This window comes from Magnolia sinica, chromosome 19 (genome assembly GCF_029962835.1).
Source record: "Magnolia sinica isolate HGM2019 chromosome 19, MsV1, whole genome shotgun sequence".
In the NCBI taxonomy this organism is placed as follows: Eukaryota; Viridiplantae; Streptophyta; class Magnoliopsida; order Magnoliales; family Magnoliaceae; genus Magnolia; species Magnolia sinica.
The window spans coordinates 42,783,037-42,855,125 of record NC_080591.1 but is presented as its reverse complement, the minus strand read 5'-3'; the positions used below and the strand labels follow the sequence as shown (position 1 = coordinate 42,855,125).

At 40.2% G+C, this 72,089-nt stretch overlaps 2 long non-coding RNA genes across 4 annotated transcripts; both read left to right on the top strand.

Annotated features, from left to right (window-relative positions):
• The first annotated feature begins 35,964 nt into the window (after window positions 1-35,964).
• On the top strand, window positions 35,965-41,423 carry LOC131234987 (uncharacterized). Of its 3 annotated transcripts, XR_009165871.1 has the most exons (6): window positions 35,965-36,400; window positions 37,549-37,648; window positions 39,752-39,800; window positions 39,891-40,336; window positions 40,558-40,617; window positions 41,112-41,423. It is a non-coding gene; the product is annotated as an uncharacterized LOC131234987 (long non-coding RNA). The 3 variants fall into 3 exon arrangements; XR_009165870.1 differs by lacking the exon at window positions 40,558-40,617; XR_009165869.1 differs by having other exon boundaries at window positions 39,891-40,617.
• A 9-nt stretch (window positions 41,424-41,432) lies between these two features.
• Window positions 41,433-43,346, top strand: LOC131234988 (uncharacterized). Its single transcript, XR_009165872.1, has 2 exons — window positions 41,433-41,676; window positions 43,110-43,346. It is a non-coding gene; the product is annotated as an uncharacterized LOC131234988 (long non-coding RNA).
• Window positions 43,347-72,089: the final 28,743 nt, after the last annotated feature.

The following is a 72,089-nucleotide window of genomic DNA, read 5'->3' as shown; positions in this document are numbered from 1 at the left end:
AGCGTACAAAAGTTGAACTTCAAACTTGAACTTGAGTTCTTGAATTTGATCTTGAAACCATGAACTTCAACACTCTTCACTTCAACTTGAAGATGTTCGATGAAGATCCAGAGAACTTAAAAGTGTACGAACCTGATCACTTCAACTCAAAGCATGATATAAATACTAAATGGTTTGGCACAACTATAACGTCTCGGTAAAATCTGTACAAAGACCCGAGTACCACCTCAAGCAGAAATCCCTAAAGATCGTATACTGTGGAAATTAGATAAAAATTAATTAAGTACTAAACTAAACTAATCGGTGGATTAGCTTGAGCCACTATCTATATGAACTGTAAGACCCAAAACCATTAAAATTGCTAACTCAACATTACTTGAAAACCTCGAAGAAATTCCAAAATGAGCTGCTCTCGGGAGCACATTGAAACTCCGTATCGGACCTGGACCACACGTCGAAAGTCCGATTACTGCAAAATTGTAAGATAATGACCACCTTACTAGGCTTGACAACCATCGCGAGAATCGAGCCCAAATAGTATCTAGAAACGCACAACTTGAGCCCTGAGTAAAGTGTGTGAGAAACGCGAATATCTTTAGGAAATGAATCAGAACTTAAGTGAATTGGACCATTCGCTTACGAGAAAAATTGAAGACTTTAGACCGTTAGATTCTAACCAAACTACACTCTTGGATCAGGGAAATTTCCCTACACATATCGATATACTTGTAGCCTTGATCGAGTGACGATGACCGTTGAACTGATACAGGTCCTCCACGTTTGATCCACTAATCCAACCAGGCCGAAATCATAACCTGGCTTAGATCCATGGTTAGGGAACTTACTCCATGACACAAGTGAGTAATGGGCCTCTGGATGAGCCTCGTTTGGCCGAAACAGACACCCTTTGGCTATAACCTAAGTATACTATGGTCCTGGGGCCATTTGAACCAGTTCTGGGCCTATATAAGGACCTTAAACCACCCCATTCTCATTCCATAAGAATTTTCTCAAAACCTTAGGAGAGAGAAGAGAAAAAACAAGAGAAAAGAGGGAGGAGAAGAAAGAGAGTTTGGGAGATCGAGGCGGCGTTTCTCTCTTATGACTACACGCACTAGATCGTCTTTACATTTAACTACATGAGCCATTCTAACTCTGATTTTGGTAAGAAATCCTAATCCTAATCTTGTTTTAGGAATCTAAATAAAGGAATCGATGAAATAGCTAACCCATTTCATGATTTAGGTAGGCGTTGTGCCGCAGACGGGAACGTAGTGTATGAACCAAGTTCGTAACAGGCGTACTGACGAAAGGTGCGGACTATAAATGTTTAGGTTATGGTTTTCAAGGCTTTCAATGTCAGTAATGGTTTATGTCTGACTTTATTGCTGCCATATGATCTTAGTTACGATGTATTTGATAAACTATACATGTGTGTGCACTATGTGAATATAAAATGCATTCTATGTATTTATTGAAATGTTCGAATGAAAGTGAAATTTTGATTTATGTTGACCATGACTATTAATTTAGAATACATGTTTTTTGTGTAATGACAACTCCTTTATGAAAGGATTTACCATAATATATGCTATAACTAATTTAGTTTGTGTATATAGTATTATGTAGTCTAAGTGTTTAATAAAATGTTTGAATGAGAAAGTGTTTGTTGAATCGCTTCAAATGAGGGTGTTAAGATAGGATTCTCAACTACCTTATCCACATCTATCATTTCCTTCATGTAATGTAACTTTCTACTATGTGATTTAGGGATAAAATGCATATGTATAACAATATGTTCAATGTGTTTGATAAAATGCTCAAATGAGAATTATGTTTAAATTATTTGTTAAATGTTGTTATGATTAGCATATGTGACTACCTATTACATTTGAGTATGATTGGGACTACCACGTAGTCCAGGCAATCAGTAATAGTTCCCAATGGAGTGGCCGAACTAGTTTCGCCACATTGGATACGTTCGATGAATCTGAGTCGTACGCTAATTGTCGACAATGGTTAGGCCATGTGCAGTGCTTATGCGTTCCATGTCGATCAATTCAACGTACACTCGTACTAATGGCACATGTCAAATAACCCGATTGGCCTATTGTGTGTTTACCATATATAGACGCTACTTCTTGTATCTAAGGTACCACTTACCAATGTGAAGCCCGTTTCAACCATGGTACCAAGATCCGCTAAGGCTAATGAGCCAAACATGGTGGTGTATGGGACACCGTGGTCGAGCTGTCAGCCTACGCTGGGGTGACAAGCCTCCCTGTAGTGACCAGTGAGCAACCCAAACTCATGAGTCAACTATGGTGATTTATGGGACACCGTATTCGAGCTATCGGCCTACGTTCAGGTGATGAGCCTCCTATAGTGACCTCGAGTATAAATTAGGCCTACGCTAAGGTGACGAGCCTCTCCGTAGTGACCTAGAGTATAAACTCATGAACTTACCTATCCACTACTTTTTCATCACGGGTGATGCCTTACAACTTGCCTATCGTATGTGATAACTAGGAATGACGACCCTAGATGGATCAATGTTTGGGTAAATGATATGAAGGGAGGTACCTTAGCTTTCTGAATCTGTTGTATGAATAAGCCTAATAAATTACTTGGCTAACACAACCATGCACCGCATTGCATGTGCTTTGGCGAGGAAGCGCATGTTTAGGGCGTTTGTCATGCGCGATCATGAGATGATGTCGCTGAGGGAGTGCAGGTGAGGGCATGCATCATTGTAGCATACCATTCCTACATTAACAAGAGTACTTAGGATATGCCTTTTGTATTACCTTATCATTACTGCTTGACTGAATTGATAACATGTTAACCTTTACCTTATAGTACCACTGAGTTGATCACCCACTCCCACTCTGGGATGGTGTTTTAAAACACCAACCAGACTCTGATTTAGATGCAGGTTGTGATGAGGCTTACTTGACAGAGTCAGACTTCTTTGACAACGAGGAGTTCTCCTACATTTAGCTCTCAAGCGGATCTGTGTAGACCTAGAGCTGCATCACCGGGATTCCAAGGATATTGGATTAGCCGAACATTTATATTTTGATATCTTATACATTTTGAAACAAACATATGTATATATTCAGCCCAATAGCACGTTCATACTCTGGAGGTTGTGAAACACATATATTTTACATATATTTGTCCCAGTCTTTCGCTTGCTTAATTATCTTAATTCTGGAGTATGATATATTGTTTTAGTACAATCCCACTCATGTATAAGGCACTAGTATGGTCAACATTCAAACATCATTATTGAATAAGTGATGCGTTGGAACTCGAGAGTTGAACGTTGCTCGACCCCCGATTTTCAGGGCGTTATAAGTTAGTATCAGAGCATGATTTGGATTAAACTAGACCTGGGTTATGGTAACACGATGCACACTGACATATTTTGACTTAGGAGGGGGCGATAAAATGTAGAAATGAACGTAGGATTCCAAACTTCACCGACGGGCAAAACTGACAGCTGAAATGTACCCCGTATGCGTCTGAGATCACATAAAATGATCTTAATCCCTTTCAGAACGTCAATCGACAGGTTTAAGCTATTACTCGGTGAATCCTAAACTTGAGACATGCCAAAGGGCGTGAATATGTGCAAGATGGAACCCGAAAACACCTCACACAGGCATAGGGGCCCAAAACTCATTTTTCGGTGGGACCTAGGGGGTCTCCCACATCTTTCTGACACCCTAGGGGGGAGGCCACCGGCCCTAGGTGGTGGCACCACCCACGGTCCAGTGGACCACGGGTGCACCGCTCCAACGGTGGCGTGCCGCGCCCCTCTCCAGCGAGTTGCGGTGGGCCCACGAGTCCGGCTGCCCGCTGCCCCTTTGCACATGTGTGGGGCCCTCAATTTTACCCCCTTTGTCTCTTATTCCTCCATTTCACTCCATCCAAGCTCTCCAAACCCCTCAAAAATCTCATTTTCCCTCTCAAATCTTCATTCCATACTCAATCTTCTTCCTCTTCTTCATTACATACCCACCCTCCACCATTTTCCTCAAAACCCATCTACTACCACCTTCTATCTCCCTTATTTCCTCTCATTTGAGCACACAAACCCACCTTTGTGTCTCATAAACCCCAAAACCCACCAACCCATCTCATCCTTCAAACTTTCTTCACTTCCATGGCTCTTTCTGAGCTAGTGGCTACCATCTTTTCCTTTTCCACACTCCTTTCCCTCATGGGAAAGAGAAGGGCGTCCACATATGAAGCTGGGCCTAGGTGCCCAACTCGTCCAAGGAAGAAAGCAGGCACAAAAGCAAGCACAAGTGCCGATCAAGAAAGGAAATCGAAACGAGATCTTGACCCACGGATCCTCATTGAAAGATCACTACCGACGGGCATTGAATTAGGTAGGTACTATAACCGTAGAGTGGTATTCGAGGCCCATGTTGGTGAAAGGTTATTTGGACTGTACCCAGTGATGGACATGCTCCTAGAAAATGGTTGGGGTCCCATATTTGAGGGAAATACTCATGTGAGTGAAGGAGCAGTGCGTGCCTTCTATACTCATATACGGGACCCACTACTGGAGCCGCTACAGTTTAATATCCCTTTGGGAAAGAGCAAGCCATAGTCAATGTTAATATGATAGCTCGAATCATGGGTATGGAGCGTGGACTTATACATACTAGTGAGAAAAACTTTACCAGTGAACGAGAATGGAATCGTCGCACCTGTTTCCTCTAAGGCCAGCTTGAGCAGTGGAGGTGAGGAAATAACCTGGCATCGACCAAATTTATAAATGATTTCTGCCTACTCCACCACATATTTACGTATAACATATATACAAGGTGGAGCAACCGCACAGAGTGCACTCGCCTCATGGTTGATTTCTTATACAGAGCTGGTCAGGGAGACAAGCTATGCCTACCTACATTTGTCCTATCTCAGATTGGGGATACTACACGATCCATACGGGGAGATGCCTCACTTCCCTTTAGCCGACTTATTTGTAAAATTGCCCATCATTTCAGTTTCAGACTCCATATGGGTGACGTTGCCCCGATTCATATCATCAGTGAGATTATGCTTAACAATATGGGCATAGGCCCTAGGCAATGTCAGGCAGGGCTTAATGAATATGGGGATGAGATTGAGGAAGAGAGTGAGGAGAAAGAAGGGAGTGAAGATGAGTAAGACAATGATGAGGAAGGCAGTGGCGAGGAGAGCACTGAGGAAGGAACTAATGAGGAAGAGCAGGAAGAGGAAGAAGGGGAGGCCCAAGATATGCATAGGGAGCCTCCTACTGCCACGCATGACGACCGCCGTGATCGGGCCCCCTTAGAAGTCTGCCTAGCTCAGATTGAAGAAAATCAGGCTGCTCTGAGTCAGGAAATCAAGGAGACCCAGGCCGAATTAAAGCAAAAGCTTAAAGAGAGTCAGGCTTATATGAAGCAGAAATTTAAGAAGATGTCTCGCACTCTGAAGGCCCTCCTGTGCTGTATGCAGAATAAGGGTGTGCCTCCACCTTCACCTGAGTAAGCAGACTAGTCACATATTGTGGTCGTCAGTTGTTTTTCTTTGTTTCTGGTCTTTCTATGCAGTAGCCCTTGTAGGCCTAGTGGTATGTTAAAATAGTTGGTGTGAAACTTGTACTAGATTAGCTCACATGCATCTTCTGTCATGATCCATGTAAGACTATATCTCATGTATTGTGACAATTTTGGGTAAATGAAATGCATGAAGCTTCTTTTTAATTGGAATGTGGATAATGTTTGAATAAGTGTGTGTTATTATATTAAATCTTACATGTGTTGTATCCTATGTTGTATATAGGGAATGCCTTCGAAGACTACTCAGAATATGACATGTCTTGCATTTGGCAGATCGTTTGATGGGGCACCTCCCCTAAGCAATAGCCACATGGACCCCAATTTGGGCCCTAATAGTGACACCATGCCAAATTTGCATCCGGCCACTAGCCCCACCAATGGGCCAACACCTAGTGCACCACCGGTTCCAGGACAGAGCCGTGCATGTACCTCGACGCCACACATGTTATAGGCGGCTCCTCCTCCTGATAGGTTAAAGTAGATGATGCTCCTAATGCAGCAGCAGCAGCAAGTTTGGACCAATATTGTGGGGGCCCTTGCCCAAAACATGAATATGGTCTGGCTTGCACCACCTGTGCAGCCTGCTGGAAATATAAATGCCTGCGGTCTATTCGAATGCTTCCAGTGTTTCCGACCTACCACCTTTGCGGGCACTTATAGGCCCGAGAAGCTGAATATTGGTTCGACCGCATATCCAAGATGTTGAAACCATTGCACTACACTGAGGTAGAGCAGGTTTAGTCAATTACTTATATGTTTGAGAAGGAGGCCAGTCTCTGGTGGGATAGCGTCCTACGAACAGTTATCCCTGGATACGTATGGACATAGGATGCGTTTGAGACCCGCTTCTATGAAAAATACTTCCCCCTCACTTACCGTAATGAAAAGGAGGGTGAGTTCCTTCACCTCCGACAGGGAAGAATATCTATGTCAAAGTATGAGAATAGATTCACAGAGCTAGCTAAATATGCTCCTTTGATACTAGTAGATGAGCCGATGAAGATGCGGCGATTTTCAGAGGGTCTGCAGCCAGAAATCCGCACAAAGATGTGTTACACCAGCATTCCCAATTATGTTGAGTTAGTGAACATGTCCCTACGAGTTGAGCAGGATGGGGACAAACTGTCCCGTACGCGTATGCCCATAGGCCTGAGTCCTCAACCTTACTTGCCAAACCGACCATTCCTCGGCAAGAGGCCATGTCCAGATTCACCTCCCAGGCTTATGGCTCCACCGACTCAGCAGAAGTGATCTAATTTATGGTGCACCTACTGTAAGAGGATGGGCCATACAGACACTTATTGCTTTACCAAGATGAGGGATAACGGCTTTACGTCGCCTCAGAAGATCAACCGTCAGTTACCACAAGCCATTTTAGCTCCACCTCTACGATCAGCAGTTCCAGCACAACCTTTTTATAGACCGAATGTACCTCGAAGTAGGCCGCTTCAATGACCTATGACAGCGCAGCCAAATCATCCTCAACAAGCTGAAGTGCACTCACTTACAGCTGAAGCATCCGAGGCAGCAACCGCAGCACCATTGGCTTTCGAAGTCACAGCACTGTCCAAGGTACACCAGTCTTCCTATTGGTGGACACCGGGTCCACTATTTCGATAGTATCAGCACAGCAGTCAATAGACGAGGGTTGGAAACTACTCTTATGATTGGGATGAGACTCCTTACCGCTATAGGGACTTTCTCAGAATCTACCAAGATTTGTAAGGGTTGCTCGATAGACTCAGGAAGTAAAACAGTGCTCGTTGACCTGGTTGTTGCCCCATTATGTCATTACGATGTCATCCTCGGTATGGATTGGCTCACCGAGATGAAGGCAGAGATCGACTACAATACTAGATTGGTGACAGTACATGCACCTGAGGGCACGACCTTTACTTTTCCAATTCAGGTCAGTTGGTAGTACTGCATTAGCTGTTATGCTACCTTGCTAGGAAATGTTGATGGTCCGACACTTGGGGACCACCCGTAGTCCAAGATTTCACAGATGTGTTCAGAACGATACCTGGAATACCTCCTCGGCGCAAGATCGACTTTACTTTCGACTTTGTGCCTGGTATGACACCCATTTCTCTATCGACATATCACATACCTCCATGTGAAATGGAGGAGCTGAGGAGACAGATCAATAATCTATTGGATGCAAATTTCATACGATCGAGTGTATCTCCTTAGGGAGCACCTGTGTTGTTTGTAAAGAAGAAAGACGGATCGCTGCGATTGTGTATTGATTATCGCAGGTTGAATCAAGTTACAGTGAAGAACAAGTATCCCTTTCCTAGGATAGAAGATCTGTTCGACCAGTTGAAAGGGGCATGGTATTTCTCAAAGATTGACTTATAGTCTGGATATCATCAATTGCGCATCAGGAATGAAGATGTGCAGAAAATGGCATTCATGACTAGTTTTGGGCACTATGAGTTCCTTCTAATGTCGTTTGGAGTAACAAATGTACCGGCAATGTTCATGGTCCTCATAAACCAGGTGTTTTGGCCGTACCTGTACAGGTTCATCATCATATTTATAGATGACATTTTGATATACTCTAGGACCCGAAAGGATCACGAAGAGCACCTGCGAGAAGTCTTCGATACTCTCAGGAAGAACCAGTTATTTGCTCAGTACAAGAAATGTGACTTCTGAAAGGAATAAGTTAAGTTCCTGGGTCATGTGGTGTCCAAGGAAGGTATCGCAGTAGACCTTGCTAAGGTAACCACAGTTCAGGACTGGGATCAACCAGTTCGGTTACCAAAGTGAGGAGTTTTCTAGGCTTGCTGGCTACTATCGCTGATTCATCAAAGATTTTTCTAAGATAGCCAGACCGTTGTCTCAGCTTACTCGAAAGGATCTTAAGTTTGCCTGGAATGAGAAAGCTGAAGCAACCTTTTAAGAATTGAAGGACAAGTTGACGTCTGCACCCGTGCTAGTATTGCCAGAGCAAGGGGTTAGATATACGATATACACCGACATGTCCTATATTGGTTTAGGTTGTGTTCTTATGCAGAAGGACAGAGTGATTGCCTATGCATCCCGACAGTTGAGGAAACACAAAGAAAACTACCCCATGCATGACCTAAAATTAGCGGCTGTCATCTTCGCATTAAAGCTCTAGAGACATTACCCCTATGAAGAGGAGTTCAAGCTCTTTTTGTGACCATAAGAGCCTCAAGCACATATTCTCGTAGAGAGACCTGAATATGAGGCAACGACGATGGATGGAAACCTTGAAAGACTTCAAGTTTGAGGTTTCCTACCATCCTGGCAAGGCAAACCTTGTGGCTGATACATTGAGCAGCAAGATGACAATAGAATTTATGGCTCCGCTAATGATTGAAGAATGGAACATGTTAGAATTTGTGTGAGACTTCGAACAGAAGTTTACAGTAGAGGAGTCGTTCAAGAGCATCACACACATCCGCATGTAACCACTTATTGATGATCGAATCATTGTGGCTCAAAGAGAAGATGAATGATTGATGAAGATGAGGAAAAAAGCTAGTGACGATGAAGACTCTGAATGGAGAGTTGGTTCGGATGGGGGTTTACGTTATCGTGGCCACCTATGTGTCCCGAATCTTCATGACTTGAAAACGAAAGTTCTCGAAGTTGCTCACAATTTGAAGATAGCGATGCATCCTGGTAGTACAAAGATGTATCGAGATATGAAGCATTCGTACTAGTGGGACAACATGAAGGCCCACATAGTAGATTATGTATCTCATTGTCTCACATGCCAGCAAGTCAAGGCCGAGCATCGCCGACCTCCCGGTTTACTTCAGCCCATGCCCATAGCTGAATGAAAGTGGGACTTCATATCTATGGATTTCATTTTCAGGTTACCAAAGATGAGGAAGGGACATGACTCCATTTGGGTGATTGTGGACCGATTGACGAAATCGGCTCATTTCCTCCTGATTAGAGTCTCAAACTCAACAGATGATTTAGCCAAGCTATACATCAAGGAGATTGTACGGCTGCATAGAGTGCCTATGGAGATTGTGTCAGATCGAAACATGCAATTCACGTCGATCTTTTGGACTCGAATCCAAGAAGCAATGGGAGTGAAACTAAAGTTCAGTACCATATTCCACCCACAGACTGACGAGCAGACAGAACGGGTAAATCAGGCATTAGAAGATATGTTGCGGGCATATGTGCTCGATTTCAAAGACAGTTGGGATGACTATCTTCCCTATGAAGAGTTCTCCTATAAAAACAGCTTTCAAGCGAGCATTGACATGCCTCCCAACGAAGCTCTATATGGGCGTCCATGTCGAGCATCGCATTGTTGAGCAGAAGTTGGTGAGAAGAGTTTGATTGGCCCAGATTTAGTACAGGCGACCTCAGAAAAGATCGACATTATTAGGCGTCGACTTCTTACAACACAGAGCAGACAGAAGAGCTACGCCGATACTGGACGTCTACAACTAGAATTTGAGGTTGGGGACCATGTATTCCTAAAGGTTTTCCTAATGAAGGGAGTCCTCCAATTTGGCAAGAAGGGGAAACTCACATTGAAATTCATTGGCTCATTCCAAATTCTAGACCGAGTGGGTGTGGTAGCATACCACCTCGCCTTGCCTACACCACTCGCCGGCGTGCACAACGTATTTCACGTATCGATGCTGAAGAAATACGTTCCTGATCCTACTCACATTATCAAGTGAGAGCAGGTGCAGTTGAGTGAAGATGCTACCTATGTACTACGACTAACACGTATTCTTGAAAGGAAGGAACAAGTGCTACGCAGCAAAGTGATCCTGCATGTGAAAGTATTATGGACTCACCACACGGAGGAAACGACTACTTGGGAAATAGAAGCCAAAGTCTTTAAGAACTACCCTCAAATTCTCGAGGAGTACGAAAATGTACTAATTTCGATGATGAAATTTTTCTTTAAAGGGGGTAGATTATAACGTCTCGGAAAAATACGTACAAAGACCCGAGTACCACCTTAGGCAGAAATCCCTAAAGATCGTATACTATGGAAATTAGACAAAAATTAATTAAGTACTAAACTAAACTAATCGGTGGATTACCTTAAGCCACTATCTATATGAATCACAAGACCCAAAACCAATAAAATCGCTAACTCAACATTACTTAAAAACCTCGAAGAAATCCCAAAACCCAGTTGCTCTTGGGAGCACATTAAAACTCCATATCAGACCTAGACCGCGCGTCGAAAGTCTAATTACCACAAAACTATAAGGTAATGACCACCTTACTGGGCTTGACAACTATTGCGGGAATCGAGCCCAAATAGTATCTAGAAATGCACAACATGAGCCCTAAGCAAAGTGTGTGAGAAACACGAATATCTTTAGAAAATGAACCAAAACTTAAGTTAATTAGACCATTCGCTTACGGATGAAATTGAAGACTTCAGACTGTTAGATTCTGACCAAGTTATACCCTTTGATCAGAGAAATTTCCCTACACATTCGGTATACTTATGGCCCTGATCGACTGACGATGACCATTGAATTGATACAGGTCCTCCACGGTCGATCCACTAATCCGACCAAGCCGAAATCATAACCTGGCTTAGATCCATGGTCAGGGAACTTACTCCATGACACAGGTGAGTAATGGGCCTCTGAATGAGCCTCGTTTGGCCAAAACAGACACCCTTTTGCTATAACCTAAGTATATCATGGTCCTGGGGCCACGACACCAAGGCACATGCAATGCGATGCATGCATATGATTACTAAGTTATTATTAACCCTTTTCATACAGCAGGATTGGGAAGCTAGGGTACCTTCCTCATATAAATTCTTAAATGGTGATCCATTCTAGGGTCGTCAGTCCTAAACAATCTCATACAATATTGTGGTTCTAGGTCACTGCAAAGGGCTCGTCACCAATCAATGCATGTCTATCATACTTTAGTTACTACCCTAAGGCTCGTCGCCTCAATGTAGTATCAAAGTATGCTCGAGGTCACTACAAAGGGCTCGTCACCAATCAATGTAGGCCGACAACACGAATATAGTGTCCCATATCACCATAATCAGCTCACGAGTTAGGTGTGCTCACTGGTCACTATGGGGAGGCTCGTCGCCCCAGCGTAGGCCGACAGCTCGACCATGGTATCCCATACCACCATGCCTGACTCATGAGTCTTAGCGGATCAAGGTATAATGGTTAATGGGATTGCACTGGTAAGTTTGGTACTCTAGATTCAAACAATAACGTCAATACATGGTGCACATCCACCGGGACAATCGGGTTACTTAACGAACTCAACTAGCACGAGCGCATGTTGAGTTGAACGACATAGAGTGCGTAAACACCCCGTGTGGCCAAACCACTGTCGACAACCCTAATATGACTCGGGTTCGTCAAACACGTCCTACGTGGTGAAAACAACCTCAACCATGAACTCAAGGTTTGTTACCGATTCCTTGGACTATTTCATAGTCCCAAGCACATTCGAGTATAACAAATATTTATACCAGCAATTTAGAACAGTAGTGGATCAACAATTCTAATCATATAAGCATATGAGCATTTGTTGAATATCAACTTAACATGAATTCACACATAAGTAACGTCCAAGTGAAACAGACAAAGAATATAGATTGCATGGAGGAAATCATACACATCATTAAGATAGTCGAGAATCTCTTCTCAACGCCCATAGAAGTATAATATATGACACAATTATTCATTCAGACATTTCTACAAACACTTAAGCTACATATTCCAACATACATGACGTATGTTGGTGATAGCTCACCTTAGGATAATTCCTTTTGCCAAGGAGTTGTTACACATATAACTAGCATAAACATGTGACAATTAATCATAGCAACCACATACTCATATTGCATACGTATACGATACTTTCTATATATACGTGGAATACACAAATCTCACTATAGTTCATATCTATCAGAAACGCAATATAAACATCGCATTTGGCATGTGAAATTGCACCCACAACAATAATAAACCATTAACTGACATTGAAAGCCTTGAAAACCATAACCTATACGAATATAGTCAGCACCTTAAACTAGAAAGCGCGCAACAAATCTGATTCAGACGATAAGTCTTCGTCAACGACGACTAGATAACCTAAGGCAGGACTTGAAAAGAGCTACATCAATACTTAGACTATTCTAAGCTCCAAAACAGGTTAGGGTTTGATTGACTTACCTAAGAATGAACTGAGAATCGCCAAAATAACGATTGAGATGAGATGGTTTAGGTATGCAGAGTAATAAGGAAGAATCTCAAGATGATTCACCAACTTCTCCCTCACTTTCTCTCTCTTTTTCTCCCTCTCACTTAGCTAGGGTTTAGAAAATTCGTATGGAGTTGAGAGTAAGGGTTTGAAGGTCTTTATATAGGCCTAAATTTAATGAAAATAGCCCTAAGGCCAAGGTATACTTAGGTTATAACCAATTCAGATATATTTCGGTCCAACGGAGCACTTCTGGTGGTCCTTCTTCCACATGTGGTCGAACTTAAGCTCACTGACTATGGATCTAGGTCAGGCTAAGTTTTTGTACTGATCGGATTTACAGATCAGCCGTGGCGGACCAGTTTCAATTCAACGGTCACCGAAACTCGATCAGGTCCACCGGAACTTTGACATGTGTGGGCCATCTTTCCTGATCCGAGGGTGAATTTGGGTCAGAATCCGACGGTCAGAATGCTTAAAATCGGCGCGTAAGCAACACGACTCAGATTTCATAAATTCATATTTAATTTCTCACCTTTCTCACACTCTTTACTCCGGACTTAAGCAAATCGTCTCAGGATGTCATCTGGACTTGATTTTTGAGGTGATTGTCAAGCCCAATAAGGTGATCATATCTATCAAAGATCATCGCTATCGGACTTTCGACGTGCGGTCCAAGTCCGATACAAAGTTTCCAAGTACTCCCGAGAGCAACTAGATTCAGCGTTGAATCCTAAATTTCAAGGTAACATAGCACTAACGATTCTATAAGTTTTGGGTCCTACAGATCAAATTTAAAGTGATTGGTCCTAATTTTACAAGTAATTGAGTTTAGCACCAGTTAACCCACATTTAACTTCTAAAGAATTTGAGGTAGTACTCGGGTCTTTGCACAAAATTTTTTTGGGTCATTACAATCTACCCCCCTTAAAGAAAAATTTCATCCCCGAAATTCGTACCTTCTCATACTCCTCGAGGATCTGAGGGTAGTTCTTTCTGACCTCAGCCTCAGTCTCCCAAGTAGCCTCTTCTTCGCTGTGATGCGTCCACAGTACTTTCACAAGAGGGATGACCTTGCTACGCAATACCTGATCCTTCCTGTCTAGGATACGCGTCGGTCGCAGTATATATGTGGCATCCTCGCTCAACTGCACCTACTCCCAACAGATAATATGCAAAGGATCAGGAATGTATTTCTTCAACATAGAAACATGAAATACGTGATGCACGCCTGTAAGTGGTGTGGGCAAAGCAAGGCAGTATGCTACTGCTCCTACTCGATCCAGTATTTGAAATGGACCAATAAATCTTAGCGTGAGCTTCCCCTTCTTACCAAACCGCAGGACTCCCTTCATAGGGAATACCTTAAGAAATACTTGTCTCCAACCTCAAACTCAAGCGGTCGTCGCCTCGTATCAGCGTAACTCTTTTGCCTGCTCTGGGCTGTCAGCAATCGGTGTCGAATAATGTCGACTTTCTCTGAAGTCGCCTGAACTAACTCTGGGCCAATCAAACTATGCTCGCCAACTTCTACCCAGCAATGCGATGCTCTACACAGGCGACCATACAATGCCTCGTAGGGAGCCATGCCGATACTCGCCTGAAAGTTGTTGTTATAACCGAACTCTGCATAAGGGAGACAGTCATCCCACCTGTCCTTGAAATCCAAAACATAAGCTCGCAACATGTCCTCCAGAATCTGATTCACACGTTCCATCTGCCTGTCTGTCTGCGGATGAAACGCGGTGCTGAACTTCAATTTCACACCCATCGCTTCCTGGATACGAGTCCAGAAGATAGATGTGAATCGCATGTCTCTGTCAGACACAATCTCCAAGGGAACTCCATGCAGACGTACAATCTCCTTGATGTATAACCTAGCCAACTCGTCTGAAGAGTTTGCGACTCTGATCGGTAAGAAATGAGCCGACTTCGTCAATCGGTCGACGATCACCCAAATGGAGTCATGTCCCTTCCTCGTTCTCGGTAGCCCTGAAATAAAATTCATAGAGATGAAGTCCCACTTCCATTCAGCTATGGGCATGGGCTGAAGCAGTCCAGGAGGTCAGCGATGCTCTGCCTTGACCTGCTGGCACGTGAGACAATGAGATACGAACTCAGCAATGTGAACCTTCATGTTGTCCCACCAATAGGATCTCCTCATATCCTGTTACATCTTCGTGCTACCTGGATGCATCGCAAGCTTTGAATTATGAGCTGACTCGAGAACTTCTCGTCTCAAGTCAGGAACGTTTGGAACACATAGGCGGCCACGATATCGTAGGCCCCCATCTGAACCAACACTCCACTCGGAGTCCTCATCTGTACGAACCCGCTCTCTCATCTTCGCCAATAGCTCATCATCTGCCTAAGCTGCAATGATCCTCTCGTCAATGAGGGGCTGTACTCGAATGTGCGCGATGACTTCATATGGCTCTTCCACCGTGAGTTTCTGTTCAAAGTCTCGCACAAACTTCATCATGTCCCATTCAGCTATCATTAGCAGAGCCGCAAATTCTATAGCCTTTTTGTGACTCAACGCGTCTACCACAAGGTTTGCCTTGCCCGGATGGTAAGAGACATCGAACTTAAAGTCCTTCAATGTTTTCATCCATCGACATTGCCTCATATTCAAGTCACGCTGGGTAAAGATATACTTAAGGCTCTTATGGTCGCAAAAGAGCTCGAACTCCTCTCCGTAGAGGTAATGTCTCCAAAGCTTTAATGCGAAAATGACAGCCGCCAACTCCAGGTCATGCGTAGGGTAATTCTCTTCGTGTTTCCTCAACTGTCTCAAGGCATATGCAATCACCATGTCCTTCTGCATAAGGACACAACCCAAACCAAAGCAAGAGGCATCAGTATATATCATATACTTAACCCCTTACTCTGGCAATACTAGCACAGGGGCGGACGTCAACTTGTCCTTCAGCTCCTGAAAAGCTATTTCCGCCTTCTCATTCCAAGCAAACTTCAAGTCTTTCTGTGTCAACTGAGACAACGGTCTGGCTATCTTCGAGAAGTCTCCAATGAAGCGTCGATAATAGCCTGCTAGATCCAGAAAGCTTCTCACCTCAGTAACCGAACCAGGCTGCTTCCAGTCCTGAACTGCAGCTACCTTAGCGAGGTCGACAGCTATACCTTCTCTGGACACCACATGCCCTAGGAACTTGACTTCCTCCTTCCAGAAGTCACATTTCTTGTACTGCGCAAAAAGCTGATTCTTCCTGAGAACATCCAAGACCGCTCTTAAGTGCTCCTCGTGCTCTTCCCGACTCGTAGAGTATATCAAAATGTCATCGATAAAGCCAATGATGAATCAGAACAAAAATGGCCGAAACACCCTGTTCATCAGATCCATGAACACGACCAGTGCGTTCGTAAGACCGAACGACATCACAAGGAACTCATAATGGCTGAAACTAGTTCTGAATGCGGTCTTCTGCACGTCCTCATCCTTGACGCGCAACTGATGATACCCTGACTGTAGATCAATCTTCAAAAAGTACCGTGCCCCCTTCAACTGATCAAACAGATCATCGATCCTAGGCAAGGGATACTTGCTCTTCACTGTCACCTGATTTAACCTGCGATAATCTATAAATAATCGCAAGGAACCATCCTTCTTCTTGGCAAACAGAACAGGTGCTCCCTAAGGGGACACACTAGGACGAATAAAGCCCAAATTCAACAAGCCATCTATCTGCTTCCTCAATTCCTTCATTTCACTCGGAGGCATGCGATAGGTGGGTAATGAAATAAGTGTCGCACCAGGCATGAGATCGATAGTAAAATCAATCTCACACGGAGGGGGTAATCCAGGAATCGACTCGAATACATCTTCAAAATCTCGAACTACTGGCGTGCTTTCAAGCGACGAACCAGCAATACTCTCCAACAGAGAAGTATAACAACTAAAATGGAAAGGGTAACTGACCTGAACAGGGAAAGTAAATGTCTCGCCCTCAGGTCCATGGACTGTCACCAGTCTAGCTTCACAATCAATCTCTGCTCGCATCTTCGTGAGCCAATCCATACCTAAAATGACATCGTAATGGTATAGAGGTGCGGCAAACAGGTCAATTAGAATCGATCTGCTCCCTAGATCAATCAAACAACCCATACAAATCTTGGTAATATCAGAGGAAGTCCCTATAACGGTAGTGAGTGTCACTCCCTTCATAGTAACAGTGCCCAAACTCAGGCGCTTAACTGCCGCATACGATATAATAGAGGTAGTGGACCCGGTATCCACCAACAAGGAGACGGAAATACCTTGAATGTGAGCTATAACTTCAAAAGATCTCGGTGCCAAGTCAACCCCAGGCGCTTCAGCTGTAAGTGCGTGAACTCGAGCCTGCTGTGGGTGATTCGGCAATGGTACCATGGGCCGTTGAGGTGGCCTGACGTGAGGTACAGAAGGTTTGAAGGATGGGTGAGCTGACGCTGAACGAAGGGGTGGAGTTGATATGACCTGAGGCATCGGACGACTGATCCTCTGCGGTGGAGTAAATCCACTGTCCCGCATTCGTGTAAAGCAATTACGATCCGAATGCTCGATTTTTCCACAGTATGAACAGCGCAAGTCAGAACGCATCAACTGAGTCGGCGACGCTGCACGTCTCGGAGGAGAATCTACCTGTGACCTCTTGCTGAGAAATGGTGCACTCAGAAAGTCAGGTCGCGGTCTGGGAACCATAGGTGCTCGCATACCGGGCGACTTGTCCCCATCCTGCTCAGCTCGCAGGGACATGCTCACCAACTCAGCATAAGAAGAGATGCTAGCACAGCACATCTTCGATCAAATCTCAGGCCTCAGCCCCTCAGAAAAATGCCACATTCGCATCAGCTGATCACATAGGAGTAATGGAGCATACCGACCCAGCTCAGTAAATCGGTTCTCATACTCCGTCACCGACATCCCTCCCTGACTGAGGTGAAAGAACTCACTCTTCTTCTCGTGTCGGTACGTGACCGGGAAATACTTCTCGTGGAAGCGAGCCTCAAATGTCTGCCACGTCCACTCAAAACCCTCCGCAACTGTGCGGAGAACATTGTCCCACCATAAACTGGCCTCTTTCTCAAACATGAAGGAGGCAAGCTCAACCTACTCAGCCTCAGAACAGTGAAGTGGCCTCAGCATCTTAGAGATGCAGTCAATCCAATACTCGGCCTCCTCGAGTCTGTGAGAACCTGCAAATGTGGGAGGTTGTAAGTGTTAGAATCGCTCAAATGTGCCGCTAGCACTAGTGTTCCCAGATGGGTGCATAGGTGAAGCAGGTGGAGTCGCCCCCATCGACTGAACAAAGATGCCAGCCATGGAAGACAAAAACTGTTGTTGTTGCTACTACTACTGGTGTGGTGCTGCTGCTGCTAGATCTGCTGTTGCTGTATCAACAGCATCATCTGCTCAAGCCTATCAGGAGGCAGAGCGGACGAAGATGCATGAGGCGTCGACGCAGATGCACAGTTCGGCTTAGGGACCGAAGACATGACTGGTGGAGCCATGGGTGGTGTTACAGGAGTCGGCCCAGCAGTGGGGCCAGTAGCTGGCTGAAAGTCCGGCCCAACACCAAAATGAGACGGGCCCAACTGTGGATCCGTCTGGCTATCGCCTAAGGGGGAAACCCCGACAAGCGACTCGCCCAAAGAGAGACGGGCTGAAGTCTTCGAGCCCTTAAGAGGCATACCCTACATTCAACAGAGGATGCAACCTATGAGATTTAACATCCACATAATTCACCCATACAGCATTTACATCACAACTTAAGGAAAACAACATGCATTTCATTTAACAAAATTGTCATAATACAAGAAGTGCAGCATTACATGGATCGCGATAGAGAAAGCATATGAGCTAATACATCTTAAGCTTCAAACCACAAAATAACTTCCAAACTACTATGCTTATAACGGCTACACACAACAACAAGCAACAAAATAGAGTAAGGGACGACTACATCTGCAACTACTCATTAGAATCAGGAGATGGAGGAGGGGCACCCTTATCCTACAGGCAACACAGGATAGACTTCAGAGTGTGAGACACCTTCTTGAACTTATGTTTCACGAGGCCCCGAAGATCCATAATGTCCTGCCGTAGGACAGCCTGACCCTCCTCAAGTCGAGCTATACGGGCATCCCTGACGGCCTGATCTGTGCCCTGCTCCGGTGCCACAGGAGGAGAACTCTCACTCGTGTCCTGGGCCTCCACTTCTTCCTCATCCTGCTCTTCTTCTTCTTCTATTTCAGCTCCACCTTCGCCATTACTCTCTTCCTCATCGCTCTCAGTCTCATCCTCACTTTGTTCAAGTAAGGCTTGTCGTCGACGAGGCCCGATATCCATCTGATTAAGAGTCGTCTCATTAATGTAATGGATAGGTACCGACTTTTTCACCCCGAGTCTGTAACCAAACTCATGTGCAAGCTTACAGATGAGTCGGCCAAATGGGAGCGATTCAGTCCTTCTATTGAACAAGCGATAAGGACAATCTGATGCAAGATGTACGTTGGCACACACAGCTTCTCTCCTTACCACACCTGATATAGGAAATCTACCATCAAGCGCGTACACTCACTATGGTTGTTTCACCTAGGATAGACGTTGAATGTGCAGATATGGTGAAGTAAGCAAAAATCGTCCGTCATGTTGGTCGCTGAAAGGCTTCGGTTAGGGTGCCATTCAACCAGACGACTACACAGGAACCGCATACGGCGATCCCTTTCACGCGTACTACTCAGATTCTTCTCACTTGCATGAACCTTACCAAGCAGCACGTTCAGAAGTCAGGATATCAAAGCGACGTTGATTGTGGCCTCCCGATCTCTTACGTAAGGGATCTTGAACTGCAATGGCTGTAGCGAAGGTTCTCGAATGTGGGCATAGAAAGCTCGGACAGCACCCACATTGGCGTGGTATTTACCCTCGAATAGTGGACACCAACCGGCCCCTTCCAAGCGCTCCAATAAGAGATATTCTCTAAATAGCCGCGAATCTACATGAGCTTCAAAAAGGACCCTACGGCCCTCATAAACTCCATGAGATAGCTCTGCCAATAAGGTTCTTCCAATGGGAGACTGAGATCGAGATCCCGCTTTGTCTGATACTCTCGAGTGGCGGTCGTGCTTGCGGTGACGCCTCTCGGCCTCCATGCATAGGTTGGGCGGCTAGGCCCGGCTTCATCAACGGGAGCTCTTTTCTTCCTCATGAAAGAGAGAATGGTGGAAATGGAAAATATGGTCGTAATAAGCTCGAATAAGGCCATGGAAAATGAGAGAAAAGAGGGGAAATGGGAGGAATAGTGAGGCTTCCACGAATTTGAGACTCAAAGGAAGGATTTGAGCACTCAAATGGAAAGAAAAGAGAGAAAAAACAGCAATGGAGGTGGCTTTTGAGATGGGTAGAATGGGGATGCACGAAAATGGAAGAAGAAAGGGTTTAGGGAGGGATTTTTGTGGGGTTTTGAGAGAAACTTCAAGAAAAGGGAAGCTTGGAGGGTAGCTTTGTGAAGGAAGGAGGGTTTTGGGAGAGTTAAAAATGAGCAACCATGGAGGAGTGGGTCACACTAGTCCCCACATGCATCGGCCCGAGCCGGCCCTCCCGACCAGGCCTGCTGGGCGGCGAGGGCTCACCGAACCGGCGAGGTCCTCCTACCCCCTAAGTCAGCAATGGATGTGGGTCCCACCCTGGGTCCCCCTATAAATGCCCCGATTGGGCCCTTAGTCCGATTCGACTCTTATCGGGTCACTTTGAATAGAATCTGATACATATTCACCTTTACCGGGTTTCTAACGGCTGGAAAGGGATGATACACAGTCTAAACCCGTAAATGGACAGTCTAGAAGAGATTTTGGGTCACTGTGTGTGATCAAGAGTGTGCACGGACTTGATCTCGGCGATCATTTTCAGTCAACTTTCGTCGATAAGAGCAACTGAAAAACCTACACAAATTCTAGATTAATCTCGCACCCTCCTACACTAAGGTGGCGTCAGCGTACGTTGTGTGACCATAACCCAGGTCCGGTTTAATCTAAATCATGCTCTGATACCAACTTGTAACGCCCTAAAATTCGAGGGTCGAGCACAACTCAGCTCCCGAGTTTCAAAACATCACTTATGCAACATATGTAATGATGAATGTATGTTGTCTGTATGAGTGCATAAAACATGGAGTAGATTAAGTCAAACTGTAAACATAATCCAGGGATAGGTGAAAGACGTAAGCGGAAGACTAAAGAAATGTATGTGTACATGTGCAAGTCCCTATGATATGTATGCTCTGCTAGGTCATAATTACAAGTGTTTGTTTTCAAAATATAAGTATCAAAATGAAGTCATCCATTACAAAAGAAACCCAGAATACCCATAGCTTAGGGCACGGCTCACATGAACCCACCTGAGAACTGCATAAAAGAAAATGCATCCTCGTCATCCTCGTACTCCTGCTCTACCTCGGGGGTCGCATCATCATCTGCATCTAAGACAGAGTCTGGTTGGTGTTAAAACACCGTCCCAGAATGTGGGAGTGAGTGATCAACTTAGTGGAACTATACAGTAAAAGTTAACATATTGTTAAATCAATCAAGCAGTAATAATAAGGCAATACAATCAAACACGTCCTAATTACTCTTGTTAATCCAAGGATGTATGTAGAAATGATGCATGCTCTCGCCTGCACTCCCTCAGCGTCTTCATCTTACGGTACGCATGACAACCTCCCATAGTGCTCCACGATACCAAGGCACATGCAATGCGGTGCATGCATATGATTACCAAGTTATTATTAGTCCTTTTCATACAGCAGGATTGGGAAGCTAGGGTACCTTCCTCATATCAATTCCCAAACGGTGATCCATTCTAGGGTCATTAGTCCTAAACAATCTCATACGATATTGTGGTTCTAGGTCGCTGTAAAGGGTTCGTCACCAATCAATCCATGCCTATCATACTTTAGTTACTACCCTAAGGCTCGTCGCCTCATTGCAGTATCAAAGTATGCTCGAGGTCACTACAAAGGGCTCGTCACCAATCAATGTAGGCCGACAGCACGAATATAGTGTCCCATACCACCATAATCGGCTCACAAGTCAGGTGTGCTCACTGGTCACTACGGGGAGGCTCGTCACCCCAGCGTAAGCCGACAGCTCAACCATAGTGTCTCATACCACCATGCCCGGCTCATGAGTCTTAGCGGATCAAGGTACAATGGTTAACGGGATTGCATTGGTAAGTTTGGTACTTTAGATTCAAACAATAGCATCCATACATGGTGCACATCCACCGGGACAATCGGGTTACTTGACGAACTCGACTAGCACGAGCTCACGTTGAGTTGAACGACATAGAGTGTGCAAACACCCCGTGTGGCCAAACCACTGTCGATAACCCTAATACGACTCGGGTTCGTCAAACACGTCCTACGTGGTGAAAACAACCTCGGCCAAGAACTCAAGGTTTGTTATCGATTCCCTGGACTATTTCATAGTCCCAAACACATTCGAGTATAACAGATATTCATACCAGCAATTTAGAACATTAGTGGATCAACAATTCTAATCATAGAAGCATGTGAGCATTTGTTGAATATCAACTTAACATGAATTCACACATAAGTAACGTCCAAGTTAAATAGACAGAATATAGATTGCATGGAGGAAATCATACACATCATTAAGATAGTCGAGAATCTCTTCTCAACGCCCATAGAAGTACAATATATGACACACTTATTCATTCAGACATTTCTACAAACACTTAAGCTACATATTCTAACATACATGATGTATGTTGGTGATAGCTCACCTTAGGACAATTCCTTTTGCCAAGGAGTTGTTACACATATAACTAGCATAAACATGTGACAATTAATCATGGCAACCACATACTCATATTGCATATGTATACAATACTTTCTATATATACATGGAATACACAAATCTCACTATAGTTCATATCTATCAAAAACGCAATATAAACATCGTATTTGGCATGTGAAATTGCACCCACAACAATAATAAACCATTAACCGAAATTTAAAGCCTTGAAAACCATAACCTATGCGAATATAGTCTGCACCTTAAACCAAAAAGCGCGCAACAGATCTGATTCAGACGATAAGTCTTCGTCAACAACGACTAGATAACCTAAGGCAGGATTTGAAAAGAGCTACATCAACACTTAAACTATTCTAAGCTCCAAAACAGGTTAGGGTTTGATTTACTTACCCAAGAATGAACTGAGAATCACCGGAATAACGATTCAGATGTGATGGTTCAGGTACGCGGAGTAACAAGGAAGAATCTCAAGATGATTCACCAACTTCTCTCTCACTTTCTCTCTCTTTTTCTCTCTCACTTAGCTAGGGTTTAAAAAATTCGTATGGAGTTGAGAGTGAGGGTTTTAAGGTCTTTATATAGGCCTAAATTTGATGAAAATAGCCCCAGGGCCAAGGTATATTTAGGTTATAACCAATTCGGGTCTATTTCGATCCAACGGAGCACTTCTGGTGGTCCCTCTTCCACGTGCGGTCGGACTTAAGCTCACTGACCATGGATCTAGGTCAGGCTGAGTTTTTGTACCGATCGAATTTACAGATCAGCCGTGGTGGACCAGTTTCAATTCAATGGTCACCGAAACTTGATCAGGTCCACCGGCACTTTGACATGTGTGGGCCATCTTTCCTGATCCGAGGGTGAATTTGGGTCAGAATCCGACGGTCAGAATGCTTAAAATCGGCGCGCAAGCAACACGACTCAAATTTCATAAATTCATATTTAATTTCTCACCTTTCTCACACTATTTACTCTGGACTCAAGCAAATCGTCTCAGGACGTCATCTGGACTTGATTTTTGAGGTGATTGTCAAGCCCAACAAGGTGATCATATCTGTCAAAGATCATCGCTATCATATCTGTCAAAGATCATCGCTATCAGACTTTCGATGTGCAGTCCAGGTCCAATACGAAGTTTCCAAGTACTCCCGAGAGCAACTAGATTTAGCGTTGAATCCTAGATTTCAGGGTAACATAGCATTAACGATTTTACAAGTTTTGGGTCCTGCAGATCAAATTTAAAGTGATTGGTGCTAATTTCACAAGTAATCGAGTTTAGCGCTAATTAACCCACATTTAACTTCTAAAGAATTTGAGGTAGTACTCGAGTCTTTGCACGAAAAATTTTTGGGTCATTACAGGAGATCGAGGCGGCGTTTCTCTCTTACGACTACACGCACTAGATCGTCTTTACATGTAGCTACATAAGCCATTCTAACTTTGATTTTGGTAAGAAATCCTAATCATAATCTTGTTTTAGGAATCCAAATAAAGGAATCGATGAAATAGCTAACTCATTTCGTGATTTAGGTAGGCGTTGTGCCGCAGACGAGAACATAGTGTACGAACCAAGTTCGTAACAGGCATACCGACGAAAGGTGCGGGCTATAAATGTTTAGGTTATGGTTTTCAAGGCTTTCAATGTTAGCAATGGTTTATGTCTGACTTTATTGCTGTCATATGATCTTAGTTACGATGTATTTGATAAACTATACATGTGTGTGCACTATGTGATTATAAAATGCATTCTATATATTTATTGAAATGTTCGAATGAAAGTGAAATTTTGATATATGTTGACCATGACTATTAATCTAGAATACATGTTTGTTGTGTGTATGGCAACTCCTTTATGAAAGGATTTGCCATAATATATGTTATAACTAATTTAGTTTGTGTATATAGTATTATGTAGTCTAAGGGTTTAATAAAATATCTGAATGAGAAAGTGTTTGTTGAATCGCTTCTAATGAGGGTTTTGAGATAGGATTCTCAACTACCTTATCCACATCTATTATTTCCTTTATGTAATATAACTTTCTACTATGTGATTTAGGGATAAAATGCATATGTATAACAACATGTTCAATGTGTTCGATGAAATGCTCAAATGAGAAATATGTTCAAATTGTTTGTTAAATGCTATTATGATTAGCATATGTGACTACCTATTACATTTGAGTATGATTGGGACTACCACGTAGTTTAGGCAATCGGTAATAGTTCCCGATGGAGTGACCGAACTAGTTTCGCCACATTGGATACGTTCGATGAATCCGAGTCGTACGCTGATTGTCGACAGCAGTTAGGTCACGTGGAGTGCTTTTGCGTTCTATGTCGATCAATTCAATGTCCTCTCGTACCAATCGCACATGTCAAATAACCCGATTGGCCTATTGTGTGTTTACCATGTATGGATGTTACTTCTTGAATCTAAGGTACCACTTACCAATGTGAAGCCCATTTCAACCATGGTACCAAAATCTGCTAAGACTCATGAGCCAGACATGGTGGGGTATGGGACACCGTGGTCGAGCTGTTGGCCTACGTTGGGGTGATGAGCCTCCTCGTAGTGACCAGTGAGCAACCCAAACTCTTGAGCTGAATATGGTGGTGTATGGGACACCGTATTCGAGCTGTCAGCCTATGTTCAGGTGACGAGCCTATTGTAGTGACCTCGAGTATAAATTAGGCCTACGCTGAGGTGACGAGCCTCTCCGTAGTAACCTCGCGTGTAAACTCGTGAACTTACCTATCCGCTGCTTTTTCATCAGGGGTGATGCCTTATAACTTGCCTATCATATGTGAATAAATAGGAATGACGACCCTAGATGGATTATTATTTGAGTAAATGATATAAAGGGAGGTACCTTAGCTTCCCAAATCTGCTGTATAAATAAGCCTAATAAATTACTTGGCTAACACGACCATGCACCACATTGCATGTTCTTTGGCGAGAAAGCGCACGTTTAGGGAGTTTGCCATGCACAATTGTGAGATGATGTCGCTGAGGGAGTGCAGGCGAGGTCATGCATCATTGTAGCATACCATTCCTGCATTAACAAGAGTACTTAGAACATGCTTGTTGTATTGCCTTATCATTACTGCTTGACTGAATTAATAACATGTTAACCTTTACCTTATCGTACCACTGAGTTAATCACTTACTCCCACTCTAAGACGGTGTTTTAAAACACTAACCAAACTCTGATTTAGATACAGGTTGTGATGAGGCTTACGTGACAGAGTTAGACTTCTTTGACGAGGAGGAGGAGTTCTCCTACGTTCAGCTCTTAAGCGGGTCTGTGTAGACCTAGAGCTGCGTCACCAGGATTACAGGGATACTGGATTAGCTGAACATTTACATTTTGATATCTTGTACATTTTGAAACAAACATATGTATATATTTAGCCCGATAACACGTTCATACTCTGGAGGTTGTGAAACACATATATATTTTATATATCTATCCCAGTCTTCCGCTTGCTTAATTATCTTAATTCTGGAGCATGATATGCCATTTTAGTGTAATCCCACTCATGTGTAAGGCACTAATACGGTCAACATTCAAACATCATTATCTATTTTGCATAAGTGATGCGTTGGAACTCGGGAGTTGAGCGTTGCTCTACCCTCGATTTTCGGGGCGTTACAACAACAAAATTTGACAATATTATGGGTGCTTGATTTACGCAATAACATTTACAGTAATCCTTAGTGGTAATCCAAGTCTCCGCTCATATGTTGGATGATTTCCATTGTAATATAAGCAATTCTTCTTTTAGAAAGGTGCTTTGCAGCTATTCCCTACGGTCGACTATAAGTGTTTCCTTTTTATTTTCTTTTGTATCTGAAAGTCCATTCCTACGGAAGGCAAGGTGCAACCCACTTTTGTAGGACAAACGCTACCCTTCGATAATCAAATTATTATCTTAAATAGCTTATGAGTGGCTAAATAGGCATCTGGTCACCTTATATCTCAATCATATACAATCAAGTTCAACGCATCTACCTATCTTGGCACTTGGGGTCAAAGTTGTTTGGTTGGAATCGAGCCGCTGATCGAGACAAACCCCAAGTGCAGGGCTGCGATGTAGTAATAACTCAATGATAACAAACCTATAGGGACTTATATTACGCATGATAGGTCATTCAGAGGTAGTAGACAATAAACATAAAACCACATAGGAAAGCATCAATAAACATAATAATATCATCCAAAAGGATGGCCAAAGAGGGCCAATACAAAATATCTAAGATGTATATAAAGAACACAACAAACACAACATTCATACATGTAAAGAAATATAACTATGAATTTCAATACATGAAATCCCATTTTGGTGCAACAAAAAAGATATCGATGATCGAGATGGTCGGACTAACACTAATTGTGCCTAAACCAATAATATCTAACTATCTAGACTTGGTTCTAGAGGGGGAACATCATCCGGCGACAGGTCACATGGGCAACTAAGTCCTTAACAGTGTGTTGCACTCTCTGGATCATCTACTCTATACGAGATAGGCACTCCCCTTGTCGGGTTTGTTTCACGATAATGAGATCCAGGCGATCCTACAATCGCATATATTTGCGAGTCAATACTAAGTCCAGAGGAGGCTGAATCGATGGCTCGGCCTATTGTGTCGCTCCATCACTGGTCTGTCCCACTTTTGTAGTGGCTACATCCACTTCATCAGTCATAGGTGGAAGAGACTTTAGCTGCATCTTCTTGATGTTATCTTGTGTAATCCATAGCGCTAGTACCTTTGGATCAGAGGTGGGAAGAAAGTTACAGTCCCGTGCAAGCAAACAAATGAGATGACCAAAAGGAAGATAAGTCAATCGACTCTCCTTGATCAATAACGGAGGGAAGACAAGGGTGGATGCCAAAAGCGACACTATATACGATGTCTACCATAAAAGGGGTGAGATTTACCCTATTGGTGCCATGTGGGTAGACATTGGTTGAAAAAATGGAATGGAGGACTCCATATTGACTCGTCATGTTTAAGGAACAAAGGGCATTGCCTTGAATCCAAGGCCCGTCTTTTCCGTTGTAAAGAAATTTAGTCATTTTGGATTGAACATCAAGAGAAGCCATGTCATGGCTTGGCAACCCTTCACTAGACAGAGATACTCCAAGATTGTTCACAATGCGACTCGGTGTGACTTTTACAGCCGATTGTCTTGCCTCGACTTTTATGAACAGAGGATCAATTTGGGGGTTCTTACAATGTGACAAAAACTCATAGACTTAATTCAACCGCATCATCTAGCCAAATTTCAAGACATTTTCCCACCCCACTGCTCGTAGTATTGTATCGATGCCATAGGGTTACACACAAGCCAAATCCACACTCCTCTCTAAAATCACCTTGTGTCCCTTGTACTTATCAAGCAATATGTTTGTGGGACGTCACTTTGTGGTGAAGGTGACGTGGTTTGTCTCCTTAGTCGATCAGCTCGTCGTGGGGCAAGTTTCTTGACCCTTCTAGGTTGAGAAGATTCCCCCATATCTGGTGCTTTGCCCTTGTCCTTTGGCATAGTGAATCAGTGAGGAATCAAACAAGGAATCAAAGGATATGACAAAAAATGCACAAGAACCAACTGTATTGACAGAAAATTGAAAGATTTGAACATAATGGAATTAAATGACTTTCTTACAGCTGAAAAATGACCAAGACACCTAGGATCCAAAGTAATTCCTTCGCCAAATCTTTGAGATGGAGGAGAATGAGAGGCTTGGGAGGAGAAGGGGTAGCGCGAAAGAGTCGAAAATCAAAATCGAAAGTGAAAGGGATAGCCACGCGCACTCATTTTTATCACTGTCATCAATACTTTAATGGCATCGACGATCCTTCGATGGCATCAAAGTTTAAACTTCAATGTCATTGAACCTTCTTCGATATCATCGAAGCACTGAACCTTCTTCGATGTCATTGAAGCCAGTGCTTCGATGACATCGAGGGTCCCATCAAAGCCAGAAATATAGCTAAGTATCATTAGTTTTTGCATGCTCTTACTCCGAAAAAGAGATGTATAAAAATATTAATCTTTAATACTAAAATTTTTACACTCAATAAGGACACCAAAAATAATAATAACTACCAAAACTAAAATAAATAAACAAATTTGTACATAAAAATTATTCAATAAGCCCATAGATCCTCGGATATGACATTGATTTCATTTATGTTATAATTACCTAAATTGTACATACCCCAATGGACTTTTGGAGAACTCTAAATATATTAACGTCCAGGGGTTTTGTTAAAATATCGGCAAGTTCTCTTTCTATGGGCACATAATCCAACAATATAACATGTTCTTCAATAAGTTATCGAATGAAATGATGCCAGATGTCTATGTGATTAGTTCTTGAATGTTGCACCAGATTCTTGGAAATATTTATGGCACTCCCATTATCACAAAACAGTGTCATTGTATTTTGATTAATTCCGTAATCCATCAACATTTGCTTCATCCACAAAAGTTGGGCACAACAGCTACCTACTGTTATATATTCGGTGTAATAGCTCGAAATTTTCACGGCTAGAGTTTATACTTGTGCCCGAGAAAACTGGTTGTTAATAATGTATAAATTGGATGCTTTAAAAATCACACCTTGTTTTTTATTTTTTCATTTAGATCACATCCAGATAGATTCATAAAGGTAACACTCACGAGAATAAAATTGACTGTATTGATTATTTCATCAAAGTAAATGAATTCAACAAATAATCAAATGCCCTCTCAATGGGAGCTTATTACATTTATCGAGTCTACAGCGGAAGTATAAAACTAAATCATAAAACTATCTTCTTATTCTTTCAATATAATCTTCCATAAGGAAATGGTCCTCTAGGTCTTCAATCTGTACATCACCTATATCATCTGTATGGTTGGAGATGGTCAACTCTCTACTCATAGTGATGGTTATTATTTAAAATTAACAATAATTTAGGAGATTCATAAAAGTAATGTAAGGGTTCTGATATATCACATACTCCACCACTACAAGAGATATCAGTATGTGCAAACAATCTACATGAATGTATGCCTAGCAAAGTGTGTGCGGCTCGTTATACGTGGTGATCATTGTCACAATGTGGGAAATAGTTCATAATATCCGACTCGCCCTGCATTCTCACATTATGGAGACTCGTCGGCGTATCCAATGTTAATGTGGATTTATGCAAATATCTCAAGGCGACACGATAACACGATTGGGGGATTTATGTAACACGACGTGTTCATGGAGCAACTATTTACGACATCCAATCCTGAGAACTGATGTAACACGCATGGTGATTTACTTACATCGATTGTGCACCATGCCAACCAACCCACGGAATTACGTGCTGACCAAGAGGGTCGCTACCCATAACGCATTATGTCCACGATAAATATCGGATTCACTAGTTGTGATACCTTCAACACATCACTTGCAATGAGGATAACAAAATCTGGATCATGGGGGTTTTGTAAATCCAAGGTACATGCCCAAGCCTTAAAGGTAGATAGCACAAGGATAAAAAAAAATAAGGAGGAGAGTGCCAATGGCTAACTCAACAAGAGGAGAGTAGCAATGGTCAACTCAATAAAAGAGGAGAGTGGCAATGGCCAACTCGATAATAAGGAGAGTGGCAATGGCCAACTCAATAAAGAGAAGAGTAACAAAGCTAACTCAACAGATTGGTATAGGCAAGGGCAAGACTTGTATCCATCACCCCACATAAATAAAGATGTGCAAAATTAACTCAGGCCTTAACCATCATTCCCAAAAGATAAATAATCATTGGTGGTAAATAAATTAATCTCAAGGAGAGAATCATAATAGCTGATAAAAGGTGGAATAAATCACATCAACTTAAATCAAAGTAAGCTTAAAAAATAAAACCCTCACCTTAGTTTGCTTAATCATCTTCTACTCTAATTCACCAAGTTCGGATTGTCTAAGTTAGATTTCAATTAGGTTTAATAAATCTTGAGGAAACTTAATTCAGATTATATCCTAGATAAGTTAGGTATCGATCACATTTTGGGTCCATCATACTATGGAGTTGACTTGTTTTTATAAGATGTAATCCTATCAATGGAATTTAGCAAGGAATAGAAAGAAAGATCTGAACCGTAAGTAAGCTAGGGGAGGTCGAATTTGAACCACATCCAGGTGGTTGATTGGACTCGGACCGAAGTCATCAACGACTCAATAGATTCAGGCGGTCTTTCTAGCATCGTTCTTCTCTCTTTCTTCTTCTTCCTCTTACACAACTTGTCTCTTCCTCTCTTTCTTTCTTTTTCTTCTTCTTTCTCTTATTTCTCCCTCTCTTTCTCTTGTTTCTTCCTTTCTTTCTCTCTCTTTCTCTGTTGTGTTTTCTCTTCTTTTGGCCAGGTGGTATTGGCCTTTATAGCCTGTTGGGTTTCCAGATCTTTCCCTACGCAAGTCCGTTCTCATGTGGATTGTGTAGTGAGGCACGCGTAATAGCAACGCAGCTCGTTCTTGTGCGAAGTGTGGATGCAATATTTCATGCTTCGGTCCTCTTGGGTCATCCTCCCATTTAATCATCTGGGCCACTGGGTGTCTGATGACCTATCAACAAGTTGTTTTGGATGTCCGATCAGACGGTTTTGCTGGATCTAATCTAATCCCGTTTTCATGATGGATTTGTCCCAACCCATTTTTCCTTCTTTCTGACGTCTACATGTGGGTCGGATTAGCCGTCTGATGCTTCCTGGCCCATCGGATCTACGTTGGCCGTAAGGCTTTTAAGCTATTACGAGAGTTTTCTTTCCACACACCTGCATGAAAACTAGTGGAAAGGCGGGGTGTCGTTTTCTCCTCAACTTCTTTCCTTATCTGGGATGGATCTGGAACCTCTTCTTGAGGGTGGACGGATTTCCTACACTCGAAAGTCGGAGGTTTCCTATCTTAGGGCACCCGACCACATGGCTTTACAATAGTGGCTCGAACAAGAGCTCACGTTCGTCGTTGATTTAACATGAACCTGGCTGCATGGAGATAATCTACATATACTGATGTATTTGTAAGTCCCTGGCCCACAAAATGAATAGTTCAGATCAACAACTGGGGTCCATTAAAAAGTGATGGGTTTCTTGTTCAAACCAAGATAAAGGCTCGAATGATCATGGCAAAATTTCAACAAATGGTTGATCTAGTGCTCTGATGCAAAGGGGTGGTATGGATAGGTCCCATGATCACTGTGGGACCCTCCAAACGGATGATGATTAGAAATTTTCTTAGTAAGTTGGGTTTTTGAGTTACAGTGGCGGCAGAAAAGCTCTCAAACTATAGCTGGGAGAACCCTAGTTTGTAGGGCTCTAATGTTCTTGAATGGACAACTGTGATGGTTAGGGGCAATGCACACGGCTTGTCAACATGGAAGAAGGAAAGAACAAAGTTTTTCCATTTTCGGAAAGATCAGCCACACGCACAACCTTGTTTGTGGCTGAGATGATGTGCATACACACGTGTGTTTGATCGAATTCTCATGATCTACATGATGGACGGTTTAGATCAATGATATGTCCTCAAGTGGGGCCCACTTGATCGAGTTTCATGGATGCAATTCATTCGCTGGCGAAAATCTCCAAAGGGAGGGAAAATCCTCCTTTCTTTGGAATTTATCAAGTTAAGCCCAATTTGACTGTGGGTTTGGCTCGGTGCTCCGAGGCCTTACACAAATTATGCATACACGCCCTGCAGGGTGGGGTCCACCATGATGATTTTGACGGATCTGCCCCATTCATCAACTTTTGTGGATCCTATTAGGACATCCAACCAAAGATGGGGCAGATCCAAAGCTTAGGTGGGCCATACTCGAGTGAATATTTATTTTAGCCATTAATCTCGCTAATGCAATGGCCAAAATTTTTCATGTACAGTTTATTTATGATAATTAGGCTTAATATAAAATTTTGCATGAAACAGATCAGGAGAACTATGTGATTTGGGATTTAAGGGTATAGTGGTAATGGTATTTTCGTAATTATCGTTGATTTAAAGTTTTGTGATTTCTATTCTAATGGCTCTACATGATTATATGCACTTTTCTAAGCAATTCTTACAAACGAACTTACATCTAAATTATTACGGATAAAGAGTTATTTGACAATTTAAGGGAAGATACATTTGTTAAAACACATGATGGATGGTCTTGTCTTAAAATCAACGGTCAAATGGATTGATCTATGAATGGAGACTATTCCCAATGGTCAGATTTGCATTGAGAATTAGATGTAAGGTTAGCTTAGTTAGATTGGTACCGTACACATGTACATAATAGGTTAAATTTTCACGGTAACACTCGAGAACTTTCAATACTCGGGTATTGAAAAGTTCGGGGTGTTACATTCGGCCTCGATGATTGATAAAGAGATGGAATTTTGCTTTTTACTATGCTAAGACACTAAGCAATTTCTGATATAAAAACATCCACTGCTGGTCGATTTTTAATCATCTATATTTCTAGCCCAATCAGCGTCTGAATACCTAGCATTGGTAGTTGATGTGTCAAACGGGTACTAGAGGACAAAATCTATAGTTCCAGCCACATATCTGATTATTCTCTTCACATCAGTTAAAACTGATTCTTTTATATCGGCCTAAAACCTAGCGCAAACCCCTACGCTAAATGATATATTGGGCCAGTTCATTGTGAGATAAAGTAGGCTCTCGATCATGCTGTGATATAAAGCATTAGTCCACACTCTTTCTAGTTATGTCTTTAGATAATTTTAGTTTGGTGCTCATGGGTGTGTGATGTGTGCGGCCAAACTTAAGACCAAATCATTTTACTAATTCTCTTTACGTGCTTGGCCTGGCTAATGAAAATCCCATTTTGAAGTTGTTTTACTTGCAATCCTAGAAAAAAGTTTAGTTCTCCCACCATGATCATCTCAAATTTTGATTGCATTAAGTGAGCAAACTCATGAGCCATATCCTCACATGTGGAATCAAATACAATATCATCCACATAGATCTGGGCAATAAGCAAGGCATTTCTAGTCTTTTGAACAAAAAGGGTTTTATCAACATGCCCCCTAGTAAATTTGGGGTCAATCAAAAATTGTGTTAATCTTTCACACCACGTACATGGAGTTTGTTTGAGACTGTAGAATGCTTTCCTCAATCTGTATACTTGGTGAGGATGTTTGGGGATCAACAAATCCCTTAGATTGTTTGGCATACACTTCTTACTCAGTACACCATTCAGAAATGCACTCTTTATGTCCGTTTTTAATGGTTTAAATTTTAGGGCATAAGCAATGGACATAAGAATTTTGATAGACTTTTGTCGCATAACTGGTGCAAATATTTCATCAAAATCAATGCCCTCAATTTATGAGTATCCTTATGCAACTAGTCTATCCTTGTTCCTCACAACATTTCCATATTCATCGGACTTGTTTTTTGTATATCCATTTAGTTCCAATGATATTAGTGTTTTGTAGTCTTGGGACAAGTTGCTATACCTCATTTCTTTCAAATTGTTGTAGCTCCTCTTGCATAACAACTATCGAATACTCATCTTGTAGAGATTTTGCAACATTCTTTGGTTCTATTTTAGAGGTGAAGCAAAGATGATTGTTTATAGTCTCAAGTTGCATTCAGGTTTTCACATCGATACTCGGATCTCCAATTATTTAATTGAGAGGATGATCCTTAATAACTGGAATGTTACCCAAAGGTTAAGACACTCGTGGAGAAGTAGGCTTATCATCAGATTTACCTACCTATGTTAGATAATGGACATGTCTCTTTAATTTTAACAAACATAAATGATTTGATGTTCACATGCCATTTCCTGTTGTACAACCTGTTAATTAATTAGATGTTTGCTACTTGTGATTCCTTTGTGGCTTTGTCGGTTATATTTGTATAAACTTATTGATTTTTGGATCATTATGCGGAGTTCATACGATTTTCGAATGACGCTGAAGTTCACATGTTGATTTTCTCTTTATCTTACGGTGTTCAGTTGTATTGTAATTTTTGGGTGGAGCTAAAATTCGCTTATCGATTTTGTAGCCATCTTGCGGTGTTCACATGTAATATAATTTTCGGGTAAAGTAGAGGTTTGAATGTTGATTTTCTTTTCATCTTGTAGTGTTCACATACGATATAATTTTGCAGGTGAAGTAAAGATTTGAATGTTAATTTTCTAGCTATCTTACGGTGTTCAGTCGTATTATGATTTTCGAGTGGAACTGAAGTTTGCTTATTAATTTTCCATCCATCTTGTGGTGTTCACATACGATATGATTTTCAGGTGCTTTATAGATTTAAATGTAAATTTTTTATTCATCTTACGATGTTCAGTCGTATTGTGATTTCCGGGTGGAGCAGAAGCCCGCTTATCGATTTTCTAGCCATTTTGTGGTGTTCACGTACGTTATGATTTTCGGGTGTAATAGAAGGTTGTATGCTAATTAGTTGACTATTTGGACATATTCATTTGCATTGCGATTGCTATTACATTTTGCTAATAATGAAATTATGTTGATTGGCTTCATTTCTGAGTATATGATCATGATTTTGAATTGCGCTGTTTAATATATATATATATATATATATATATTCTCATGTCTTGTGATCTATAATGGATTATGAATGATGAGTGTGTAATCTTAGAGAAAACTCTTCACTGCTATAGCCATTGACACTATCAAAATATATCAGTTGATGCAAGTGCAGAGTAGGCGGATGTTGTTCACTTGGTTATTGAATCAGATCGGGTAGTTGAGGGGCTAGACGGGGTCCATGTGGCCCCTATTGAGCTTCAACATTAGATGATATATTTCTATTTTTGTTTAATGAACTTTGTTATTTGAGTTGTATAAGTCATGTATGGGCACTACATTTGGATCTTTAGTTATGAATGGAAAGTTTTTATTCTGCATGGTTTACTCCACGTATAATTGTTGCCAACTTTGATTGATGATAAGACGGTTTAAATTTAAACTGAAAATTTAAAGGCTAACACTCGGATTTTTGAAAAACAAGTAATATACTCAAGTTTAAAAAATCGGGGCGTTACGCAATACCTTTCTCATCCAGAACCTAATAAAGGTAAATAACTAGTTAAATCAAAGCTCTTGACCTGTAAAATAGAGTTACTGGGCCAAATTTTTAAGTCAAAATTGCGCTGCAACTTGCCGACCTCTTGGAAACCCAAGAAATGTATGGTCATTGGACCCCAAACTGTAATCCAGCCGTTGGGATTTGGCTTTTCTTAAGGTTTAGTACTGTTTCCTAAAATAATATTAAAGAATAGACGAAACGAACTACTAGCCAATGGCTAGCACTCATTCGCGCGCGCGTTCTCCCCTCTTCTAAAACCCTAGATCTCTCGAGCTCTGCAGAAATCTATGGCGGACGATCCGATCTCCTCCTCCACATCTTTTCCTCCTTCAAATCCGCTCGGCCATGCCGTGATTTTGATTGTCAACAAGCTTCAAGGCATCTCTCGGCTTGGCAACTCATCGACGATCCACAGGTGGCGGTCGTTGAGAGCCAGAGCAGCGGGAAATCCAGCGTTTTAGAAGCTCTGGTGGGGATAGATTTCCTGCCGAGGGGCTCCGACATCTGCACACGGCGCTCGCTGGTTCTGTAGCTCGTGAACGGATCGTCGAGAGGGGCGGAAGAGGGCGATGGGGGGGGAGGAGTTCTTGCACCTTCCTGGAAAGAAATTCTTTGATTTCGCTGCGATTCGTAGGGAGATTCAGGTTACGATTCTTGAACTATTGTTTTTCCACTTCTTTATCAAAGAGGGGAAAATATCATCTGGTGGGGCCCACCTTTTGGTTATCCGAACTGATAATCTGATTGGCATCCATTATGAATTAGCCATTCCTGAAAGTACCATCAGATACAGGTGCATTGGGTTGGACATTTGTTTTCTATCAATCCAGCCTGGAAGAAGGATTCCACCCGTTCTGCTTTAGATGTGCAACTGTTGCTTCCATTCACCAAGTGCATTGTAAATTACATGGACATAAGTGGACTCCACTCTTATATAATATCCATATATTTTAAAAACATCTCCAATGGATATATACTATCATGATTATTACTATTTAAGATTTCTGATATGTTCTATTTATATTTTTACTTTTTTTTGAAAAAAAAAAAAAAATTTCAATTTTTGGTGGATTCATGTATACAAAAAAAATAAAATAAAAAATAAAATAAAAAATAAAATAAAATAAAATAATTTGTAAATATCTAGAGAAATTCCTTCCTAAGTAGTTGACTGGAAATAAGATTTGTCACTGTGGTAATTACTAAGTGTCTTATGTTTTCAACATATGGAAAGCTGGAAGGTTCAATATTTGCACCTGTTTTCAGTGGCAGTTTTGCTAGTACCTGAAGCTTGTTGTTCTATTTGCATCATGTGCAATGAAAAGTATCAACTGTTTCTTTCGTATTTGCTCTGTGTACCAAAAGAAAGAAAGATATGGGTCCTTTGGTTCACACCCTTCACTGAAATCATTATTTAGCAAATGTTTGTTGTCTCTAGGATTTTGGATTATTAGTTTGGTAAATTTCACACATTGCACGGATCTTCATGCTATCTTGTTTTTGTTTTTCCCATGACATTTTTACTCATCTTGTATTGTTGTATTACTGCCAGACAAAATCTTATAGTGATATTTTTACACATTGCACGATCTTATTGTGGTTATTTTAACTTCTGTATTAATCATTTGGTATCACCATTCCTGTGGATATTCACTAGTCTAGCTTTGCAATAAAATCCTAGGATATTTTTTCATTTTATTGGTATTATTGGGGTCTTGTTTACGTTGGTGATTGGTTGATGCCTTGATGATATTAACTCTTTTCAACTAAGTTCATGCAACTTTGTATCCAGAAAAGAGATGTTCCCAAGAAAGATAAGAGAAAAGTAGCAATTCAGATGTGGAGTATGAGAAAGTGAGGATGAAGAGTCTGCCAAGACTCCTAAGAAAAAGGTAATGATGTTTGTGATTTAATAAATTAAATAAGGCACCAGAAGTCACCTGAATGGAGTTGATGATATTGTAAATATTATTTGTAATCAGCGTCCATGAATTAAGTCCGCACGGGTTGATTGACGAACAACGTGTAGAATTGCATCTGTCTGTTGTTAATCTTGAGACCAATTACATGAGAAAAATTGTCAAAAACTACTGGTGTTATATGTTTTAGTTGTTTTCTGGGACGCGGATTGTGTCCTACCCCTGCCCGGACGGTAATCCATCTGGGCAGGCCTCTGTGGGGTCCACTGTGATGTAAGTCTTTTATCCACGCCGTTTAACACTTTTTTCAGATAATTTTAATATGTGAACCAAAAAATGAGGCAGGTCCAAAGCTTAAGTGGACCAGAAATTAGGGATTGAACGTCCACCATTAAAAACTTTTTGGGAGCTGGAGAAGTTTTAGATGAAGCTGATATTTGTCTTTTCACTTCATCCACGTCTACATGACCTTATGAATAGGTTGTATGGTAAAAAAAATCACGTTGGCCCTTAGTATCGTTGATGGTATTTGCAAGTTCGTTGTAATACAAGGCTACATCATCTTCGCTGTACTAACACTACAAGATTAAAGGGTATACCTGACCCTTTGGCGGGATCCTTTGTCGGCGCTCGGTAAAATCGGGCGCTGGCACAAGATTAATATAAATTCAAAACCACAAAACCCTACAGCCCCTAGCCCCTGCAGATCACTCTCCTTCTCCCCGCCCCCACTCTCTCTCTCTATGCAACTCCTTGACGGACGCCGACTCTCTCTCTCTTTCTGATCTCTCTTTGCAACTCCACGACGGACGCCGACTCTCTCTCTCTCTCTTTGGTCTCTCTCTGCAACTCCTCGATGGACGCTGACTCTCTTTCTCTCTCTCTCTCTCTCTCTCTCTCTCTCTCTCTCTCTCTCTGATCTCACTCTGCAACTCCTCGACAGACGCCGACTCCCTCTCTCAGGTCTCTCTCTCTCTCTCTCTCTCTCTCTCTCTCTCTCTCTCTCTCTTTATGTGTCAATCTCGAGCTCAATCTCTCTCTTGAGATCGAGTATCTTCAATGTTGAAACCCTAATTAGGATTTTACAATGGTGAATTCCTAATTAGGGATTTACAATGTTGAAACCCTAATTGGGGATTTACAATGTTGAAACCCTAATTAGTTGATAGAGGCGATTCCAAATGGCGCAGTAGGGGTTCTTCTTGTCAACAGACCAGACGATTCCAAAAGGGTGAAGGGGCCCTTCAGCATCTAGCACGCATTTGCTATCATGTCACCATGTATAGTCGTGGCCCACTTGATGAATGGACGTTGTCAACAGACCAGGCTGAGAGATTCGTTGTTGGCCCACCCCTGATTCAACTAAACGGGGTTTTATTTATTTATTTATTTATAGCTTGGCTCTGCTAGATATGAAATTTTGAAGAACCTAAGATCTAGCTTCAAGATCAAGGTCATACCAGATCCATGGCATTTATTACAGGGCCGAGGACAATTAATATCAAGCCAGGACCTAAAACCTGATGGGCCTGCCCAGCCCACCATTTGCCATCTGTAATTGGGATGTGAATGTGGAAGACTGACCAGATTCTGGTTTATAGTTCAAAGCAACACCTGTTTCTCATTGTTTTTGAGTTCAATGGATCCTCTGTTTTGTGCTTGGCTTGGAGATTCTGGAGGTGGCTTTGGCTCTTGGAAATGGAGATTCTCCCAGGTGATCATTATTCCAAGTTCAACTAGAAAGGAATTTAATTGCAATTTGTACTCCATTATGAATAACACTAACTGTCGATACAATTCGATCATTGCCACCTAATTGAACTGAACAGTTGCAATCCAACTCAGGTGTGTTTCAAAATTCAGCGTAAAAGATGCATTTAGATCAATGGATTATTTCTAGCCTGGTGAACCTGTGATTAGCTCTGTTTTGAGCTTGTAGATTATCTTTGCATTAAGTCGATGAAACTCAATCAGGCCTTAAAAGATTTGAATTTTATTTTGTATTGTGACTTGAATAAAAGATCTATGTAATTGAGAAAACCCAAAAGCCACAACTTAGTTTTTTTTTTTTTGCAGGATGCCAATAAGGAATCTAAGTCTGTTACAAAAGCTTCTGCAATTAAAGGTGTAATTGTCTTTGTTCTTTGCATGTTTCATGCTTCCTGCAATGGCCCATTCAGAACTATTGCGGAAAGTATTGTTAGTTTGCTTTCAGCAATCAAGCGTTGGATGGAGAAAGATGTTGATGAAGTGGGGAAAATCAGCTGCAACATAAAAACAAAATTAGAAGAAAATTCACCTCTCTGAATTTTCTACTAGGGCTGATCTCTTATACATGCATGGTTAACATGAGAGGTTCCTCACTTTATGAATGAAGTGGATTTCACACATATAAGATGGTGGCCCCAAAGAGCCTGTTATAACTGGTATGTGTAAACCATATGGGAGCATCTGCTGGGGAACATGTTTTTGCTGCTGATCTTCTTTTATCTGGTATACTCGTGCTGTGAATTACTTGGAGTAGTGCATATGCAGTATTCCATCAAGTTTTGTTGACATATTTGCATTCTGTTTTTAATTGTGATCCAATCGAGCTAACATCTGCTCATTTGAATTCTTTATCTGCTATTTTTGCAGGATTATGCAACACATCGTTTACTGGTTAGTTCTCATTACACAAACTGTATACGCAAGGCAGTAAATTTTGTTAACTTGATATATGAAACTCGATTGCACAAAATCTTATAAATTTTATATTGCACAAAATCTTCTTTCTGTGGGGAATAAAAGAAGAATGTTAACATGCCGGTTCAAATGCGAGTCTAATTCCACGTGCTATTTATGCTCAGTTTCCATGAATAATTTGCATTATTTGGTTGCAGCAATGATAATCTTCTCAGCCAAATGGAAAAAGATTGGATTTTTCCTTCCTTGAAGTTGGGGTTTTTAGACAGTCTCTCTTTTTCTAATTTCGTTTTTATTACCAACCATTTGCTTTAGAGATTTACTTGTTTTATCTCCCCTTTTATTGATACTGTCAACTATAATATAGCCCCTTTAACTTGTAGTTTTTGTTTACTCTATGTTATTGCCCTTTATTTTCAGTTTGTGCAAATCTGGCCACCTTTTCATCTTTTTGGTGCTCCATTCATAGTGGGACCACGATGTCAGCATTTTGGGTTACTGAACAATAAGCCCACTTGTAAAAACTGAAAATTACTCTGTAATCCTTTGTACAAAACATTGCCTAATACCTGTTGTACATCATGCGTTGTACATCATGCATACCAACTGTTGGATGAATTACCTCAAAAAGAAGTACCAATTTTTTTCTTTCTAAAATCATGATTTAATTTTAGAAGACTTGCAGTGTGGTAATTTTGGCTTGGCTTTTATAGTTTATTGGACTGACTAGTAATTTTTCTTGTATTGACAGATAAATAATGGGATTCTGCCATTGGATATGTTGCATAATGCATTACTTGACCTCTGTATTCTTGAAAATGTGACTGATTTATAGGTTGTTTGGAGCTTCTAGAATTTTTTTTCCATTACAGCTCTAGTCCTTTTGATTGAGAACTTGATTTTCATGCAGGAAAAGGCCAATGACAACTGTTGTATTTTCATCTGATTCCCTTTTTGCCTTCCATATGCTGCAACTTCCAACCCCTGAGATTTTCGCATGAAAGTAAATGCTATATTAGCTATGTCAATTGCTGCTTTTAAAGCTGGTGCTGCTGAAAAGGAGGCAAGTTTTTATTTTATTTTTTTAAAAAAATTAATTTAATTTTTTATTTATAAATTCTCATCAATTTTTTTCTCCAATTTTATCCACTGGACTGTTTGAATTTCTCTGCTTTCAATCATAAAACTTTTGCAACATCTTCCTTCTAAAATGTGACACCAAATTGGTTGGAGAAGGCTAAGATGATGATGGTGGTGATAGTGATGATGATGGTGGAGAACTGGTCAATGTTGGAGTCATATGCTACCTAATGCAGGTTGAACATACATGCATTGCTCACGAACATATTTTGGACGTGTTTCTGATCTTGATTTTTGTTGTCATGTGGAGATTTATCTGATTTTCATTGTATTTGAAGAAATCTGTCTCCGCTGAATTGTATATTTGGGATCGAATTCTCATTTTGGTTTTAATAATTACAATACAATATGAAGAACAGTTCTCTTTAACGGGCCCCTAGCGAGCTGAAAAACTCTATTGAGAATGTCTTGTTTGAGCCTGACGTTAGATGGTTTCCAATGAAGGATATTGAATCTGTCAAGTTTTTTTTTAATTTTTTTTAATTTTTAATTTTTTTAAATTATTATTATTATTATTATTATTATTATTATTATTATTATTTTGAGATATTTGCAACCATATTTTAGAACAACTTAACAATAACTAATATACATCCATTGGGTGTTGTTGGTTTCTCAAATGGGTCTTGCATTTTGAACTTTTACATGGAATTGGAATCTCTCAAATCTTGCTTTTGGATGTTTGGTGTTGTATCAAACATTCCATGTATTGCGAATGTTCCATGTATCAAACATTGGTATGGTATGCTCATCAAGCAAGCCACGCATGTACTGAATTTGGATTGTTGGACTTCTTTTGTTAACTAGTCATTCTTTTATCATATAGGTTTTGCTTCCATGATCAGTGGACCCATAATATTTTTGGTCCATGGCATGGTCACTGCTCACTGGGGCCACATGTTGATGATTGAAAACTAGCCATGATGTGGACTCCATACTATCTGGTGCTAAGAAACTTATGCTGAATGAATGATTGTTACCATCACTATCATCTGCAATAATGTGCAAATATGCAGGCATGTTGGATTAGAGCCAATTCATCATATGGGGCCCACTATAAACTTACCCTGATAAACATATTAGAGCGGTGGTTGACTCAATGGCGACACTCATGATGTGAGAAAATCAATGGTCAGACCAAAGTTAGATAGTCAATATGAGACCTCTTGCTTGATCTACGTGATATGTCGACTAACAGGATTCAGGCCAGGGCACTCATGTAGTAAACTTATTCATTGATCTTGGCATGCATTACTTCCCACTCACATGATGCATGGCATGTTTCTTCTTTGATGACTCAAATGGGGTCGCATTGGCATGCTCCAGACCACCTTTTTTTTTTTTCCCCCTATTCTTGTTTGACACAGGTTTCAGTTGCCGACTGATTGGCAGGCTTCCTATACTTGTTTGACACAGGTTTTCTTGCAGTTAAAGCATTCAAAATTATAATATGGGGCTAATAGATGTAATGGAATTCAAGTTACAGCATTTGTTGCCTTGATAGTTTTTAACTTTTTAAGGACAGGATCAAAGGATTGATTGTTTTCCATGCATCAATTTGTTGAATGCTACTTCTTGATTTTTTATTTTTATTTTTCCTTGTGTGCAGGATTTTAATCAATTGTGCCTAAATTTAGGCCTACAAAGTAGCACTTCGGCTTTTTTGACACCGGTCGCGCTAGGAGTACCATATAGAGGATTTATTATTATTATTATTATAGACCATTTTCAATTTATTGTAATAAATATTATATTTTTATTATTATTGTGAAGTAATATAAATTTTGTTTAATATTCAGTTTAAATTGTATTGCAACATTTTTTATGTTTCAAATACTAACAGGTTTCAATTGAATTATATATAATAAAAAAAATTACTGGCCTGCGCTGGGGCCTCTTAAATTTGTACAAAGACTTTTAAAAAAAATAAAAATTAAAAATTTAAAAAAAAAAAAAAAAACTGGATAGACCGGCGCTTGCATAGACCTTGCATAGACCTTTGTCGGCACTTTTTGTGATTAAAAGTATCAAGGAACCATCCTTTTAAAGACACTTGGATAGACTTTTGTCGGCGCTTCTGTTAGAAATACCAGCGGCCAACGAAAGCGTCGGTGAAACTAGAGAGCGCGCCGACAAAAACTCCATAATTACCGGTGCTTAGACAAGTGCCGGTAAAAGCGACTTAGCTCCGACAAAAGATTTGCCGACGTACCCTTCTACCGGCGCTTGTCTAGTGTCGTAAAGGCTAATACCAGCGTTTTCGGGAGCTTTTAGCGGCGGGTTTGACCACCGCTATAAGTGCCTTGTCTTGTAGTGTAACTTCGGAATGGTATCTTATATATTTGCAAAGATGGCATTGTAATGATGAAGTGTTTCACATGCATTGTTTCTCTTTCCTCATGCAAACTGTTTATGTTGTTTTAGTTTATATTCTTTTAATTGATTGAAAGATGTTGCAACCACAGGATGGTGATGTCAAAATGGCAGATGCCACAAAGGCAAGGACCGAAAAGAATGTGGTAATTTTCTTAACCATGTGGCTATGATATTTTTTCAAAGCTCTATATTACAAACCTGACAGCCATATACTAAATTGATACAGCCTAAAACCCCTGCAACTCCCGGTGCCCAGACTTCCGGATCAAAAACCCTGTTGCCAATTTGTTGGCAACCTATCATATTTTGTCGAAAGAGTTGATGTGTAAGTATCATTTAAGAATACCAGAGTCTTGGGCTTGTTTGGGTGCCACTTAAAAATAAGTTTCATCTATTTTAATTTAGTTAATCATAATTATGTATCAGATTAATGATTGTTGGATTGTCCAATCACGTTTTATTTTATTTTTAATTTTTTCAGATAGCAAAAGCACAGGTTTTTCTGGTCAATTCGGTTGAGTTAGAGGCCTTCGTGGCATAGATTCTCTTGAACTCATTGTTGGATTTTGACAAATGATATTGTTGTGTTAATGCTTCTTGATCCTTCGATGTAGTTTTATTGTCATTGAATCTCCATAGGCGACGACCCATCTAGATTGGGACCCATGATTTAGATGGTTTAACCTGAATGCCACGTGTGCATTTTCTTAATATCTGCATATCTACCATCACATTTTGTTATAGTATCCAAGTTTTTCCTTTGCTGTGGCAATGTACACATTTTTTTATTATATATATATATGGAACTATTCAACCTTACGAAGTGATTTCATGGTCCATGTTGTACTCTCGATGCATTTATAAAATAGAACTAACATAAGTTTTAAGAAAATTCAGTAAATAAAACTCGAACCAGTTCATGCTTGAGAACTTAGAACCAATTCATCCTCCTTCAAATTGTGCCTTTGATTGAAAGTATTTATATGCCATTTATTTTGCTCCCTTTTAGTTCTTCATCTTTGCATTAAAGAAAAAATTGAAACACTTAAAAAAAAAAACTTTGTTGAAACAGTGTAGTGTTAAGTGATCTAGGAATCAATCCTTTGTAGAATATCATATTTAGTTTAGTTTGCTATTTAGCCAAACCTTGTGAATTTCATGAATGGGGTTCTTATTAAGGAATCTTGTGAATTTTGTGAATGGAGTTCATATTAAAGAATTTTGTGAATTTTGTGAATGGGGTACGACTTAGCCCACGTTGAATTCGGTATTCTGAGTTGTTTACTAGGGATCCTGATTCCCTAAGAGTAAGTACATACTAGAATCCTACCCCTTGGATTTTGGTAGGGTCTGATAGAATTTCGATTAAGGACTTATCTTTTCCTTGTGCTTCTTAATTTTCCTTGTTGCCTTAGCTTCATCAGTTCCTGCCTTTTTTATTTTATTTTCTTTTCTAGCCACTATTGCCCATAGCGCCCTCTCGGGTTTTCACCACAACTAGCTTTCCCATCATTTTTGTTCGCGGTGCTCTTTCGAATTTTCACCACGTCCTGGGTTTTTTGCTCTTGCCTGCCCATTGGTTGCTCTTTGTACAATTGGTGTCCTTTGAGGTTTTCACTAAGTCCGCTACGTGTCTGCTGTTTTTCCTTGAAGCGCCCTTTTGGATTTTTAATTCTCATATTTTCCTTAGGCATACTATTTTTCTTTTCAACTTTTTTTTTTTTTTTTGGCATTTAGGATAGTAGCCAACAGGAGGCTAAATGCCGTCATTGTCGGCCAACTAGTGACCCACCTGACTTTGTCTTCAATCACAACCGTGAATTTGTTGATGTTGGGTTAACTTAAAATCTGCATTGTCTTCAATGTAAAAAATATGCAATGAGATGATAACATGAGATAACGAAAATAGAAGAGTGACTAAGAAGGATAATACTTGAGGAAGATCAATGAAATGGTATGTAGTCTTTAATATTCTAAAGAGATTAGTACTAAACAAAAATAAAACTAAAACAGAAGCAAACCTAACAATCATAATCTTAAGAAAGAAATAAATGTAAATGGACCTCCATCAGACTAGAAGGTCAGTCCTGATACATGAGATCAATCATAGGGAATGACATATCCTCTGAATCAAATTTTTCAATGAATGGTTTGAGACGATGGCTGTTCACTTTAAAAATGTTACCATTCATCAAATTTTCTATCTTGACAGTTCCATGAGAATAGACCATTTTGACTTTGAAGGGACCGATCCAACGAGATCTCAACTTACTGGGAAAAATATGAAGTATATAATTATAAACTTTTTAAGATCCGCCTTTCTAGGTGTTTTATTAAGATTGTATACGAAACGATCGATGATTGCTTGGAAAAGTTGTTCCTAATTTTTGATTCAATGATAGTCTAATGATGTGTACCAATCAAATGCATCGCCTTTCAAGAATTTTTGAAACAGACGAATTAATTCTCCATCATTACCTGTCATAGTCTTAAGCTCTCCATAGAATGCTCTTAAGTGGTCCATAGGACACCTTGTACCATTATATCTTTTGAATTTTGGTACCTCGAAGTTTTGAAGTACCTTTGCATCAGGGAAGGGACAAAGATTCCTGAATTTGGTGGATGCGAGATCCACCCCCCTGTTGTTTTCGTAGCTTCCTCTGCATCTTTCGCAATTGCTCTTGGAGCTATTCAATTTCGGATGGACCATATGAGAGGGGTTTTACTCCCTTGGAATTGACTGGATTTCCTACTAGGAAGGGGATGTTGGAATTGGCTGGGATTCTTGGTTGCAGGAGGTTGATTTTGGTATTGGTTCTTATTAGTGAGAGGCTGTTGGAAAGGATTCATGATTGTGAAAAGCTGGCTTTGAAAGCGACTCCCGTTATGGGGAGGATGCTATGTGTTTTGTGCATCCACTGGAGGGTAGTTGACAACTGAATTTTAAGTTGGGAGAAGATTGATTATTGGAGGATGCCAGAAAGTTGGGATGACTGGGGCATTAGGTGATGGTGCATGCCTAATTTTGGTGGCCCCTCCTTTTAGATATTGTGCCAAAAGGTCTTGTAACACTTCAAGATTTTGGGCCACATTGGCCATGGATGCAGTGGTTACTGTATTATCAGCCATGAGCTCAGGTGATCCTGGGGGTGCCTTTTAGGCACAATGGTTTCTTCTTCTTGTTTTACCAATGCAACTCTGGATCAGGTAAGCATGGGGTAAAAAGAAACCTTGAATGGGTGTAAGCCAAAGATCGATGCTCATCTTTTTTGTTTTGTTTTATTTGGTTTTGTTTTGTTTTGTTTTTTTTTTAAATTTTAAATTTTAAATTTTATTTTGTTTTTTTGTTTTTTTTTGTTTTTTAAATGCAAAGTATGAATGTAAATGTTTGCATGTAGAATATCCCCTAAGATTGACTTACCACAGTATTTCAAGTCGGGCCTCAATTAGTGTAAGCTAGCAATTTCCTAATGGAGTTGTCATTCTGTGAACGCTGGAAATTGGCACCCATGCTTTTTATTTTATTTTATTTTATTTTAAATCTTTGTTATTTAGCTGTATGAACTAATTTGGATTGATGATGTAATAGACTTGGAGTCACCATTAGCCGATTAACTCAAAATTCTACAATCGGCTAGAACTTGCAAAATCTATAAAAGCTAAAGTATCCAGAGACTCTCTTGCTTTAAGTTGACACCTAATTTGCGACATGGGATTCCGAGTAAGGGACCTTAGTTACTAAGAGTGAAGGTGTTAGGCACCCTCTCTGTCATACGGGTGTACGATCTCTATTTCGTGTTGTAAGCTGATCTTAGGGGATAAAATAATAGAATGTAAAGTATTAAAATGAGACTATGCAGACTCGAATATCTGATGTGGCGGGGTTTGAAATTCCAGTAAGCCATATAGCATACATCCAGAGAATGTCTAGAAATGAGTTTTAAGAAGAGATGTGATGATGTTAGAATGTTATGTAAGATGACTAGGCTATCATGAGGTTTTGATGTGACATGATCTAGAGTTTTGACAAGTTACAAAGCATACATTCAATGACAATCTAGAAAAGTAGGGGGTTAAGAAGGGAAGTAATGATGTGATTGATGAAGTATGAATGCTAGTGATGATGGCACGGTCTTTATCTTGTACTTGAAATGGCTTGGAGGTTTGTGTGCACCATGGTTGGCAGGGTTGACCTAAGTGGGACTAGGGGGATTAAAAAGGGTTGGAGGAGGTCAGAGGGGGCTGAAGAATATAGGAGATTGAGAACTTAAGCACACACACACACACACACACTCTCTCTCTCTCTCTCTCCCTCTCTCTCTCTCTCTCTCTCTCTCTATCTCTCTCGGTGAGAGTTGCTTTGTTTTTGTATTTATTTTAAAATGAAGAGAGGAGGGGGGGTATTTATAGCCTATTGGGATGATTTTTTAGTAATTATAGGGATTATAAAGGATAAATGATGATGTGGCAGCATAGGATTGATGGAGGAAAGGGAGATGCCACATGACACTTTCTTATGGGTTAAAGGACTTCGTAAAATGGTAAATAGTAAGAATTTTAGGGTTAAGTAGTCCCAGCACAGTTGACTTTCAGAGGAGCAATAACTGTATCTCCAGGCACATTTTTTTAGAGTAGGCGGTAATCCGATTATCACTGGTGGTAATCGGATCACCGTCATTTACTGTTTATCTCTAACATTTAGCCAGCTAACTCGTTCGTGCCTAGATAATGGCTTAAGGCTTTAGCTTGGAAACGACTTGGGTATGGCTCGGCTTGGGTAATGGCTTGGGATAGTTTGGCTTAGGTAATGGCTTGGTTTAGATAATGGTTTGGGTTCAGCTAAGGTTTGGCTTAAGCTTGGAAATGGCTGAGGTTTTAGTAAGGGTGTGTGTTTAAGTTTAATTCCTAAGGATCATCTATGCTTCATCAAGTTGCTAGCCTGGGTGGGGTGTTTACATAAGCCTACTATAAAATAGGATTTTAGATGATCTTATTGAGAAACCCGTTGAAAAATTTATCGAGATATTGGCCAGAGGAGGAACCTATCTGTCCAAAATGATTAGTTTTCTATTGCTTTATTAGATAATGAGTTTATTTTATTTTATTTTATTACTTTCTTAGGATTAGTTTGCTTTATTAGTTTAGTTTACTTTCTGAAACACCAATTGATAGGAAGTTCCACTAACTTATTTGTTTGTCGCCTTTCGGGTACTTTTCATCTACACTTTATTTTCATTGCTCTCATCCATCACCCCTCTTACAATCATCCCTCACATTCATCACCTCTCTTACAACCATCCCTTCTCTCTCTCTCTTTCTCTTCATATTTTCCAAACACCAAAGAGGTGCACGTCCAAGCAATTCCAAGAGAGAAAAGTGATGTGTGTGACCCACTTTCTGAAAAGGCCAAGCTATATGTCCCGGGGGGGGGGGGAACGGAATTTAATAATAAGATAGCCAAATAAAGGAAATCAATTCACAATGTTAAAATGAAAAGCTACCTCAATAAACAAGCATTGAGAGGTTGACACAAATGTTGTTCTAAGGACAACCTTATTTCTAGAACGTTCTTTGTATCAAAAACTCAAACTGAAATGGAATGAATAAATAACAAGGAATTGAAATAAATTGCAAGAATTTAAATCTAAATTATTACAACATTCCCCACTGTGCTTGAAATGTAAATATTACAATATTCACATCCACACATACATTCCACAAATTTGAATGATAAAAGATAGGAAAAATAAATCACACATCCACATAACAAAAAGAGTTATAGTGGTTCACCTGTGTGTTCACCAACTGTTATAAAACAACCACACAGCTTGTTACTCCACTCCTAATAACCTCACACAGGGGATATCAGCGTTTACTATCAAAATAGGTTTCACAGGTTCACCTAAAATCTTCACAATTATGTCTTTCAATGGGCTTACACAGTTCAAAAACCCCTCTTTCTGAGTTTTCTGGTTCTCCTCAGATAACCAACACAATGAGATTTTTCTGGCGAATCCCAAAAGAAACAAAAAAAAATGTAAATTACAATAATGTAAAATACCTGGATTTCTCCTTTTGTTTGAAGCAGCCCGGAAGAACCAATCGGAGTAGAAGTTCGAATGTAGAAGTTCAATGTCCAATACTCACTTTGATATGGTTCTAAGTTCTAATTGATTTTAAATTAAACTAGCTGGGCCAGCTATATTTGATTTTGATTCCAAGAAGAAGGAATACAACAATTCCTCTTTTCAATTCAGATTGAAATGTAGAAACAAAATCTAATTAATAAAGCTAACAAAAGAGAATATTAAATAAGCACAATGTAGCTTAATAATGAACACAAACTTATCTCAGAGTGATGCTTTGATTTTACTTGAATTGGATTATCAAACTCCGAAATTCGTCGTCTGTTTATAGTTGCAAAAATCATGTCTACGACTGGTCCTGAGTACTCCACGACTGGTCGTAGATGAAATAGAATTTTAAAATTTTGAACGCGATCGGATCAGACCGTTCCACGACTGGTCGAAGGTAGTCCACGACCGGTTGTGTGCCTCCCACGACTAGCCGTGAACACCCTAAGACCAGTCATGAGACACCAAAAATGGTTGTTGTAGTTTGAGTTGTATCTCCACGACTGGTTCAGGTTGGAGTCGACACTGTCCCTACGACTGGTCGAACAGTCTCCAGGACTGGTCGTAGCTCAACTAAAAAATTTCGAAAAATTACAGCAACTTAGGACTGGTCCTGAAATTTCTTGCACTGGTCAAGCTAGTACTAGGACTAGTCGAACACAGTTCAGGACTAGTCTTAAAACAGACCAATTATATGTAAATAGATTAAATTTGAATTATGTATCCAGAATGACCTACCCTAAGGTCAATCTAAGGTCAATCATACCTTGGAAGTGAGGTATGAACATTGAGACTTCAGTTCTTCAGATGATAGTTGACCTTTGAAGATTGTAAAGCTTGAGATCTCTGTACTTGATGTAGCATTGAACTTGAAATCTTCTAGAGTTTGGATTACACTTCATCTTGAATTGTATACATTGAGTCTTTGAATAAGATCGCTTCTTTTGATGTAGCTTATACTGGTATGAATTGAAGTAGTTCTTCATTCTTGACTTAAAGTAAAGTGATGCAGTGTCTTGAACATATAACACAACATGCTACACAAGACACAGATTGTGTTTTTGGCACCACAAAATTTGACAACCAAAAGAGGATACAAACCATAACACTTACAATCTCCCCCTTTGTAAAATTTGTGACAAAAAACACTTCAATAAAAATAAGAGAAGCACAACATGCTCAATAAAAAATTATGCACCAGTTATATAAGAAAACCAGTTAGCACCAGTTACAACCTGGTTAAAGAATCATGCACTAGTTGTCATTAATTAGCACAAAATCAACACTCCTTATTTACTCCCCCTGAGTAGCGTGCGCACACACACACACACACACACACACACACACATATATATATCCACAAAACTAATGCTACTACCCCACATCCATTCCAAACAGTCCAAACTAGATCTTCTCTCCCTTTTTGTCACAATATGACAAAGGAAGCATATAAATGGAATAAAATAAGAAACAAAAGAGTAATAAAGAGATGAACTTACTCAACATATAATCAAGATAAAAGTCCACAAACCATTAACTAGTTTAAACCAACGTTAGCAAACCAAATAAAGTTCACATACCAACACAAGGTAAAATAGTATTAAAGTTAATACAGACCAAAGGATAAAACACTCAATCAGATCAAGATGAAGGAACAAGAATGGTAGGATCAAGTCGATGAATGCCCTTGTTTAAGCGCCTAAGATACTTGCGCATATATTTAAACCGTAGATCATGGGCAACATTCATATTTTCAACCTTCTCCTCAAGAGCACGAAGACGAGCATCAGAATCAGATGGCACGTAATCCGGATCATTAGTAGAATCAGATTCAAGCTCATCAAAAATATCATCCATATTAACATCATCAGGAGGAAGATCATCAGCCTCATCTACATTTCCAGCTTCAGCTCCACCAACACCAACATCCACTTGGCCAGGAGCCAATTCCAATTTCATCTTATTTATATTAAAATTGTTAAAAATAAGATGATGGATAGGAGCCTCTCCAATAGGTATAGCAACATGCATGTTAATGGCTAACATAGTCATAAGATAAGCAAACGGAATATCACTATGACCTGGATGGAGACGAAATTGAATGATGAAATGACATATCAAAGAAGGCAGACAGACTTTAGTAACAGAGATAATAGAATGCAAAATCCGAACCGTAAACGCAGTCAGTTCAGTTTTGTTACCTGAACGAGGATACAGGTTTGAAATAAAAATTCTACGGAGAACCCTATATTTGGGTAACAAATACTTTGAGGGGAGCGCATTCCCTTTATGTGTCCATTGCACATCCATATTGCAGAGATCTCTAGTGAGCATGCGTTTTTCCGATTCTGAGGGTTTTTTAGTTAAAGTATGAATAGGAATACGCTCATCATTGACAAGTATGTCCATAAGGCTAGATATCAAATGGTGGTCGACATCAAATGGACCTTCTCTGACATCAATTTTAAATGTTAAAATTTTCAGATGAAAATTTAGAGATGCATGCATACATGGACTAAGCAATAGATTGGTATGCAGGCCCACCCCAATGTAAGATGTTAGCCCATCCTACAGCTTGGAGGAGTGGAAGGATACCAAAAGGAGCAATGTGCTCAAGATCAACAGGAAGTTCAACAATGACATTGCGCATACGCAAATCCCGCACATGTGAGGGATCATCTTCGAGTGATCGAGGATGGCACCGAGAGATGGGAATTGATCTAGAAGATTATGGATCACGGGATGTTTTCTTTTTCCCTCTAGCATCCATTTGCATGAAGAAACTCAATGAATCAAGAAGATGCAAAAAGGATAGAGTGGGGTTTACAATAATCAGATTTGAGAGTAGAAAACTCTAAAATATTTAAGAGAACTTGAAATCAACCACTCCAAGGAAGAAAATGGAGTCAATAGAGCATAAATCTACGAGAAAAACTGAAATGATGCACTTACCTTGAAGAATGAAGTAGTTGGGTATGACTAGTGCCACACCCGTTGGAGAAGAAGGAAGAAATGAAGAAGAAAATGTTTTTTCCCCAAATAAAAGAGATCAGCGCGCTCCACGACTGGTCGAGCATGTCCTCGACTGGTCGTGTTCCAACATAAATATGCATTTTTCATAAAAATTTGAAATTTAAACTAATAAATTATCAAATATATTTACATTATGATACACAGATGCATGAATATTTAATTTAGATTGCACATACCAAGATCACATTTTAATTTATTAAACCTTCTTTTGTCAAGCGATTTTGTGAAAATGTTAGCAAGTTGAGTCACAATATGAATGTATCTAAAGAAATTAGCTTTTCTTCCACTAATTCACGAATGTAATGATACCTAATGTCGATGTGCTTGGTACGTGAATGCTGGATTGGATTTTTAGAAATAGTTATTGCACTGGAATTATCACAATATAATATCATTGATTCCTGTGCCATTTCATAATCGCTTAGCATACGTTTCATTCAAACAAGATGAGTACATGCATTTCCTGCTGCAATGTATTCAGCCTCAGCAGTTGAGAGTGATATAGAACTTTGCTTATTGCTGAACCAAGAAACCAAACAATTTTCAATATAAAAACAACCACCACTAGTTGATTTTCTGTCATCGATATTCCTAGCCCAATCAGCATCAGAGTACCCAGCCAATTGAACACTAGTATCATATGGATACCAGAGACCCAAATTAACAGTACTTGCGACATATCGAATAATCCACTTAACAGTAGTTGATGTGACTCTTTAGGATCAAATTGATATTTAATGCAAATACCAATACTAAAAGCAATATCAGGTCTACTTGCAGTTAGATAAAGTAAACTACCAATCATACTGCGATATAATTTAGGATCCACACATTTACCTGTAAAGTCCTTTGAGAGTTTAAAGTTGTACTCATAGGAGTATAAAGATTCTTACCATTCTCAAATCCGAACTTTTTGATTAAGTTTAGAACATATTTGGTTTGAGAAATGAAAATGCCATCAGGTTATTGTTTTACTTGCAACCCTAGGAAATTGTTTAATTCCCCAACCATGCTCATTTCGAATTTAGATTTCATTAAATCTACAAACTCAACAATCATGTTAGTACATGTAGATCTATAAATAATATCATCAACATAGATCTGAACCATTAAGATATCATCATTATGTTTTTTAACAAAAAAGAGCCTTATCTACACTTCCCATTTGAAATTTATGACTTAGTAAAAACTTAGTCAATTTTTCGTACTATGCCCCAGGAGCTTGTTTTAAACCGTAGAGAGCCTTTTTAAGGCGATACACATGATTAGTGTTCTTAGGGTCTTCAAAACCCATTGGTTGTTCAACATACACTTCTTCATATAGATCACCATTTAAGAAGACACTCTTCACATCCATTTGATAAAATTTGAATTTTCTATAGCAAGCAATGGATATGAATAGTCTGATTGATTCAAGACGAGCTACTGGGGCAAAGGTTTCATCATAATCAATACCCTCAATTTGAGTGTACCCTTGTACAACCAGTCTAGCCTTGTTTCGAATTATATTACCAAGTTCATCAGACTTATTTTTAAAAATCCATTTAGTTCTTATAATATGTTTATCTTTAGGTCCAGGAACAAGATACCAAACATCGTTTCTTACAAATTGATTAAGTTCTTCTTGCATAGCTACTATCCATTTCTCGTCAGTAAGTGTTTCTTTTATGTTAGCCGGTTCTATCTGGGATGTAAAGCACATGTAATTACACATATCTTCTAGTTGTCTATGAGTGCGTACACCAATGAGAGGGTTTCCAAGAATTTGAGTAGTTGGATGATCTTTAACAGTCCTCTGTTCAGTATTAGTTTGATTTGATGAAGTATCTGGTTTGTCGATTAAAAGAACTTCATCATTATCTGAACTTGGGGTAAGTGTATTCAAGTGATCGTCTATAACCACATTAATAGATTCTTGAATCACACCAGTCCTCCTGTTCAATACGCGATATGCGCGACTGTTTAAAGAATATCCTAAAAAGATCCCTTTATCACTTTTAGTGTCAAACTTTTCTAGATTTTCACGGTCACATAAAATATAGCACTTGCTGCCAAAAACTCGAAAGTATTTGACAGTAGGCTTCTTATCGAACTACATTTCATAAGCAGTTTTCTTATTTGACTTACTTGTATAAACCCGGTTAATTATATAACAAGCAGTATTTACGGCTTCAGCCCAAAGATTTTTAGGGAGCTTCATACTATTTAACATTACATTTCCCATTTCTTGAAGTACTCTATTTTTTTTCTCCACAATTCTATTTTGTTGTGGTGTTTTGGGTGCAGAGAATTCATGCAATATTCCCTGATTGCTATAGAATTTCTCAAAATTGCTATTCTCGAACTCAGATCCATGATCACTACGGATCTTACAAACTTTAGAACCCTTTTTCAGTTTGTATTCGTTTGAGAACTCTTTTTACTTCATTAAGGGTTTCTAGTTTATCTCTCAAAAAAGCTACCCAAGTGAATCTGGTATAATCATCCACGATTACCAGTATGTATTTTTTGCCATCTCGACTCTCCGTCCTGGTTGGTCCTATAAGATCCATATGGAGAAGCTTGAGTGGTCTTGATGTGACATTGGAGTTCACCTTTTTGTGAGAGCTCCTTGTTTGCCAATCTGGCATTCACTTCATATTTTGTCTACTTTTTGTAATTGAGGTAGACCTCTTATTAGTTCTCTCTTGCTTAATCTGTATAAATTATGGTAGTGTACATGTCCAAGGCGTTTATGCCATAATTCTATTTCATCGGTATGGACTATGTAGCACGATTGATTAGATGAGCTACCATCGCTTACAATATAGCAATTTTCAGAAGTCCTACGACCAGTTAATATTACAGAACCCTTTTTATTTAAGATTTCACAACCTTTATTAGAAAATTTCACGCTATGATTGTTATCACATATTTGAGGTATCCTTAATAGGTTGTGTTTCAGCTCCTCAATATATAAAACATTCTTAAATAAGGGGAGGTTATAGAGTTGAACCGTACCTTGGCCAATAATCTTGCAGTTGTTACCATCACCAAATGTAACTGACCCATCAGTCATATCGTTAAGATCGGTGAATAAAGCCTTGTCACCTGTCATATGCCTGGAGCACCCACTATCAAGGTACCACTTTGAATGACTTGTAGCTTTGAAAGCTGTGTGGGCAACCAAGCAAGTAACCTTAGGAATCCATTTCATAACTGTTTTGGGTTTAGGAGTATAGTTGGTCTTCTTATATTTGTAATTGATGTATGAGTGACCCACTGACTTAGATTTTAAGAGCTCCTTAAGTAAATCAACTATTTTTTCAGCTAAAGGGTTTTGGTTTTGAGTTTTATATTGACATAATTTCTTTTAGGTTTTTGAAAAGTTTTAGCATTTTTAGAAAGACTTTGATTAATACTTTTCCCATTTGAGTTAGAAGTTTTTCCTTTCACAAATTTAGGAGGAGTATTCTTCTGTTTAGAAGGTATATTCTTATCATAGCCCAACCCGGATCTGTTGCTATATTTTCTAGATCTGGATAGAAGTTTTTTAAACTTTGGATCTCCTTGGGCATACCTCCATGTATCCTTTAAATTTAAAAGAGAAGAGTTTTCAAGCTTAAGTTTCTCATTTTCAGATTTAAGTTTTTCAACCAGGGAGGTTTTAAATTCTAAATCACATTTAGACTTTTCAAAACAATCTGAAATATGGGATTTTTCTAAAACAAGAGACTCAAAATTTTCTTTAAGCTTTGAAATTTTTTCTTTTTGAAGTTTAAGTTTGATAGCAATTTTACAACTTTCTTTGTATAAGGCATTGTAAGCATCTTAAAGATCATATTCATTTTCACAATCACTATTCAGATTTTCTTCACTTGTTGAATCATCGTTATCTGAAAAAGTGAATTTGGCTAGAGTCATAAGGGCTTTAACTTCACTGCCGGACTCGATTTCAGAATCTTCTGATTAAGAAGAGGCTTCAAAATCAGAGGATTTATCCCAAGCAACTAACATACTCTTCTTTTTGGGTTTGTCCTTTTTAGGACACTTGTTTGCTAAATGCCCGTATTCTTGGCAGTTGTAACGTTGACTATCTTTTAAAGATTTTCAGGTTTTAGTTTTAGATCTTTTCTTATCATTTGATTTTTGAAAATCAACCCTTTTTTTACTTTTGAAAATCTTGTAAAACTTTTTTGCTAAAAGCGCCATATCGTCTTCAGAATTTTTTAAATCAGAATTTTCTTAAGAAATACATTTAGAAGATTTAAGAGCTATAGATTTGCCTTTAGGAGCTTTAAAATTTAATTCATAGGTTTGTAAAGACCCAACTAGTTCTTCTACCCTCATATTGTCCGTATCACGAAGTTCCTGGATCGCGGTTACCTTAGAATTGAACAGTTCAGGAAGTGAGCATAGTATCTTTGCACACACTTTACTTTCTGGGATTTTATCGCCAAGACCCCACATAGAGTTTACAATGTCATTTAATCTTGTGTAAAAGTTTATAAACATTTCATTTTCTTCCATATGTATTTCCTCAAATTTGGTTGTGAGGAGTTGGACTTTAGATTTCTTGACAATTGTTGTACCCTCGTGTGTCATTTCTAAAATATCTCAAGCTTTCTTTGCAGTATCACAGGATATAATTCTTTTGAATTCATCCGGTGATAGTGCGCAAGTGATTGCATTTAGTGCTTTTGCATTGGCACTACTCATTTTCTGAAGAGTGGTCCATGAGAAATACAGTGATTTTTTTTTTTTTTTTTTGAACCATCGACACTAGTTACTTCCATGGTAGGAGGGGTCCATTCAGTCATTGTGACTTGCCACACACTCTCATCCATTGATTTGAGGAAAATCCTCATCCTGGCTTTCCAATAGGCATAGTTAGAGCCGTCAAATGGTGGAGGCCTAGTGACTGAATGGCTATCAAAATTTGATATCTTATACATAGCTTAGTTCGTTAGCTCAGGAAATGAATCCAGGAGTAAAGAATTAAAAACGAGCTATTAGGCTTTGATACCACTTGAAAAGGCCAAGCTATATGTCCTTGGGGGGGGGGGGGGTGTGAATAGGACTATGCCAAATTTAAAATAATTACAACGGAATTTAATAATAAGATAGCTAAATAAAGGAAATCAATTCACAATGCTGAAGTGAAAATCTAACTCAATAAACAAGTATTGAGAGGTTGATACAAATGCTGTTCTAAGGACAACCTAGAACGTTCTTTGTATCAAAAAATCAAACTAAAAAGGAATGAATAAATAGTAAGGAATTGAAATAAATTGCAAGAATTTAAATCTAAATTATTACAACATTCCCCATTGTGCTTGAAATGTAAATATTACAACATTCACATTCACACATACATTCCACAAATTTGAATGATAAAAGATAGGAAAAATAAATCACACATCCACAAAATACAAAGAGTTATAGTGGTTCGCCTGTGTGTTCACCAATTGTTATACAACAGCTACACAGCTTGCTACTCCACTCCTAATATCCTCACACAGGGGATATCAGCATTCACTATCAAAATAGGTTTCATAGGTTCACCTAAAACCTTCACAATTGTGTCTTTCAATGGGCTTACATAATTCAAAAACCCCTCTTTCTGAGTTTTCTGGCTCTCCTCAGATAACCAATACAATGAGATTTTTTGGGCGAATCCTAAAAGAAACCAAAAAGAATGTAAATTACAATAATGTAAAATAGCTAAATTTTTCCTTTTATTTGAAGTAGCCCGGAAGGACCAATCGGAGTAGAAGTTTGAATGTAGAAGTTCAATGTCCAATACTCACTTTAATATGGTTCTAAGTTCTAATTGATTTTAAATTAAACTAGATGGGCTAGCTATATTTAATTTTGATTCCAAGAAGAAGGAATACAACAATTCCTCTTTTCAATTCAGATTGGAATGTAGAAACCAAATCAAATTAATAAAGCTAACAAAAGAGAATATTAAATAAGCATAATGTAGCTTAATAATGAACACAAACTTATCTCAGAGTGATGCCTTGATTTTACTTGAATTGGATTATCAAACTCCAAAATTCGTTGTCTATTTATAGTTGCAGAAATCGTGTCTATGACTGGTCCTGAGTACTTCACGACTGGTCATAGATGAAACAAATTTTTAAAATTTTAAGCACGATTGGATCAAGACCATTCCACGACTGGTCGAAGGTAGTCCACGACCGGTCGTGTGCCTCCCACAACTGGTCGTGAACACCTTAAGACCGGTCGTGAGACACCAAAAATGGTTGTTGTAGTTTGAGTCGTATCTCCATGACTGGTCCAGGTTAGAGTCGACACTGTTCCTACGACCGGTCGAACATTCTCCACGATTGGTCGTAGCTCAACCAAAAAATTCTAAAAAATTGCAATAACGTAGGACTGGTCCTGAAATTTCTTGGATTGATCGAGCTAGTGCTAAGACTAGTCGAATAGGGTTCAAGACTAGTCTTAAAATAGACCAATTACATGTAAATAGATTGAATTTGAATTATGTATCCAGAATGACCTACCCTAAGGTCAATCTAAGGTCAATCATACCTTGGAAGTGAGGTATGAATATTGAGACTTCAGTTCTTCATATGATAGTTGACCTTTGAAGATTGTAAAGCTTGAGATCTTTGTACTTGATGTAGCATTGAACTTGAGATCTTCTAGAGCTTGAATTACACTTCATCTTGAATTGTATACATTGAGTCTTTGAACAAGATCGCTTCTTTTGGTGTAGCTTATACTGGCATGGATTGAAGTAGTTCTTTGTTCTTGACTTGAAGCAAAGTGATGCAGTGTCTTGAACATATAACACAACATGCTACACAAAACACAGATTGTGTTTTTGGCACCACAAAATTTGACAACCAAAGGAGGATACAAACTATAACACTTACACTTTCCATCCTAAGATCTACCATCTTAGCACTTCGTTTCTCATCACCTTCCATCAAGGTGAGACACAAGGAGATCGGGTTTCCATTAGACTAAGAAGATCAAATGGTGAGTATTTCTATAGGCGTAGATTTCATTTTTGATGATGGGCCAAGTGAGGCCTACCGATTGATGGTATGGATCTCACTTTGGACTATAGGTGTGGCCGATGGCTCACCTTGATTTTCATGATCATTCCATGATGGGGCCATTCTCCATGGACCCCATTATGATGTTTATTTTCCTTGCATGAATAGGGTCATCTAGACCTTACATTTTGGTGGAGGAAGGATCTCCACCGTTGATTTTGATCGGTGAGCCCACATGAAATGGGACCCACTTGATGTATATTGTAATGTATGGAAGGGAGAACCCATAGTGCCGAGGTCCCTCCATCACTTAGTCTCTCTCTTTCTTTCTCTCCCTCTCTTTCATTTTTGTTGGGTGTGATGATGTGGCCATGTGGCCCACCCAGACGTACCCCACTTGATGTATGTCTTATCCACACCATCCACCCATTTGGTGGCCCACCTGAGCAGGGCCCACCTTAAATATGTGTGCGCCCAAACCGTCCAGCGTCCAGGGACACTGGACGTGAAATGAAAACAAAAATATCAGTTTGATTTAAAAGTTGGGGTAGGCCACTTGTGTAGGCCTTACCTTGATGTATGGATTTAATCCACGCCGTCCATCCTATTCCTCAGCTCATTTTAGGCGTTGAGACGAAAAATGAAGCCAATCCGATAATCAAGCGGGCCATACCATAGAAAACTATGATTTCAACCATTTAAATCAGTTAGGACCCACCTTAATTTTTCTATTCACCAAAACACATCGAATATGTGCTCATTCAGGCTGTCTTGAGCCATAGAATCCAACAACTGGGTCGGATTCTCCGGATGCGGGCCCCACCTGCGAAAAACTGTGAGAAAACTGTTTTTTTTTTAAAACAAAATATACAGCAGCTGACACTGCTGCTGCGCACATCTAGAGAATGTCGCTACAGCGTCCTCTGTGCTGTGGACGGGCAGGGACCGTGGGTCCCAGCCATGGGCCCCACCATGATGTGTGTTGTACATCAACACCGTCCATTTGGTAGGCCCCCTTCTGGCTGTGGGCCACCCTAAAAATTAGTCGTATGTAGAAGTCAGGTGGCCCACACGGCAAGAAACGGTGAATGATTGAACGTCTACCATTGAGACCCTGTTGGGTCATAAAAGTTTTGAATCATTATGAAAATTGTTTTTCCTCTTCATCCGGGTCTGGTGACCTTACCAACAGATTGGGTGGAAAATAAACATTATGGTGGGCCCCACGTGGGACCCATTGATGTATGTGTCCCACACCTTCCATCAGTTTGGCCCCCATCATGAGGCATGTGCTTTATCTATGCTGTCCATCCTTATTGGACCCATCATGATGCATGTGTTGCATCCAAACCGTTCAACCCTTTTTGTAAGCTCGTCTTAGGCTTGTGTTAGAAGAAAAATGAGACAAATCTAGTACCATGTGGACCACACTATAGAAATAGTGGGATTAAACATCTATCATTGAAACCCTTGGATTCTAGAAGTTTTGGACTAATAGGGGATTTGTTTTTCCTCTCAATTCAGGTCCGTGTGACCTTATGATCAGATTGGATGGAACATAAATGTTATGGTGGGCATATATATATATATATATATATATATATATATATATATATATATATATATATATATATATATATATATATATTAATTTCTAAAAATAGATGAGTTGGACTTGGCCCGTTGAATTGGCCCATTCAACTTGGCCCATTCAACTCGGCCCATTCAACTTGGCCCATTTGATTAGGCCTGATGTGATATATGAGGCCCGTTGTTGAGGCCCACCTTAATGTGATGTATGAGGCCTGTTGTTGAGGCCCACCTTAATATACATGAGGTGCATGTGATGCAGCCCATTTGATGTATTTGAGGCCCATGGGTCGAAGCCCAATGAGATGTATATAAGGTCCATTGCAACATGTGATTCCACCATGGTTTATATAATGATGTTTATGACAGGCTATGCCTTGGGAGCAATGATGGTTTGACGCCCACATTGTAAGTACAATGTTGGTTAAATGTCCGCATTGTAACTCTCCTTAAGGCCCATTGATAGGCCCATACTTGTGTGTAGGCCATCTAGGCCCATCTTCGTTGTGAGGATAGTTCATCACCTTATAGCATGCTTAGTTTAACTCTATGATTCATGCTCATACGCATCATATGTATGCTTGATATGAGTAGTGACTGATCATAGCATATGCCATTGGGCAGACTATTTATGGGACTCATTGATAGGAGTTACCCACATGAGCGCGTGGTACGCGCAGGATTGTTGCATGACTGTACGGTGTGACTCATGCATCTCGCATATGTGTGACTTACTCATTGTACACCCTAGCGACATTAAGGCCATAGCCTCCAAGGCACATCGTGGATGACAGTATCAGATACCGAAAATACTTGGTTCTAGCACTATGGGCACTTAGGATGTCCTTGGGTGAAAGTTCCGGAACCTTTTTGTACTAAGAGATGCTCCAACGTCTAGACCGAGTGGATACACGAGCGCCAGAGGGCCGAATACCAGTAGGCCGTGTCTCCCATTGTGTCATGGTCGGTTGGAAGGGGGTGTGACCTTATCTGTCCGAGTGAGGGGGTTGTAAGCTAGACTGAGTTTGACCAGCTAGCAAATGAGTCCGCTATCGACGAGCCGGGTAGGTATTAGTAAACTACTGGTCAGGCGGATAGTGTGGTCTATTCCGTTCGCTGGGCTGTACAGCTAGGGAGGCGGCAGTCACTGTGAAATGTACTAGACCCCAGTGATATCCTAGAGAGATTATAATTGATATGTGTACTTGATGAGAACTGACATGCTTGCTTTGCATCTCACATATGACATTTTCTACATAGGCCTCGCATGGGCCCCTCTAGGATCCACACCATCAATCGGTGGGCCCCACTTGGTCCATCACAAAAAGCACAATTTAAACCTATAAACACCCACCAATTTTGCTCCTTCTTGGCTCCTTGGAATGTTAAGCTCCTAATCTTTCTCTTTGATGGTGGAAGATGAAGAATGAAGGGTGGAGATGGAGATCTTAGGGTAGGGAGTGGGCCACACATGGTTCTTCTCATGGAGAGCTTCGATGTTTCTCCTCTCCTTAGGTTGTTTGGGAGTGAAGAGAGAAATATGAGAGAGAGAGAGAGAGAGAGAGAGAGAGAGAGAGAGAGAGTGATGGATGGGAGAGAGGGATGGGTGTGATGGGTGTACTTGAGAGGTAAGGTTGTATTGACTTTTGGGTGAGACAGATATGGGTGTTGTACTTGATTGATTGATCGGATTGATTTGACATTTGGTAGAGATTCTCTTCGCAACATTTTCCTTGAAATAAATGTGGGCCCACATCTCTTGGCTTGGGTATCGCATTAGGACGCGAGACACGGCGTTGGAACCGCAGCAACGGCGTTGTCGCTAAGGTATAAGTCTCGGGTGGAGCGGACTTGGATCTATGGGATATGACTTAGGGTCACTCATAAATGCCGACTATAGGTCGTGGGTTACCGAAATTCAACAGGGAGGATCGCGAGTATACGAAACGGTACAGACTAGGAGCTCACAAGGGAGAGAAATCCTATCACTATAGATATAATCTAAATACAACATACCAACATAATCAAACTCCTAATAGATAGGGATAACGCCACGAATCTCAGCATCTTGCTCCCAAGACGCCTTATCAACACTATGATAACCCTACTAATCCTCAGATCCCGATCAGAAACGATTGAGACTGGAATTCTACGTAGCCTCACAATCTCAACGGTAGGGAGCTATGTCAGAAAGTCTCTAAGTTATTCGAACTTAGGGATTTAATCATTCTAAGTTCTCAACAATCATATAGTGTAGGGTAGTTATCAGCAGGTATGTGATGTTATCCTCAAGTATTCTCAAGTTATGCTTTGATACCAACTTCTATCACGCCCTAGACTCAGAAACTAGGCTCACAAAATTTTTGATTTGCCGAATCTAGTGCCGACAGCCTTTGCAGTACCCCATTCTTGGCTCCCAACACCCATACGCTAGATTCCTATCCTGGGATCATATAAGGAGGATTTTCCAATTATACATTTATCTTATAAGAAACATAACAACAAGTTTACCCAAATCATAAAGGCAACATCATCATCACATCTCCACTAATATAAACAGTTGAATACAGTGCTGAAGGGGAAAATATATAAATCGAAAATCAAAACTCCAGAAGACAGCTGCACACTCCAAGCTCAACACTGCTACGACTTAACGCCACTTGCATGCATATATCGTACATAAGCTTATAGAAAGCTTAGAGGGTGGTGTAAGTGTGTACGCAAGGTAAGTGTCAAGTACGTAATATCAGAGCAACGTGAAAACATGCTGGTAAGTCCATAAATACCATCAGCCTTATCCAGGCTATGCAGTATAGAAGCATAGTAAACTAAATGCTATATACTGAAGATGCAATGCATTATGTGGTGCGAATGAAATGACCAAGCTAGAGCGTGAAGTCGATATGATAGTACGTAGTATCGTAGGCTACGTGGTCCATCACAAGGGACTACTATCCAAACCAATCCCATACCTAAATTTGGATAGATGGACTTAATGTGGTAAACTCCTAATCTCAGGTTAGTTGCGTGTCCCAACCGAAATCCTAGCCATTGTGAAGGTACACAACAATTAGTTGCGCACCACAAACCTAAGTGGATGGTGAATAAATGAATGAATGAATGGGTAAAATGCTGAGTAAGCAAGTCTTGCTCAATAAGTCCACATATCAGTACTATACAACTCTAAGATCATCACCAGTGTCTAGTACACTCTACACACGATTGCCACCCACTGGACGCATAACCATGCAAGTGGAAGGGACCTCACTATCCACATGTCCAGTAGTTAGCCAATATCTACTCGACACGTCGATAGCCGACCCATTTACAAACTAGTCAAACTCAGCCTAGCTATGCCCCCTATCCTTGGCGGGTAAGGCCACACCCCCTTCCAACCGACCACGATACAGTGGGAGACGTGGCTTACTAGTATTTGACACTCGGGTGCTCATGTATCCACTCGATCTAGATGAGTATCTCCTGGCCACCGAGGTGTAGGGACTTTCACCCAAGGATATCTATGACACCCCATGTAGAAAAAGATTTTCGGTGTCCCATCTGGCCATCCACGATATACATGTGGAGGCTACGACTCTGATATCGCTAGGGCGTACAGTAATCATATCCCAAAATGCGAGATGCATGAGTTACATAATCCAATCATGCATCAATCTTGCGCATACCATGCACTTATGTGAGACGACTCCGCCCATCAGGGAGTCCCATTAACAACCTGCCCTATGACAAATGCAATGGTCAACCACATCTCTTAACAAACATGCAGATGATGCATATGGGTATGTATCATAATGCTATGCTGTCATATACGCATAATTCGTATCGATAACCGACACCGATAATCAACATCGATAATTGGCCTTAATAATTGGCATCGATGATTAGCATCGGCCTCGATAATCGGCACCAATAATCAGCATCGATAATCGGCACTGATAATTGGCCTCGATAATCGGTACCGTGAGAATGGGCCTAACAAGGCTTAAGGGAAGGTCACAATGTGGACATTTAACCATCATTGTCCATCAATATGGACATTTAACCAACATTACTCCCAAGGAGTGGCCCACATAGAGCCAAACGTATAGTGGGCCCATGACCTCACCTAAGGGCCTAATATACATCACCATGGGCCTCATTCAAGGGCCCAATACACATCACTATGGGCCACATAGAATCTCAATGGGCCTTAAACAAGGGTCTCATACATCGAGTGGACCGCATCACATGGGCCTCATATACATCAAGTGGGCACATCACATGGGCCTCATATACATCAATGGGCCGCATCGCATGTGCCTCATATACATCAATGGGCCACATCGCGTGGGCCTCATATACAATCTCAATGGGCCTCTCACACAGGACTAATACACATCACAATGGCTGCTCAGATGGGCCTAATATACATCACAATGAGTCTCATCAAAATGGGCTACAAATACATCAACATATGGGCCAATATATATCACATCGGTCCTCATTAAATGGGATGCAAATGCATCATATTGGGCCTCACCAAATAGGTCACAAATACATCACCTGGGCCTCATCAAATAAGCCTCATATACATCAAGTGGGCCGCATCACATGGGTCTCGTATACATTAAGTGGGCCGCATCACATAGTCATCATATACACCAACTGGTCCACATCTCATAGTCCTCATACACATGACAATGGGCCCCATTACTCGGGCCTAATATACATCACAATGGGCCTACATTAAATGTCTAGGTGGGCCTGATACACCATAAAATGGGCCCAATGGGCAGCTCATAATCCAGGAAAAATAGATGGGTAACTTGGATATACAACGCATTCATCAGGGTGGGCCGCTGCCCTGGACGGCGAGGATGAAACACGCACATCATGGCGGGCCCACGTCCAGAACACATATCTCATACGACCCCCATGGATGGACGGTGTGTATATAACACACACATTAAAGTTGGCTCCACCGTCTAGGGGTCAGCAACCAACATTATGTGGGGTCCACACGTGTAGAGTGGGCCCTGCAGATGAACAGCATGGATATACATTCATCAAGGTGGGTTCCCATCGTCAAGAAGGGCTAGACGGTAAGGAGATGCATATGCACATCAAGGTAGGCCCCACACAGCCCGTATAGGTGGACGGGCTGATATGCAATACATCAAGGTGGGTCCCATGGATGCCACACGTGCAGGGTGGCCGTGCAGACAGACGACACGGTTAGAATACATACATCAGGCCCCATGCAACACACCATCCAGTGATGGACGGTGTGGATATAGAATATATAAATCAAGGTGGGTCCCATCCCACACGTGTAGCACATGTGGGTGGGCCCCACAAGCTGCCATGTGCATGGACGGGGTAGAGAAGCACATACATCACATTGTGCCCCACACCACACCGTCTAGATGGATGGTGTGGATTCAAAACACATACATCACATGGTGGGGTCCACCTCCCCAAACGGATGGATGATTTGGATATAAAAGACACACATCAAGGTGGGTCCCACCTCCACACGTGCAACACGTGTGGAGTGGATCCCACACTTGCTGACGTTAGATATACAGTAGTTGTATGGCTGATGTAGATATACCAGCTAACCTGCTCCCACAGAGGTGGGTCCCACATGGGGCCCACCATATAATACTATATATTATTATATTATAATATATTATTATTATTATTATTATTTCTTCAGCTGCAGTGTCCAAGCCCTAGACGGCTTGAATAAGAGTCACGAAATCAAGGTGGGGTCCATGCGTTTGGCCCACTAGTCCAGCAACAGACAGATAGTGTGATTACAACACCCACATCATGTGGGGTCCACACAAATGGACGGTGCTGGAATAAGCACACAAATCATAGTAGGCCCCACCGTCCAGGACATCTGGGTGGCAAGGATAAAACACATATATCAAAGTGAGATCCACCGTCCATGGCTGGACGGTGGATGGAAGGGATACAATGCATACATCTGATGGGTCCACGTGATGGCTCACCAGAGTTTGGATTGAGCTGATATCTGTGATTTCCCTCCGTCCAGGTCTGTCCGAGAACGGACAGCGTGGATAGGTGGGGTCCACGGGGGTGGGCCCTCAGTTTGGTTCACTTGGTTAGACGGCATGAATCATACATCAAAGCGGACCATCATACACAAAATAAAAGAGAGATGGAAGGAGAGAGAGAGAGAGAGAGAGAGAGAGAGAGAGAGAGAGAGAGAGAGAGAGATCAGTGAGATGGAGGGACCTCGCCATTATGGGCCCCTCTAGGATCTACACCATCAATCGGTGGGCCCCACTTGGTCCATCACAAAAAGCACAATCTAAACCTATAAACACCCACCGATTTCGCTCCTTCTTGGCTCTTTGGAATGCTAAGCTCCTAATCTTTCTCTTTGATGGTGGAAGATGAAGATTGAAGGGTGGAGATGGGAGATCTTGGGGTAGGGAGTGGGCCACACATGGTTCTTATCATGGAGAGCTTGGACGTTTCTCCTCTCCTTGGGTTGCTTAGGAGTGAAGAGAAATGAGAGAGAGAGGGATGGGTGTGATGAGTGTACTTGAGAGGTGAGGTTGTATTGACTTTTGGGTGAGAGAGATATGGGTGTTGTACTTGATTGATTTGACATTTGGTAGAGATTCTCTTGTGTAGCATTTTCCTCGAAATAAATGCGAGCCTACATCTCCTGGCCTGGGTATCGCATCAGCGCGCGAGACACGACATTGGAACCGCGGTGACGGCGTGGTTGCTAAGGTACAAGTCTTGAGTCAAGCTGACTTGGATTTATGGGATACGACTTAGGGCTGCGCACAAATGCCGACTACAGGTCGCGGGTCGTAGAGATTCGACGGGGAGGATCGCGAGAGTCTACGAAATGATACGGACTAGGATAGGGGTCTGACAGAGACCAAAAAAATGAAGGTTGAGGAATTGGTGGATCTTTTTAAACATTTGAGTTGAATTTTAAAGATCAGAAAAACAAGTACATAGACCTCAAATCCTTGAAGTCCTAATTAAAGGTAATAAATAAAAATTCAGATAATGAGGAAAATGAGGATGATGTGGCTTTATTGACAAAGAAATTTTATAAAAAAAATTTAAAAATAAAAAGAAAAATAATTTTTAAAAATCTTTTGACAAGAGAAAGCGTAATTTTTGCTATTGGAAAGCTAAATCCAAAGACACTTAATGTTACAATTGCATTAAGTTTAGGCATCTTGCTTCAAAATGTCTTAAAAATGTTAAATTATAAAAAAGGGTATGATTGCCACTTAGGATGAATCATTCTTTTAGTACGATCTAGTTGATCACCTCCATGGACTGGTCGTCGGGCAAAGCTGCCATTGATGTCCTCGTCGCTGGAGTTGGACTCATCTGGGGTAGCATTATGATTCACCTTCGGAAGTGCCCTATGGAAATCGGGGTTGTGCCATACATCCAATGGAATTTAACATCTAGAAAATTGCAAAATAAAATGCGTCTTAAGCCAAAATATCACAAGTACCGCCTCGTCCAGGACCGTCGCAAGGAAAACTATAACTGGAATCTTTTTGATCTAGCAATCTCTTCTCTCGCTACCAGTTGCTCCTCAGATCTATCTCCCTGATGAAAATCTAAATGCATTCATGACAATAGCCAGTATCACTACTCCAGAAGATAGTGAAACATCTAGATATGAAACTCGTGAGAGTGCTCTGAAAATGAAGAAGACCTTTAAGAAGCATATTATGCTCTCTTCAGAGAAAATTACAAAATTGTGTCGAAATTGAAAATGCAAAAGAAAAGTGTAAGGAATTGCAATTAGAACTGAAAAGCCATTTTGAAAAAAATCTCAGCTTTCTGATTGTTTTGAAAAATCCAAAGTTTGAAAAATGTAAAACTCAAAAGCTGAAGTCTGATTATGAGAAATTGAGGATTGAAATTTCTTCACTTTAGAGTTCAAAGGATACTTGGAATTATTCCAAATGAGATAAAAAAATTTGAAAAATTACTAACCTCATCTTGCCAGTATGGTGATAAGTCTAGCCTTGGCTACAACGTATATAACAATATGAAGCCTAAGACTTCTACTCATACTTTTGTGAAAGGAGAATCCTCAAACTCTAAAGTGGGAACTAAAAAAGGGTATGAGTTTGATCGCAAGAAGACTATCTTCAACAATAAAATACCCTTCCAAGAATTTTTCTAAAGTGAAAAACTTTGGCAATAGCCACAGATAGCAAAAGTGAGAAACTAACAATCCTCCACTTGTTAATAAAATTGTGGACTTGCTCAAAGAGTAGTTAAAATCCAACGCAAATAAGAAAGGCATAAAAAGGAGAAAAATCTTAACTCCCAGAGACAACTAAAGGAAAGAGACCATCCAAAGCCTAGAACCTTCATGAAATGGGTTTCAAAGGTTAAATGTCTGGTTATCCACATAGCATTCAAAACAAGTAGCCATTCAAGATGATACGTGGATAGTGGATCCTCTAGACATATGACATGTAATAAAGCCATTCTCTCAAATATCAACCAAATTGATGGTGACTCAGTTACATTCAGAGATGGTAGCAACTACAAGATCATTGGTCAATGTAATGTACATCTTCCTAACTTACCTATGTTTGAAAAAGTTTTATATGTTGAAGGATTGAAACATAACATTCTTAATATATCTCAAATCTGCGACAATGATCATATTGCAAGATTTTCTGATCATGGATGTGAGATAATTATTAAAGAAGGAAATGTGATATTAAATGCTAATCAAACTTCTGAAAATTGCTATATAATAGATGACACTAGCTTAAGAAACCTTTCATGATACATGGTTCAAACAAACGAGACTAAATTATGGCATCAACATCTTGGACATTTAAATTATAAAGATCTTTACAAGTTGAACAAAAGAGATCACTTATGAGGCTTACTTAGGTTGAGTAAGAAGGAAAATAAAGTATGTGGTGCTTGTCAAGTTGGTAAGCAAATTAGGAGTTGTCACAAGAAAGGGAACTCCTTGGCCACTACTAGATCTCTTGAACTTCTCCACATGGACTTACTTGGACCAGAAGGAATGGAGAGTAAAGGAGGGAAAAAATATTTCTTAGTTATAGTTGATGACTACTCATGATATTCTTAGGTAACATTCTTAAGAGAAAAGTCGAATGCTTTTGACGATGTCAAAAGGCTTATTAAACGCATACAGATTGAAAAAGAGTTGTTTGTAGTCAGAATAATGAGTGATATTGAACAGAATTCGAGAATAGCAATTTTTAAGAAATACTACAACTACCATGGTATATTACATGGATTTTTAGCTCTTAAAATACCCCAGCAAAATGGAGTTACTGAGAGGAAGAATAGGGTGTTACAAGAGATGACAAGTGTTATGTTGAAGCTGCGAATACTGCTTGCTATCTGAACAACCATGTTTATATTAGAGCTGGAAAAAGTAAAGCAGCATATGAAATGTGGTTTGAGAAAAAGCCTAGTGTAAACTATTTTCGTACATTTGGAAAAAAGTGTTACAGTTTACGTGACCATGAAAATTTGAAAAAGTTTGATGTAAACTATTTTGCGTTATTACGTTAAATTTCATGGTTGTTCGATTAGCCTGACCCTGGATTCGGCTAGCCGAACCATCTTAAGTCAACTCGACAACAACCTAGGTTAAGTTTCCATCAATAGGTAATTTTAATTTTCATGAATCTAAAGTTAGCCAAACCCTCTCAATCTCAAGACAGCTGAGTTCAAATCAGATCTTGCAAAATCTTTTAGCCGTTGAAACAAAATTGTGAAACGCCATCCAGCCGAAGGGATTCTTAGATTGACCGAAGCTCTAATATGTTTACTATAAATAAAACTCATTTATCACGATTTTACAACAAGAAAAAAGGGAGAAAAAAAATACAAGAAACAATAGCGAAAAATCTTATTCTTTTCAAGCTATTTGCATTGTTATTCATATATTATATTGTAGCTTATGCAATTCTCTTCTTAAGCCTTCTTAAATTCAAATAGAGAGTGGCATATACTCAACTCGAGAATAGAGGAATAAATCTGCAACTTTTAGGGTTTTTCTTTTCGAAAAATTAGCTATCCCTAGATCCTTCTTGGTTGTGCATATATTGATTCATCTTCATCTGATAAAAGAAAGGATTGCTGCATCTACTGAAGCTTCATATTCAAAGGCTTCACCGATATTTTTTGCTTTGACTCACATCTTCAAGAAGATAGTTTTCATTCAGTAAATTACTTTGACTTTCTGTTGATTGAGATTGCCTAGAAAAATCTCATTACATTGAGAAGTGATAAGCCCGTTAAAATTACTTGAGGTTAGTTGTGATAGCCTCTGAAAATCACAAACTGTAAGAGGTTATTAAGATAAGCTCGTGAAAACCTTTGTTATAGTGAAAGCCAAAATTACGTTGAGAAGTAATT